At 40.1% G+C, this 72,089-nt stretch overlaps 1 protein-coding gene across 1 annotated transcript; it reads left to right on the top strand.

The window, feature by feature from the left end:
* The first annotated feature begins 21,567 nt into the window (after window positions 1–21,567).
* On the top strand, window positions 21,568–65,105 carry FBXL5 (F-box and leucine rich repeat protein 5). Its single transcript, XM_052641747.1, has 11 exons — window positions 21,568–21,700; window positions 29,985–30,200; window positions 32,737–32,832; window positions 34,162–34,348; window positions 37,412–37,594; window positions 40,296–40,421; window positions 43,401–43,549; window positions 44,307–44,389; window positions 45,293–46,018; window positions 57,348–57,496; window positions 64,314–65,105. Exons 1-11 carry the CDS (start codon window positions 21,617–21,619, stop codon window positions 64,388–64,390), a joined length of 2,076 nt encoding a protein of 691 aa, XP_052497707.1. The 5' UTR covers window positions 21,568–21,616; the 3' UTR covers window positions 64,391–65,105.
* The last annotated feature ends 6,984 nt before the right edge of the window (window positions 65,106–72,089 follow it).

Below are 72,089 nucleotides of genomic sequence, written 5' to 3'. Positions count from 1 at the left end.
TTCAATATGCTATCTAGGTTGGTCATAACTTTTCTTCCAAGGAGTAAGTGTCTTTCAATTTCGTGGCATAAAATTTTAAATATTATTCCATGTCTTAAAATACTGATTGAGGCTCTGGTGAACAAAGCTCCATTCTAGGCAGTAGAGTTGGTGAGGGGCATGGGAAGGGGTGAGACAAATGTACTTGGAGTGCATACCTTGGGCATCCCCTGTGGGCACTCTGGGATTCAGATCACTTCAAGTACCTCTGGCATACTGGTAGCAAGTCTTACCTAATTTACAGAGGTAACTTATGCAAGACAGATCATCTTAAGGGAAAAATAATTGAGCTGGACCAAGACTGATCCACTGTGTCCCCCACTTCTTTGATTGCAGGAGACAGCCTTCACTCAGCCTCCATGACTTATCCTGACTGCAGATTCAAGCAATTGTCAATCAGGGAAGGGAGGGGATTAGAGACCAGGGAGCAGCGTTTGGGCAAAGTCCTATTTCCCCATCAATGGATACATACAACAATATATTTGAGCTAGTTGGCGGATACCCAACCCTCTCCCCCCATGATTAATGATGGTATGCTGCCAACAAGCTTGTAGACCCCAGACCTGAAGGCTGATGATGTTGAATCCTACTTCAGTTCAGCTCAGTTCAGTTGCTCTGTTGTGTCTGACTCTTTGTGACCCCATGGACTGCAGCACGCCAGGCTTCCCTGTGCATCACCAACTCCCAGAGCTTGCTAAAACTCATGTCCATTAAGTCAGTGATGCCATCCAACCATCTTATCCTCTGTCGTCCCCCTCTCCTGCCTTCAATCTTTCCCAGCATCAGATTCCTACTTACCTTACCACCAACTTATTAGAAGAATGACCACAGGCTGATCAGGTTGATAGCTTAACAATGAACGATGTCAGATTAGTGATATCCGAAGAAGATTTAGCTTTGGAACCAGGGACCAGGCTTGATCACTCAAGAGCTTTTGTGTAGCAGAGCTTTACTAAAGTAAGAAAAGGGACAGGCAAAGCTTCTGACATAGATGCAGAAGGGGGATGGAGAATTCCCCCTTAGCTAGTCTTATCAAGGACTTACATACTTTTCCAGGCTTCCTCCATAGCTCAGTTGGTAAAGAATCTGCCTGCAATGTGGGAGACCCAGGTTTGATTCCTGGGTTGGGAAGATCTCCTGGAGAAGGAAATGGCAACCCACTCCAGTATTCTTGCCTGGAGAATCCCATGGACAGAGGAGCCTGATAGGCTATAGTCCTTGGGGTCGAAAAGAGTTGGACACAACTTAACGATTAAACCACCACCACATATTTTTTCAGACCCACTCCCATAACATCTTAAATTAACAAGATTAAAATGAACAATAGAGAGATCTTACCAGACCCACTCCCATAATATACATTTTAAGATGACAGGATTAGTCAGAAGGTTCTTGTTAAGGAGAAAGGTGTCCTAAAGATATTTTGTTATACTGACTAAGACAAAGCAATGTAGAAAAGAACCTTTGTCTTTTTCTCCTAGAGAGCCCCAGACCCCTTTCTCCTTCCTGAGGGCTCCAGATCCCTTTCTCCTCCTCAGCAACCCTGGACTTCTTATCAATCTGTTAGGGGAAGCACACTGATTGAAACTGTCCACCCTGGCCAGGCACCATAGTAACTATTTGCATGAATTGTCTTATGACAGGAGATCCTGATAAGGAATACGGAACTAACAAGCCACCACCAACCAGAAGAGTTCGGGAAAGGTTGAAAGGAGACACCGCATGTCTGTCCACTTCACAGAATCCCTCTCACTAGCATCCATCTTGGCTGAGTGATGTGTGAGCCACCAGGAAAGACTCTGAATTAGAGTGATTGGCCAAAGACCACCCAGAAACTAATCCCATCACCATAAAACCCGGGACTGCTAGCCACCAGCAGAGCTGTTCTCCTGGGTTCTCTTACCCTACTGCTCTTCACCTGGGTGCCCTTTCCCAATAAAACCTCTTGCTTTGTCAGCAGATGTGTCTCCTTGGACAATTCATTTCCGACTGTTAGACAAGAGCCCAGTTTCGGGCCCTGGAAGGGGTCCCCCTTCCTGCAACAAACCTATCTAGAAATTGACTCTCTCAAAGTCTAACCTAGACAGTATATTAAAAAGCAGAGACATTACTTTGCCAACAAAGGTCCTTCTAGTCAAGGCTACGGTTTTTTCAGTGGTCATGTATGGATGTGAGAGTTGGACTATAAAGAAAGCTGAATGCCAAAGAATTGATGCCTTTGAACTGTGGTGTTGGAGAAGACTCTTGAGAGTCCCTTGGACTGCAAGGAGGTCCAACCAGTCCATTCTAAAGGAAATCAGTCCTGGGTGTTCATTGGAAGGACTGATGCTGAAGCTGAAACTCCAATACTTTGGCCACCTGATGCGAGGAACTGACTCATTTGAGAAGACCCTGATGCTGGGAAAGATCGAAGGCAAGAGGAGAAGGGGACAACAGAGGATGAGATGGTTGGATGGCATCACCAACTCAATGGACATGAGTTTGAGTAAACTCCGGGAGTTGGTGATGGACAGGGAGGCCTGGCGTGCTGCAGTCCATGGGGTCGTAAAGAGTCGGACATGACAGAGCAACTGAACTGAACTGAATGTCCTCTTTGAACAATTACTGTAAAACTTCTCACTATGTTCCCCAGCTTGGAACCCACAGTTTTGAGGGCATTAGCCTGCTTTGTCCCCATTTGCCAGGCAAAACAATACAGCTATTCTTTTCTACTTCACCCAGTACTCTGTCTCTGAGATTCGATTTGTCACCTGTGTACAGGGCAGCTGAGCTCTGAGCATCAACACTAAAGCCACTGTTGGAGTGAAGTGGGGATTCTGAATGTGACAGTGTGGCTGAACCTCACATTTTCCCTGACTCAGACCCCTGAGAGCAAATCTGGTGCCTAGGGAGCTGGAGGGCTGCAACTGGATATAGTTGAAAGCTATTTCACTAAAGACACAGTGCTGAAATAACCCTCCTCTGGGACTACTTTAACAATATGTCACAAAGAAGAGAGCCATTCTTTACAACTTGGCACCTAAGCTTATGATGATATGAGAATACAGGGCTCAGGTGAAGAAAAGAAGAGACACAATGGCTCTCTTGTTATCTGAGGTAGCGGCATACTATAAAGAGAGTGGATTTGTTACAGAGCCTGTGAGAAGTCAAGAATAGATATGAGAGTTGGACCATAAGGAAAGCTGAGCGCCGAAGAATTGATGCTTTTGAACTGTGGTGCTGGAGACTCTTGAGAGTCTATTGGACTGCAAGGAGATCCAACCAGTCCATCCTAAAGGAGATCAGTCCTGAATATTCATTGGAAGGACTGATGTTGAAGCTGAAACTCCAGTACTTTGGCCACCTGATGCGAGGAACTGACTCATTTGAAAAGACCCTGATGCTGGGAAAGATTGAAGGCAGAAGGAGAAGGGGACAACAGAGATGAGATGGTTGGATGGCATCACCGACTTGGTGGCCATGAGTTTGAGCAAGCTCCGGGAGCTGGTGATAAACAGAGAAGCCTGGTGTGCTGCAGTCCGTGGGGTCACAAAGTGCAGGACACGACTGAGCGACTGAACTGAACTGTGAGAAACACACCTAGGGGCTCAAAAGCACTTCTTAGTAATGTTGACAGGTTCTCCTGAAGCCACAGATTCTGCACTTGCTTGTTGTTGTTCAGTCACTGAGCCGTTCAGTCACTGACTCGTTGCGACCCCATGGACTGTGGCACTCTTGGCTTCCCTGTCTTTGACTATCCACCTCACTTAGTTTTCTCAAACTCATGTCCATGAGTCAGTGATGCTAGCTAACCATCTCATCCTCTGCTGCCCACTTCTCTTGCCTTCAATCTTTCCCAGCAACAGGGTGTTTTCCAATGAGTTGGTTCCTTAGCATCAGGTGGCCAAACTATTGGGGCTTCAGCTTCAGCAGTAGTCCTTCCAATCATTATTCAGGGTTGATTTCCTTTAGGATTGACTAGTTTGATCTCCTTGCTTTCTAAGGCACTCTCAAGAGCCTTCTCCAGCACCACAATTGGAAAGCACCAATTCTTTTGCACTCAGCCTTCTTGATGGTCCAACTCTCAGATGCTGGTGGGGCAATGAATCATTCGGATTCACATATTAACAGTATTGTGGCTTCATCTATATCTACGGTTCTGCTGGGACCTAGGGATTTATGGGTTAAATAAAGATGAACAAAACAGTGTCCTTACCTTCAAAAAGGGCCCACTTTAGTGGGGAAAAAGACATGGTGGTATGGATGAAAGTAAAATGTAACACACTCAATATTGTTACTGAGGAACTATAGCAGGTACCTCATTGAATGACACATGCATTTGCATCCTATTCAGTAAAAACTGGGGTGGCATTCAAAGTTTTTAATCAAGGGAGAGTTATTTATCAGATTTACCTTAGAAACCTTTTGACTGGCTGGTTTGGCAGGATTGAATGAGAGGAAGCTAAAACCAAGGAGAATGTCATTCTAGCAGAAGGTAGTAGAGCCTAGACTAGGTCTATGTCAGTGTGAGTTGAGAAGGGGATGGATTGGGGGTGTTTAAGAAGGCTGTGTATTTTATTAGATATTCAAGTGATGCAGAGTTAAATCTTTAAAAATAACTCAAAAATCTCTAGAGGTTGTATTATGTATGTTAAAATAACAGGTTTAGGAGATTTCCTTGAAATACACATGATTAGGACTCTGTGTTTTCACTGTAGAGGGCCCAGTAGGGGAACTTAGATCCTGCAAGCCTTGAGGTGTGGCCAAAAAATAAAAATAAATAAATAATAAAATAACAGGTGTCGGGGCTAGATTACCTATGTTAAAATCTTGATTCTGTGTTAGTGGGATAACCTTGGGCAAATTTTGCATCTCTTTCATCTGTTTTTATTTTGTCTGTGAAGTTGTTGTTCTTGTTTAGTCACTAAGTCTTGTGACCTCATGGATTGCAACATGCCAGGCTTCCCTGTCCTTCACCATCTCTCTGAGTTTGCTCAAACTCCTGTCTGTTGAGTCGGTGATGCTATCCAACCATCTCTTCCTCTGTTGCCTCCTTCTCTTCCTGCTCTCAATCTTTCCTAGCATCAGTGTCTTTTCCAATGAGTCGTTTCTTTGCATCAGTAACATAGCAATGATAATAGTACCTACACTCCAGTGATTCTGAGAAAAGATAAAATTTTATACTGAAAGTCCTTAGAATTGTGTCTTGTCCTCACGTCTGTTTGCTGTCATTGTTCTAGCTGGGGTGACTAGATGAACAGTGACAAAAGCCGCGGTGATAAGAATACAGAGACTTGGCACACTCACAGGACTGAGAAAACGGTAAATTTGAAGCAATGCACCTCAGCTTGGGACTTGAACCCAGCCAAAACCCTGACTGGGCTTTGAATTTGGCCAAAGTAGGAGGTCTTTTAACTGAGGTCACACACCTGGTCTCAGGACTCAATGAAGTTCAGGTTCTTGATGTCTCATCTCAGAAAAAATTCAGAGGGAGACAAAGTGATACGTAATAAGTACATTTATTCAGAGAGATGGACTGTGAAGAAAGCTGAGCGCCGAAGAATTGATGCTTTTGAGCTGTGGTGCTGGAGAAGACTCTTGCGAGTCCCTTGGACTGCAAGAAGATCCAACCAATCCATCCTAAAGGAGACCAGTCCTGGGTGTTCATTGGAAGGACTGATGCTGAGGCTGAAACTCCAATACCTTGGCCACGTCATGCAAAGAGTTGACTCATTGGAAAAGACCCTGATGCTGGGAGGGATTGGGAGCAGGAGGAGAAGGGGACGACAGAGGATGAGATGGTTGGATGGCATCACTGACTCAATGGACATGAGTTTGGGTAGAGTCAGGGAGTTGGTGATGGACAGGGAGGCCTGGTGTGCTACAGTCCATGGTGGTCACGACTCAGTTGGACACGACTGAGCGACTGAACTGAACTGAACAGAATTCTCAGACATTGCTGTCAGATAAGTTGTATTATATCCATTTCACATTTAATTTAGCAGAAGAGTAAACACGCTCATAGCTTAACAAGATTAATAAAGACTTCATTCCCAGAAGGCAAATAAAGTTCTGTTTTTCTCTGCTGGTAGTAAGTGAGAAAGTAGACCAGCTGGGATTGGAATCCAGACAGTCTCATTCCCATCTGGGTCTGCTGAACCATTATAATGGCTCAAACCATTTTGAAACCTTGTGGCCTTTAATATCTCTTAATACTAGATTCTATTAATATACAGTATCTTATTTAATATAGTTTTAAATGTTTAGTAATAAAAAATACCTGTTATTAAGTGAATGGCTACTGTATGTCACCTGGGGAAGGGAATGGCAAACCATTCCAGTGTTCTTGCCTGGAGAATCCCATGAACAGAGGAGAGCCTGGTAGGCTACAGTCCCTGGGGTCACAAAGAGTCAGACACAACTGAGCGACTTTCACTCACACTCACTACTATATGTCAAGCATTATATGTTCACTATCTTCAATCTCCACAATAACCCATCAAGGCATTATAATCAATATTTTACAGAAGTGGCAACTTAGACTCAGAAGTGTTCAGGAACTTGCCATAGTTACATAATTATGAAGAGATTTGAGCTCAGCTCTGTTTACTCATGAATAAACAGTCTGCATCATTTTTCTAGTAATCTATCATGTAAATTTAGCTATATTACATTTAGGGTATCATGTCATTGTGTTTCGCAAATGATACCATGAGTTCCATGAATTCTACTATCACCTTATCAAGTCTGAGAAACAGTTTTAACTATGGACACAGTTTTAATTATGGACACATAGTTAGTAAGTGAAAGTTGCTCAGTCGTGTTCGACTCTTTGTGACCCCATGGACTATACAGTCCCATGGGATTCTCCAGGCCAGAATACTGGAGTGGGTAGCCTTTCCCTTCTCCAGCGGATCTTCCCAGACCAGTAATCGAACTGGAGTCTCCTAATAACTGGAATAGTATTTTTGAAACTTTAGTTACACAGGAATCATATGTAACTAAATCATATGGTCTGAGACCTTGACCCAAATATGCTAACTCAAATTTCCAAAGGTGAGTCTCAGAAATCAGATCTTTTAAAGAATGGGGTGTGATATTAGTTGAGTTCCAAAAGGACCATATTTTGAGGAACATCATCAGAAGCAGGGCTAGTTAGGGACTCTTCGGAGAAGGTAATGGCACCCCACTCCAGTACTCTTGCCTGGAAATTCCCATGGATGGAGGAGCCTGGTGGGCTGCAGTCCATGGGGTTGCTAAGAGTTGGACACGACTGAGTGACTTCACTTTCACTGTTCACTTTCATGCATTGGAGAAGGAAATGGCAACCCACTTCAGTGTTCTTGCCTGGAGAATCCCAGGGACAGGGGAGCCTGGTGGGCTGCCATCTATGGGGTTGCACAGAGTTGGACACAACTGACACGACTTAGCAGCAGCAGCAGCAGTGGGGACTCTTGGCACCACAGCTCTCTGGTTGAAGTGTTACTGTAGTTGCATTGTCAGCACCATACCATTAACTCTTCATTATTATTTCAGATCTTCTCTCATTAATTTAGCTAACAGTAAGCTGACACTTAGCTTAAGAACCTTGAGGCAGTGTGCACTCTATCTCCTCTTCTGCCGTATTATTATTCCCCCCCTGTCTGCACTTCTTCTAATTAAGCTCTCAGCAGACTACATGGTAGGACTTGTGTTTAACAGGAAGTAAAGAGGGAAACAGTCTCATGGCGCAGTGAAAATGAGAGATACGACTTCAAATCCTACTTGCACCTCTGAGCTTTGGTTCCCTCCTGTGTTAAATTGGGTGGTCAGAGCCTACTTCACAATGTTGTCAGATAAGGTGGTGGCTGGTATATAGTCAGTCTTTCCCTGACTGATGGCTGTCGTCAATGCATGATTTACCCCTACAATTGTAGAGGAAGATCATAGAAATATTAAAAATGTGTAAAAAAGGGGGGAAATCTCATTTTCCGGGCATGTTCAGTTAGAGAGAGGCAAGATTAAACATGTTTAAATCTTTGAGTCTTCATGAATGATAGCATTCTTTTTATTTCGACCCATCCTAAAGCTGACTCAACTTGGGCATTTATGTTTGGTAAGTATTTCACAACTATCTCTTCCTTATTCATTATTTCCTGGCAGACTCGGTCAGTATGCCTTACTGTTTTATGTTATGTGGCTAGATTGTCAGTTTAATTGTATTCTCATGAGAGAACCTGAGCTAGATTGACCCAGCTAAGCCACTATGAAACTCTTAATCCCCTGAAACTGTGACACAAAGTTTGTAAACCACTAAGTTTTGGGTAACATGTTATACAGCAATAGATAGCTAATAGCATGAGGCTAAAGAGAATACCTCTATCTTGTTTCAACCACTAACTGACATTTTGTGCTTTATGTCACTTAACAGGCAAATCTAACTCTGAGTCCCTCTCCTTTCCTGCTAAATTAATCTGTAGAATTAACCTGAAGAAATATCTTTCAAGGTACTGTTTTTGGGTCCCAGAAGCTGAGAACTGCAGGAGACCAAAGAGAGCATCTTGTCCCTTCATTTTATACGTAAAAGTAACATCTAATATTTAGTGTTTCCTATGCTGGGCCCTCTGTTCCACACAACGTGTAACTCTCAGGATATCCTGGAAGGTATAGACTTTTACCACATTTTACAGGTGAAGAAACTGGGTCCACATTACCACCCACTTTGCCTTTACATCCTCTCTATTGTTAAAGAATACTTTCAGTTCAGTTACAAGCATATGTCAATGTTTTATTACAGTCTTGCACATAAGGGGGAAAGTCTGTAGTCATCCAAAGAATCATCCTGGCAGAAACATTTTAGGAAAAGTGGATGGAACAAATCACAGGTAAACTACTTGTAAAGAAAATAGTGATTGATTAACGGTCAGTTAACTATTTTTTAAAATATTTATGTATTTGGCTGCATCTGTGCTTAGTGGCAGCACATGGAATCTTTGTTGTATCTTGTGAGATCTTTTGTTTCAACATATAGGACTCTCTGTTATGTTGTGGCACACAGGCTCCAGAGTTTATTGGTCCAGTAGTGTGGCACAAGAGACAGAATTAGATTTCAGGACAATGTTTTATGAATTACCAAGTTGTTCCCCCTAAACCTAATCAATTAATGAGAATCAGGCGTATATGTTTTGTTAGGTCACTCAATTACATTCAACTCTTTGTGATCCCATGGGCTGCAGCATGCCAGGCTTCCGTGTCCTTTAATTCCAGAGTTTGTTCAAATTCACGTCCATTGAGTTGATGATGCCATCCAACCATCTCATCCTCTGTTTCTGTCACCCCTCCTCCTAACTTCAATCTTTCCCAGCATCAGAGTCTTCCAGTGAGTCAGCTCTTCACATCGAGTGGCCAGCATACTAGAGCTTCAGCATCAATCCTTCCAGTGGCTATTCAGGGTTGATTTCCTTTAGGATTGACTGGTTTGATCTCCTTGCTGTCCAAGGGACTCTCAAGAGTCTTCTCCAGCCCCATAGTTTGAAAGCAGCCTTCTTTATGGTCCAACTCTCACATCCGCCCATGACTACTGGAAAGGAGGTGTATATGACAGCCCTGATTCCTTCTGCTGATATAACTTTTGCCATCCATATGGGCTTCCTTGGTGGATCAGATGGTAAAGAATCTGCAATGCAGGAGACCCAGGTTCAATTCCTGGGTTGGGAAGTTCCCTGGAGAAGGGAAAGGCTACCCATTCCAGTTTTCTTGCCTGGAGAAGTCCATGGACAGAGGAGCCTAGTAGGTTACCATCCATGGAGTCAGACATGACTGAGTGGCTAACACTTTCAGGACTTTTATATACCTCTTAGCATTTAAAAATTTCTGAGAGTTGTCTTGTACATCTGGGAATATTTTTTGTACTGTATTTTGGGTTTATGAGGAAGGAAACCGAACTGATACTTCTCTAAACACTCACCTCCGCCTGTGTAGGCAGAGGTTAAGCAATCACCTGCCAGATGTCATCATTACAGTGAATGCAAGCCTGACAATTTACAGGAAGCTTATCATTCCTCTCCATTCCAGAAACTAGTTATACTTTGCCTCACTACATGTTGAAAACAGCTGAAGCAAGTTGTCTATGATACTAGTCACCACCTTTCCCTTGGGCCATATACACTGCACCATCCTGCAAGTCAGCTCATAATAGAGTCTTTGATTGGAGTTGGTGTTGACTTGGCAATATTAAGAATAGGTAAGTGACACACAGGTATGTCTAGCAAATGGAAGGCTCTTATTTCTCTGGAAATTTTGCGAAGACACATTATGGACCACTATGCACATCTTATGTCCATATTTCTACTGATGCTGAAAGCTTGGCTTCTCTGCGCACTGGTGCTGAACTGAATCTTGGAGACAGAGTTTTGGGTGAAGCAGAAAAGTAGCTTTATTGCTTTGCCAGGTAAAGGGGGACACAGTAGGCTAATGCCCTCAAAACTGTGTGTCCCAACTTGGGGAACATAGAAGTTTTATAGTAATTGTTCAAAGTGGGCGTGATCAGCTTGTGCACATCTTTCTACAGAGGTGGTAGTGAGGTTAGCAAGAGTCAATATCATCAACCTTCAGGTCCAGCTGGGGTCTACATGCTTATGGCAGCATTCCATCGACAATTGTTAACTTCTCCCACCTGGAAGGGGTTACAGTATTTGCAAAATAGCTCAAAGGTATTGTTGTGCATGAGGCTTCCCTAGTGGCTCAGTGGTAAAGAATCCTCCTGCCAGTGCAGGAGACATGCGTCTGATCCCTGGTTGGGAAGATTCCCTGGAGAAGGAAATGACAACCCACTCCAATAATCCTGCCTGGGAAATCCCATGGACAGAGGAGCCTGTCAGACTACAGGCCATGGGGTCGAAAGAGTCGGATGTGACTTAGCACCTAAACAAAAACAACATTTTAGCACCTAAACAAAAACAACATTTTTCCCTTGGTGGGGAAATAGGCTCTTGCCCCAAGGCTGCTCCTGATTGTTAGTTTCTCCTGGTCTCACATCCTCTCCCTTCCCCAGTTAGCAAATGCTTGGATCTGCTCTTTGGAACTCAGGGAAGGTCATGGTGGGTAAATGAAGGCTATTTCCTATCAACAAAGAAATAGAAGACATGAAAGGCCTTGTGCCTAGAAGCCCCATGGGGCCCTGCACAGTATCACTACTGGTGCAAACTATAGTCTTAGCATTATCTAAACTATGTCTTTTCCAAAGATAATCTAAGGAACTGAACTACTCTATATTTAGACACTTATGTAGTTTGTGGTGTGGCCTATATTCTTCCTTGTCACCTTTGGCTCCTGTTCAAAGGTTAATAGCACATGTTAGGCATTTAGTGTGTTGACGTAAACTGATGACAGAGAACTGTTTTTCAGCGTAAGGTTAAGTACAGGTTCTAGGGCGTGAAAGACATAGATTAAATTCCTGATTTCCCACTCACTACCTCTATGACCTTGGACAAATAATAACTCTAAACAGTTTTTTTCTTTTCCCATCAAGTGGAAAAAATGATAGAACCTGCCACATATAGTAGTTGTGAGGATTACACATGACAATTCTCATGTGAAGCACTGAAGTACCTGGTACATGATAAGACCTCAATGCATTTGAACCTCCCGCCAGTCTCCCTTCCCATCCCACCCCTCTAGATTGATACAAAGGCCCTGTTTGAGTTTCCTGAGCCATACAGCAAATTCCTCTCTGTATATCTTGATTACTGTTTTCTTCTCTTTACTTCCGCCTCTATCTTTTATCTTTCTTTAATCCTCCCCCTACTCCTCGTTTCCATATCTTGTACTTTTCTGTCCTACCTTTTATGCCTCTTCTTCTCCTCAGCTCTTCTGTTCTCCTGTGCCCTTGTACATGTCCCAGCATTTCTTTTTCTCACTTGTGAGGCATGAGTAAACCTCCTCTAGGGGAGAGAGCTCCACACCTTGAAAAAAAGGCTAGAGAAAATAGCACCCGCAATCGGATCTGTTGCCTTCTTCTTTGAGTCAAGAATGTGCTCCAGAAATGCAAACTTGAAGTTCTAGAAATGGACACAGACTCACTGTGAGCCCAGAGGGCCACCAGATAGGAAAATGCCCAATGTGGTAGATAGCCCCAACTTCCTAGCAACTAGCTGCACTTTATTTTTATTATTTCCTTTTTTGTTTATTTGTGGCTGTGCTGGGCCTTGGTTGAGGAGCAGGGCTTTCTCTAGCTGCAGCGAGTGGGGGCTACCCTCCAGGTGCGGCGCGGGGGCTTCTCATTGTGGTGGCTTCTCTTCCTGCAGAGCGTGGGCTCTAGGGCCCTCGGGCTTCAGTAGCTGGGGCTCCAGGGCTTAGTGGGGCCGTGGTATGTGGGATCTTCCCCTACCAGGGATCACAGCCTTGTCCCCTGTATTGGCAGGTAGATTCTTAACCAGTGGACCACCAGGGAAGTCCAGGGCAGCCTAACCTTGGTGAAGAGGGTCCCAGGTCTATGTCCTGTAGGAAGTGCCACAATGGCTTGGTGGTCTAAGGAAGAGAACTCAGCTAGAACTCACTGGAATGGCTTCCTAGTGACAGACTAGGAGAGACCCACGCCAGAAGATGGGACTGTGCAGCAGGAGATACACGCACAGGTCTCTGGCACAGGTACAGGAAGCATCTATATGTCTGGGTGGTAGCGCAGGGCTTCTGAGAAACTGGACAGAGCTCTGCAATGGTGGATCTAAAGATGATCGATATTAATTAAACTGAAATCTTAAAAAAACCCTCAAAACCTTAATTTTGTTTTTCAAATACAAAATTTGAAAACAAATTCGTTGCTAAAATTTTGAGGAACAAAAGTAGCTCTCCTCGTCTCCAACCAGTCATAGTCCCACCACCAAAAGCCAGTGCCAACATTTTGATACACAGCATTTCCTTTTATCCCCTTTCGAAGTGTAGTGAAGTCGCTCAGTTGTGTCCAACTCTTTGCGACCCCATGGACTGAGGCCTACCAGGTTTCTCTGACCATGGGATTTTTCAGGCAAGAATACTGGAGTGGGTTGCCATTTCCTTCTCCAATCCCCTTTCTAAGGTATTTTAAAATATAGTTGCTGTAAGATTGTTTGTAATATAGTCATGTTTGTATTCTGACATCAAAAGTACACATGCTCATTCAAAACTCTGGAAAGAAGAGAAACATATAAAGGAGGGAGGGAATCATCTATAACTGTGTCTCTCAGAGGAAACTTAATAAGACTCTGTGCCATTTATTTGCAATCCTTTTTATAAGCTTGGTGTGGATCATGTACAATTTTGATCATGTCGTTTTCAGTTAACCTTTTATCACACCTACTTCTACAAGGTCGTTAAAAACCCTGTCCCTTCCCTCAAGGAGGCTTCCATTCCTACTAGAAAAATAGATGTGGACCCAAGGGCAGTGTAATCAGAGTAGTCAGAGGCAGGGCAGATTAGAATATAGTTTTGGGGTAATCATAAATAGAAGGTGAAAAAGTGGAAGCACAGATGGGTTTTATTTTCTTGGGCTACAAAACCACTGCTGATGGAGACTGCAGCCATGAAATTAAAAGTCACTTGCTCCTTAGAAGGAAACCCAGACCATGTATTAAAAAAGAGACATCACTTTGCCGACAAAGGTCCATATAGTCAGACGTATGATTTTTCCAATAGTCATGTACAAATGTGAGAGTTGGACCATAAAGAAGGCTGAGTGCCAAAGAACTAATGCCTTCAAACAGTGGTGCTGAAGAAGGCTCTTGAGAATCCCTTGGGCAATAAAGAGATCAAACCAGTCAACCCTATAGGAAAGCAACCCTGAATATTCACTAGAAGGACTGATGCTGAGGTTGAAGCTCTAATACTTTGGTGACCTGACATGAAGAACTGTTTCACTGGAAAAGACCTTGATGCTGGGAAAGATTGAGGGCAGGAGAAGAGGGAGGTAGAAGATGAGACGGTTAGATAGCATCACTGACTCAATGGACAAGAATCTGAGCAAACTCTGGGAGATACAGAGGAGTCTAGCCTGACACAGTTTATGGGGGTGCAAAGAGCTGGACACAACTTAGCAACTGAGCAACAACAACATAAAATGGTTCTACCTGAAACTAGAACTGTTGCTACTGATTACACACAACCAAACATGTTAGTATATTTAATGATTTAAAATGCTCTTAAAATGCATTATTATTGACAGATTTTTATAACTATAAGGAAAATAGGTGAACATAGAAAAATATTAAAACTGTACCAAAGGGTAACGGATGTATTTAAAAAAACATTTAATTGTTTCTCATCCTAGGAGCGCTGCTTATAAATTTTTGCTGTCTTATTCTAGAAACACATACTATATTGGAAAAAAAAAAGGAGAACATATTAACAAAATGTTCTCTCTGTTGTTTTTTCCCTCTTAACTTGGAACACCTTGATTTCCTTCCATAGCAGCAAATATACATGTATCTTATACTTTCTAGCAGATGCATATTTATTTGTCTATTGAATGAATGTACTATAATTTATCAACTCTCCAGTATTCTATTGAGAGAGGTCCAGTTGTTTCCCATTATTTTTCTCATTGTGCAAAAGCCTTTATTATACCTTTTATGACAAGCTTTTCTTTCTGTAGAGTTAAAGGCTGAATTTTGCTCCCTTCAAATTCATATATTGAAGTCCTAACCCTCAGTATCTCGGTGACTGTATTCTGAGATAGGGCCTTTAAAGAGGTGATTAAGTTAAAATGAAGTGGTTAGGGTGGACCCTAGTGCAATCTTAGTGGTGTCCTTATTTGAGAAGGAGATTAGGACATAAAGCCAGACACGCACAGGCACAGAGCAAAAGCCATGTGAGGACACCGGGAGAAAGTGGCCATTTGCGAGCCAAGGAGAGAGGCCCCAGAGGACATTAAACCTGCTGACACCTCAATGCTGGACTTCCAGAACTGTGAGAAACAAAGTTTCTGTTGTTAAGTCTGTCATAGTTAGTTTTGACCACCCCAGCAAAAGAATACACACAACCACTCATCTCTATTTAGTAAAAACCAATGGGAAAATAATAATAGCACTTGCTATGCAGGCCTATGTATATTTCATATTCTGAGCTTCATGTGCAAATACAGCATTTGAACGGAAAATGAAAGAAAAAAAAACGAAAAACAAAACATAGCATCGGGCCTCACATTTCAACTCAGTGGCTATCTTTTCTTTTAAAAATGACACCATCCCTGCTAAGAGCTCTACTCCTAAATCAATCAACCTAGCCTGCCGTGTGTGTGTGTGTGTGTGTGTGTGTGTGTGTGTGTGTGTGTGTGTGTGTGTGTGTGTGTCGCGCTCACGATTAGTTGCTTATTTTGACCGACAGTAGGATCAGCTCTGGTACTGAGTTGGGTTTGGGATTCCAACTGTTGGGGGTTGCTGCTGCTGCCGCTTCAGTTGTGTCCTACTCTGTGCGACCCCATAGACAGCAGCCCACTAGGCTCCTCTGTCCCTGGGATTCTCCAGGCAAGAATACTGGTGTGGGTTGCCATTTCCTTCTCAGTTGGGATTAGCAAAGGCCTTTCATTGTTTACTTTCACAACTAACGTGCTGCTTGCCGGGAAAACTGCTGTGTCATAAACTCAGTTAAATACAGTTAAATATAAATGCCTTAGAATGGACTTTCCCTGACTCGTAACCCTCTCCAGGGCCCTCAAAACCAGGGCTGGAAAATAGTGTTGCTGCCAAACTTGGCTTTCTCTGCCCACCAAATATGAATTAAAAAAAAAATGGAGACAGAGTTTGGAGGAAATAGAAAAGTGGCTTTCTATTTCTAATCTTCAGCTGGTGGAGTGATGAGGGCGGGGTGCGGGGGGAGATGTTGGCTTCTGCCTGAAGAACTGTGCCCCTGGCCCTTCCACAAGGAGTCTAGAGGCTTATATAAGATGAGGGGGGAGGAACAAAGGGGTCAGGATCTTGTATTCTTCTTCCTCTTGTTTCAATAACAGTCACAAGCTGGTGTCAGGTAACCCAGTAATTGAGTCCGGCAGTCTGGGAGCACTGTGGCCTTCTTTCTCTACTGCAAAAAGAGAAAAACTAAGAGAGGTGGTTTGTAAAGTGAGCCCCAGAAACAGGATGTAATTAGCATAGAATCTAATGGTAACAGGTGTGAAATGTAGCTCCTGCAGATTTAGGGGACCAAAAAGCAAATTTAGTTACAGATTAGAGATTGTTGTTCAGACACTAAGTCATGTCCGATTCTTTACAGCACACCAGGCTTCCCTGTCCATCACCAACTGCCATCTAACCAACTCATCATCTACCACCCTCTTCTCCTTTGGTCTTCAATCTTTTCCTAGCATCAGGGTCTTTTCCAGTGAGTCGGCTCTTCAAATCAGATGGTCAAAGTAACAAAATAAAAACTAGGAGTGATCAGGCCTGCTCACTATCTTTGTTCTTAGGAAAGAAAAAAAAGAAACCAACTCATTCCTCTTTTTGCCTTTTCACTGCAACAATACCAGTAAAGAGGCCTCATGTCATCAGACATTTAGGTCACCAGGGAATGATTTGGCATTTTTCCCCTGCAGCATGCAGTTTTCAGAGAGAATGAGAGAAGGAAAGGCGCTACGTGCTGTGCATTTCTGCCGCTCTGTTTTCACGCCTTATCTAGTCCCTTGTCACCGTGACTTCTCTGTGCCTCTGTCCTTATATGTAAATGGAGCTCATACAGCCATGAATCCAGCGCTTGTGCCCTCATCAAGTTCAGATGTTGAAACCCTACTCCTCACATGATGTTATGAGGAGATGGTTGTTAGAATTCCTTCACTTTCATATGTCAGAAGAAATCATAAAGGCATGATTAAGCCAATAACCTTGACCTTAATAGCAGCTCCAGATCTGCTGTAGTTGCAGGAACCCATAAAAATGATACTAGGCTGGTCAATGTCTTCTTTTTAGGGCTAAAGTTTAATGTAAATCAATCATGTATTCTGGATATATCTGGTGATTAATTATTACCTTACTCAGCACATGGTGCAAAAGTTAATAGCTTTTTCTGAAGGGAAGAATGACCCATGGGACTTATTACTTTTTATTATTACTTTCTTTCATTTTATTATCTTAAATTCCCTGAAATGACCAGTCCAACCTGGCTGTTACTACTGTTCAGCTAACTACACTGCTTCAAGGTCTAGGTTACAGTGAAACTGTGTAGAATGCCTTTTTTTGTTTGTTTATTTGTTACACACCTATTCCATGTGCCTGGTTCTAGGGGTATACTGGTGAACGACAGACACAAACTGATATTGTGAAACAAAATATGGTGAGAATCTGCCAGCAATGCAGGCGACCAGGTTTGATTCCTGGGTTGGGAAGAGCCCCTGGAGAAGCAAATGGCAACCCACTCTGGTATTCTTTCCTGGAGCATCCTCTGGGCAGAGGAGCCTGGCCGGCTACAGTCCGTGGGGTTGCAGAGTTGGACACAGTTGAGCGACTAACACAAGAAATGGGGAAATTACAGAACGCTATGAACTTCTCTCTTTCCTTCTTTCTTTATTCAACAAAGATTGAGTACTCAGTGTATGTATGAAGGCACTGTCCTAAGTGCTGAGGATAAAACTGTCACGCGAGTGTATGTTCCTTGATTCTTTGTCTCGTCACAACAAAGATTTGGAGTGACGGACTTTAAAGCCCCCTCGGCGAGTCACAGCTCTCAGGTCTTGGAGAGACCGTGTTATAGCTCTCAGGTCTCGAATGGACCATGCTATAGCTATTAGACAAATCAGTGTTACAGCTCTATTTTATTTAGAAGACAGCAGGAAAATCCATCTTCGAGGCGTGAGGGTACGTCGATCTAAAGACACGAGAAGAGCACCCCAGCGCGCAGGAGAGAGAGCTGGCTTTGGCTCTTCTATTTATATGTTTCTCTCTCCCTGGGCCTGTCCTATGTAAACTGGCCAGCCGGGAGTGTTGTTTGTTTTACCTGAGGTCCTCACTCCGGTCCTCGGACCTTCTTTAGTTTCATTTTCGCGGGCTTTTCCCTTCCTTGCCTGTAGCCACCGCCATTTTGGACTCCTTTTCCTGTTCTACCTACCTAACAAAACCATGTGTCTAGTCTCATGGAGCTCATTGCTCTGTGTAACTGGTTAACCTGAGGTCTGGGTCCACATTTCGAGACAACTTGAGTGACAGATCAGAATAGGGTAAAGAAACAGAAGGAAAATAAGAAAATGTCTTCTGAGGGATATCAGAAAATATAGACACAAAGCTGTAGTGAAATAGTAGAGTTTAAAAAGAATGAAGACAGGGGCAGAGGATGAGAGAAAATGAAACAGCTATCAAGGACCTTCTCTATATTCTATTATACAAGAATTGTTCCCATTTCTAAGACAGACTATGTATAAGTCATCATCTCTGTATCCCACACAACTAACAGAATGCCTGGTAAGGTATCACTGGGCCTAGGTCATATGGCCAGATTCCTCACTTACTAATTTGAAGGATGCTAGGCAATCATCACTGAGACTTGGTTTTCTGCAGTACACCTCACACAGTTCAGTCACTTTAGTTGTGTCTGATTGTTTGTGACCCTATGGACTGTAGCCTGCTAGGCTCCTCTGTCCATGGGATTTTCCCAGCAAGAATATTGGAGTGGGTTGCCATGCCCTCTCCTCCAGGGGATCTTCCTGATTCAAGGATGAAATGCACGTCTCCTGTGGCTTCTGCATTGCAGGTGGATTCTTTACCACTGAGCCACTGGGGAAACCCTACTATGTGTTAGGTACTATTACAAGCAATTCAACTATATGAACTCTCTTAATTCTCATAACAATCCTATGAGGTAGGTATTTGTCTCAGTTGCTCAGACTGTTAAAATACCACAGTGAACGTTGCTCAGTCGTGTCTGACTTTCTGGGACTCCGCAGACTGTAGCCTGCCTGACTCCTCTGTTCATGGAATTCTCCAGGCAAGAATACTGGAGTGGGTAGCCTACCCCTTCTCCAAGGGATCTTCCCAACCAAGGAATTGAACCCCGGTCTCCTGCACTGCAGGCAGATTCTTTTACCAGTCGAGCTACTAGGGGAGCCCATGCATAGGCAGGGTGGCTTATAAGTGGTTGAAATTTATTTTTCCTAGTTCTGGAGGTTGGAAGTCCAAGATCAGGTGTCAGCATGGCGAGGGCCTGACTGTTGATTTCACACGTCTTCACATGCAAATAAGCAGAGAAGGGTAGTGAGCTCCTTAGGGACTCATTATTAGGGTTTTACTTTCATGACTTCATCTAATCCTGTTACCTCCCAATTGCCCACCTCATAACATCCCGTGAGGAGTAGGGTTTCAACATTTGAATTTGAGGGGGGGCACAAGCATTGAGTTCATGGCTGTATTAACCCCATTACATATATGAGGAACCTGAGGCACAGAGAAGTTAGGGAAGCTTGCTCAAGGTCATACATGTAGTATCCCTCAAACCAGGAATCCAACTTCAGCGCTAAACTGTGCTCTTAAAAACTGCTCATGGTGCCTTTCAATGAGTGGCACATAGTAAGATTAGAAATAAACGAAAGCATTCTTATTCAAAGTTCTTATACTCTTCTACTCCATCATCTATTGAATATTCATCAAACCCCTATGTTGTCTTGGAACTCCCATAGTACGGATGCAAGGGTTGAACAGAATACACCTGCTTCTTGCTCTCCTGGAGTTTATAGTCATTAAGCAAATTACATAACAGGGCTTCCCAGACGGCTCAATGGTGAAGAATCCACCTGCCAATTCAGGAGATGCAGGAGACATGGGTTCAATCCCTGGGTCAGAAAGATCCCTTGGAGGAAATGCCAACCCACTCAAATAATCTCGCCTCGGAAATCCCATGGACAAAGAAGTGTGATGGGCTACAGTCCATGGGGGTCACAAAGAGTTGGAGGTGACTGAACAAACACACACACACACCTCCACACAAACACACACACCCCATAACCCAGGTTTTCAACCTTTCCTGTTTTCCTTCCCATTTACCTGTGTGTTCATGAACCCTCTAACCAACCAGCTCTGGACTAAAATATACAGTCAAAACCTGAAAGTAGAGAGTTAATTTTATTTGATGGGACCAGTTAGGACCCAAGCTGGGGGGAGAGCATCTCATTAGCTCAGAGAAAACCGCTCCAAGGAGGCAGGAGGGGGGAGTCAGGCTATATACAGGTTTGCAACGAAGGGAGCCAGGCAGTCTGAACATCAAAGATTATTGTCATGTAAGAAAAATCAAATACATAGTGTGCTATGTATGGGAAGATGCCAGCCTCTGGGCTCATTGAATTCATCTCTCAGCTATCTGGGGCCAATCCTGTTTCCTCGATCACCTTAAGGAGTGGCAGATAGCTGCTTCTTGCCTCCGCCACCCTCCGCCCCAGGAGCAACCCCCCGACCCCCCAGGGAGTGGGTGGCAGCATCTGTTGGATCACAGACACTGTGTTCCCTTTCGGGCACCCTCATTTACATTGGGATGCCAGAAATCGCTGATGGCCGTAAAACATTTATTTATTGACATGGCAGGCAATATTTTCATTTCACACAGTCCAGGTCTGATCTGGACGAGCAAAGCCCATAACAGGGTCTTCCTCGGTCTCCTGGAGGACCGAGGCCAGGAGGAGTCGACCTGTCGGGAAGAGACTGACCTTTTTCTTGCCAGGGACCTGGCTGAAGTATTCTTTCTCTCTTAAGTCTCACCTCAAAATGGAGGGATGCGTCCTAAGGTTCTTTCCCCGCAACCGACTTTCTGGGATTATTTACCCTCAAGACTCCCTAGCACCCAGGGCCCTTACTGACAACCCTGACCGGGTATTTCGGAGCTTCAAGCGTCTTCCCGCCTTTGATTCCCAGGAGACATTTTCCCTCCCAGGAGTCTTCCTTCACGATTCCACTCGGCCTTCCCGCCCAGCCCCCAGCCCCGGGGTTCCGCGCCCGCCCTCAAGCCCAGGGGCCGCGCCATTGTCCGGCCTCGGCCTGCGCTCGGTGTTCCCTGAGTTCTGGAGCTCCCCAGACCCGGTTCCCCTCATCGCTGAGGACCCCTGACCTGCGGGCAGGGAGGTCAGCGCTCCGGCCCGGGGGCCGAGCAGGCACCGGGAAAGGCAGGGAGGCGAAGGGCGGCTCGTGGGGGCCGGGGCGCGCCCAGCGCAGGCGCTCAGGCGAACTGGGCGGCCGGGCCGACCGACCGCGGCCCTTTGTACTCGGCGCCTCGGCCTCAAGGCCTGGTGGGCGTAGCGGCCCAGAGGAGCGCCGACAACGCCTCTGAGACGACACCCTCTCCCCTCAGATCGTGTCTTTTCTGTCGCGAAACGTTAACAGAGAAACAAACAGGGGGAAAGACTCGGTTTCTTTCTCGGGCAGACGAGGAACGAGAGTGGAGCTGGGAGGTGGAAGCGCGAGCCTCCACAGCGCGAAGGGTCACGTGGGGCGGCGGGGACCGCATGGCGGCGGCGGCGGCGGCCCGCGCGCGCCCCCGCGCCTCCGCCGGCCGGGCAGCCCGGGCGCGCGCGCCGACGGGGCGGGCGCATGCGCAGGGGGGCGCGCCGCCTCTGCCCCGCGGCGAGGGTGTCTATGGAGAGGCGGCGGCCGCGGCTGCTGAGGCGGCAGCGGCTGAGGCGGTGGCGATGGCGCCCTTCCCCGAAGAAGTGGACGTCTTCACCGCGCCGCACTGGCGGATGAAGCAGCTGGTGGGGCTCTACTGCGACAAGGTACCGTTGTGCGGGGCCTCGGGCTCCGGGCGGCGCGCGGGCGGAGGAGAGGCGCGGGCCGGGTCTCCGGGCGGGCCGGGCCTGCGCGGCGCCCTCAGCGTCCAGGGGCCGCGGCGCCGCGCGAACCGCCGCCTGCGCAGCTGTCAGCGCGGCGCTTTCCCCGGCAGCCCGCGCCCGGCCGGGCCGGCCGCCTCGGACGTGCCCCCGGGAGCTCGCGGCGCGGCCCCCTCCAGGCCGAGGGCCTGGCCACCCGCCGCCCTCGGGGGCGCGCTGCCCGCGGCCGCGCCGGGCCTTCCGCCGGGTCCCCTGGGGGAGCGGGGCACCTTCGCCCCCTGGCCCCCTGCCGACCCCTGGGGACCCGGGCCGGCCACCTGCGGGCCTCCTCCGCGCCGCGCAGGCCGTCCTCGCAGCTGCACCCCCCTCCCCTTTCAGCCTTGTCCCCTCCGCCCTGCCCCGGCCGGCTTTGGGGGAGCCTCCCCGTGCCTCCTTAACTATCACTCATCCATCCTTCTTCTGAACCCCTGACCTGCATCTTCTTCCCAACTCCGTCTGCCCGTTATTATTATTTTTTAAGCGCCCTCAGCTTTGCAGGGGCTTGATGTGGGAGAAAGGTTTCGTGGCTTACGAAGCAGAGAACATTCACTCTTTTTTTTGCGGTCTTTTTTTTTTTTTTTTTTTCTTTTCCCCCTTGCAACTTTGATTGTCCGGAGCGTTTACTGGAGGTCGGTTTTGTTATGAGACAGCTATTCTCTGCTGGAATTCTTTACGTGGGCTCGAATAAAAGGGCCTGGGAACAAGTTGGTGAAACTGCGAGAGCCGTTTTGTACTTTCAATAGGTGCAGCCTAAAGCTGAAAAAGCCCATTTGTGGAGCTATCCCAGGGCTTTTTGCCTATGATTTTAAAAGTGTTAGGAGTCCGCATTTTTGTCAAACGTTTGTGTTGGGGAGAGGCCACCTACGGGTATTCTGAGACCTTCTGGCAATCCTGCTTTGTGTAGCAGTGAATCAAACAAAAAAGCACTTAAAGACCTCTAATGCTTCAGCATAGAAGTCAACTTTGATGAACTTTCAGAAATGACAGCATTGTTGAGAGAAAAGAGGTGTTCTTACAGCCCAGTGAGTTGGTTGGAGGATGCCCTCAGTGTTCAGTGCCAGGCCACACTTAGAAAAGCATCCACAACCATCTTTTTCCTCCCTCCATTTTGAAAATTAAAAACACACGATTCAGATATCGGTTTAAATACCAGGGTAGTCTAGGATAGTGGTTCTCAACCTTCTTTGCTCATTAGAATCACCCCGAAAGCTGTTAAAAGTCCCGATGCCCTAACCACCACAATCAGCATCTCCGAGGGTGGGACCTGGCATCAGGTATTTAATTTAAAGTTCTCCGTGAGTCCAGCCTGCAGCCAAGGGTAAGAGCCACTTATCCAGGAGAAACATAATAAGTGGGTAAGTGGTCAGTTAAGTCTATAACTTTTGGATTTTTGAGTTAGCCTACTGTAGTGTTTTTACCTGCTCTGTCCTTTGAACTTAGTTATTTTGACAGTATCTTTCAATTGCAGGAAAGAAAAAAAATGGGGAGGTTTTTTTAACTTTCTCAGAATTGAAAAGGTAAAGTTAATGAGGAAGTAATAGAATGTGAAGTCTTCTATTATAGGTTGGGGAGAGGCAGTCCAAGGCCACCTGGAATCGTTTTGAACATTTTGGTGCATTTTTCTAAGGGCTTAATGGCTTTCATCACAATTCCAAATGATAGTGACCCTCCCCAAATAGTTAAGGATCACAACTTTATTTAGTTACATGCTAGACTGCTGCTGCTGCTAAATCACTTCAGTCGTGTCCGACTCTGTGCAACCCCATAGACTGCAGCCCACCAGGCTCCCCTGTCCCTGGGATTCTCCAGGCAAGAACACTGGAGTGGGGTGCCATTGCCTTCTCCAACATGCTAGACTAATCAGCCCTATTTAAAAAATTTGAAGCAGTCAGTCACTAATGTTGTGTATCATTACCTGGTGATTGAGAAGGTTAGAACAAATTTTGAAAATACAGTGCCCTTTTTAAAAGCAATATTTTAGTCAAATAAGATTCTTGGTAGTTCAGTGTACCTTCTTGAAGGCATTTTCAATTTGATATATCAGAAATTAAAATTATCATTAAATTTGAATTAATTAGATTGTTGTATATATTCATCAGGAAGATTAATTCCAATTTTTATGAACTGTGGATCAGAGACCAAGGTGATTTAGGGGGAAAAATGCATAGGAATTCTACATCTGGATTTCTTTTTGATGCTAATAGTTAATTGAAATTTCTCCTAGTATGTCCTTGGGGGCTAGAAGAGAAAAAAGTATTTTATGATGGCTGAATTGGCTCAAAGGACTATATGTTTTTATTCATTTTTCACCTCAACTTTTGCCTTTATCATGTTTTCTTTGGATAGACAAGGGGTATCCAACCCAAACAGCGTATAGTAAAACCTCAGAAAATGAGAACTAGTTTTTGTACTTAAAAGGATACAAAATACGTTAATTCATGGTATTCTTTATGTTGTCTCTGAATGCTCAGTAATTATAAAGAAGTCAGTTTTATTTTGAATATTGACTTTTCAAGTATGGTATATTTTAGAAGCATTCGTTTGTTTATTAGTAACAACCATTATTTATGTGCTTAGGCTAGTTTATTTAGAATAATTTATTCTGAAGTTGTGAGCTATATTAAATATTGCTGTATAATACCTAATTTAATACTTTGCTCATGGGTTTTCTTTTAACATTTATAGAAGGTTTTATGGAAGAGTTTTTTACTCTTGTTATCCAGATAGCAGTCTTTTTAGTTAGGTAAAAGCAGAGATATTTCTGTTCTATAGCTGGCGATATGTAGGCTTAGATTAGTTAGACCAAGTTTGCTTAAGTAGTCAATGATGGATCCAAATGGAAGCCAAGTCAGGATCCTGATCCCTAGTTTAATTTTCTTTGTATGAAGCCAGAATAGTTTCTGAAAAAATTTTTGGTGACAATGTATTATGAAATCTTGCTAATTCACTCGCCTTCCAAATTGGGATGATTTTAGGCAATATTTATATTGGATCACATCCTTTTTCCAGTTTATTCTAATGCCTCAGTTTTTCCCTAATCTTCAAAACTTAACAGCATTAATTCTGCCAGTGAGCTTGGAGTTTTTACTGTCAGTCGGCCCTGTAGTAGCTTGTATTGGCCGTTTGAGACCGTTTCTGTTCTTCAGATGGTTGTCTTAAGGTTTGTGCTGTGTGGAAATCCAGATGACCTATGGTGGAAGCAAAGGGGGTGATATTTGGTCAGCTTTACATTAAAGGGCCAGAAATGGGCTTACAGTCTCTTTGAGTTGATTTCTGAGAGCAAAGTATGTGATGGTTGTAAGGACGTGCATGATACAGAGATTTCTAGACTTACATGTTGACCAGCTATAAAAAGTTAACTTGGTGGAGGCTTTATGGAGTGCCCAAGTTTTTCAGATAAGAATCTTATGCCATCTATTTTATCATTTTATAAAGATAGGACATTTTATGACCAAAACCTTATGGAGAAAACAAGCTCAGAATACTTTGAACAGATTTTTTTAAAAAATTGAATGAGTATATCTTTATGAAGAATATATTAAGTTTTCCTTGTTATTCTATTTCTCTGCATACCTGTTAAGACTGTTATTGACTGACATTGGGAAGATTGATTTATTGGAGAGAATACTGAATTGAGAGCTAAGGAGGGGAAAGAAAAGGGAATTCAACGCATTCTTATTACGTGCTTCCTTATTTTTAATCCTTACAAGAGCCCTGTGAGACAGGTATTGTCCTTATTTAAAGATGAGGAAACAGACTTAGTGGTTAAGTATTAATAACTTAACAAACTACCTCACTCAACTTCGAACCCGGGTCTCCCGCATTGCAGGCAGACGCTTTACCGAACCCGGGTCTCCCGCATTGCAGGCAGACGCTTTACTGTCTGAGCCACCAGGGAAGCCCAACTAGTAATTAGGAGAGGCTGAATTTTCGTCTTTAGGACTCTTTTTTTCCTTTCTGAAGCCCATGTTTTTGTGTTACCGTACTGGTTCTGCTCCTTATTACTAATTACATGATTTTATGTGAACATTTCATTGGTGGATCATAGGTTTTCTGTCAGTTTGAGCAGATAATTACTAAGGTTTCTTCATTTAGTGTAAATCTGTCTTGATTAAATGAAAGGATTATCTGGCTGAGGAACGAAAAAGTAAAAACTACTTGGGGTAATATTATTTGAGTTTTTGTTAGGCTGTTTTTCATATCTGTTTTTGAACTTAATACATAGTCTTTTTTAAGTCTTTAAACTTCACATCAGTTTAATGCCAGGCTGTAAGTATGATTTTTACATTGTAGAGTGTCTGAGACAGAAAGTCAGTTATAAATTCTTCGAAAATATAGGAGATACAATGTACTGAATGTTGCTATTTGTTGATTGTATGTATCCTGGTCCTGTGTTAAGTTTGCCATGCATCAGAGGATATAAGCTTGTAGGTCACTTTGGAACTTTTATAACCCTACAGTGTTTTTCAGAGTGAGTTCTGTGACCCATTAGTGGGTCATGGAATCAGTTTTGTGGATCAGAAATAGCATTAAAAACGTGAAATAGAAAAGTAAATGATAAAGAGTACCTCACAGGTTAGGGAGGGAAGTATTGTTTCCTGAAATTTGGTTGAAGTGTCTGTGATGTGTATGTGTCTGGACTGGACTGTATTTCATACTAAAGGTCGTGGTTAAGCATGGTTGAAAAAACACTTCTTTGGAGCCGTGCTTCTCAGCTGCAGCACTGTTCACATTGTGGGCCAGAAGATGCTTTGTTGTGGAGGCTGTCCTGTGCATTGTAGATGTTTAGTCCTTTCCTGCCATACCCACTAAGATGGAGTAGAGACAACTAAACATTCTCTAGACCTTGTCCGTGCGTTCCTTGGGGGGCAAAACCAACCTCTTAGTGAGAAGGAGTCCTTTAGAGCAAGCACTGACAGTTTACTCTGTTGGATCTGAAAAGATAGCTTCATGATAGAGACTAACATGGTATCTTGTGGGAAGTAAGTAGGTTTCACAGGCCCAGACACTTGATCTCTGTTTTGTGTCTGCGAGTTGTATGGTTTGGGATAAGTTATTTTCTCTGAGCTTCAGGTTTTGCACCTATAAAATGTAAATGTAACATCAATTTACTTGGATTATTGTTAAAAATTAAGTAATACATGAAATTATTTAGTACAGTACCTACCACATGTAGGCCTCACTATGTCCTCGATGTTATTAGTGTCTAGGTTTATTTATTTATTTTTTTCAATCAAGTCTCTATGATTGAATAACTTTGCAGAGGCAAACAATTTTAAGCAATGATTCATCTACATAATTTTTAAAAAAGTTAATTTGTATATGCTCAGGTTATTCTTTTCACTGCACTGACTTTAGATACCTGGTTAAAGACAGTTGCTCTTTTCAAGTGGAGAAAAACTGTTGGGTAGAATAAGGACTTCTAATGATAACTTTATTTGGGCTAAATAGCTCAGTTGGTAAAGAATCTCTGCAATGCAGGAGATCTGGGTTCAGTTTCTGGGTTGGGAAGATCCCCTGGAGAAAGAAATGACAACCCACTACAGTATTCTTTGCCTGGAGAACTCATGGGCAGAGAATCCTGGCGGGCTACCGTCCGTGGAGTCACAAGAGTTGGACACAACTGAGTGACTAACACTTTCACTTTCACTTTTTCATAGGGAAAAGAGAAAAACCTAAGTAGGATTATGTATGTTATATTCCTTGTTCTTTAAATATAGTAACTTACCGCCACAAGAGCCTTATTAGGTAGTTACTGTCGTTAGACCTGTTTTACTGGGGAAGAAGCCGAGTGAAGGGACCAAGCCGGCAGAGACGCGTTCACACTGAAGCCGGCTGGCTGCGGTCAGCGTCTGTAACCGGTCTGCGGAGCCGGCCCTGCGCGTGGAGCCCCTTCCTCTCATTCGCCCTCAGTCTGCAGCATGACCCGGCCTTTACCTGAGCTTGTTGCTAAGTGTGAAAGGCTTTCTAGTAGTCCAGCGAGGACATATGCCAAGCTTCCCCTGTGTCTTCAGATGCTGTTTTCCATAACTTGCATGAGGACATTATTTAGTTTTCTGCTATCCTGTTTGCTTTTTAAAGAATTTTACAGTTATCATTAATGCTTTCATTTGTTATACCTCTCATCAACATCTCTACTGACTCATTTTTAATATGATGACACATGATAGTATTTGCTGAGATTAGCCACTAGTGAATTTTGTTGTAATTTTGTGTGACATTTCTTAGGATAAAATTTACAATCTTGGGTTAACCAACTCTATCCAGTCAGTTATTTTTGTGTGGCTAAGGAGCTAAGAATGATTTTTACATTTTTAAGTCTTTGGGAAAAATAAGAATAATATTTTATGACATGCAAAAATTATATGAAATTAAAATTTTAGTGCCCAGAAATATCAATAAAGTTTTATTGGAATATGGCCATGGATTCATGTGACTGCTTACGTGCTACAACAACTAATTAAATAGTTGCTATAGACGGTATGCTGCACAGAACTTAAAATACCTGGCCCTTTACAGAAAAAGTTGCCAGCACCTGTTATAAGTAATTTATTTATTGTGGTTAGTTTGTTATTTTATTTCCGATCACTAGAATGTAAACTTCATAAAGGCAGAGACGTCTGTTTTGTTCACTGAGCTATCCCAACTACCAGAAACAGTGACTGGCTTATAATAGCTGCTCATTAAATATTTGAATAAGGTTAGAAAACCCACATGAGTTTTTATAAAAATGAATGATTAAATTTCAAAGTAATGATAGCTAATATTTGCTAAGCACCAATTTAATCTCACATCAGCGATGTGAAGTACAGGTAGTTTTATCATTCCCATTTAATATGGAGAAGAAACTAAGACACTGGCGAAAAATAGCTTGCCCAGAGTTACTGAGCCTAGTAGACAAGTAGGAGGGAACCACCCCTAGAGAATCTGACTCTAACGTCTGTTTTTTTGTAAATGACCCTTATGCCTCATTCCTCTGCCTTTCACAGAAGATCCTTGGTTAAATTATATAGTGGAATAGTCTTACTTTAGGAGTCTGTCATCTTTCTGATGCTGCGCCATGAGCCTGGTCTTCTTGCCCAAAACAGGCAATTAAGACACCATAGATTCTTCTCCATTTTTGGGATACTAGATTAGACTTGGAAGAACAAGTCTAGGAAGTATGGTGTTTGTAGCTTCTTCTTCATTTACTCTGTGTTTTTTTTAACCTAATCAGATTTTCACATTTAAAATGGGTTTTGAAAGTGGAATTGACATCATAGAAGATGGATTGAATATGACAGTGGAGATAACAGAAGGTTTGAATATTACTTTGAACTTGAGCTTGAATCAAGTTTCTTCATAATATGTATGCTTTCAACATGAGAATTTAACTTGACATTAAATGCAGAAAAATAAAATTATATCAGGATTGTGATTTTCTCTTGTTGAACAGAATTAGAGAAAGTGACTGTGTATATATTTATTTATATTTTCATTGATTTTTAGCCTTTTCCTTCAAGAGCATGTACTTTCTTATGCCCGGATGTACAAGATTGTCACATTGTACTGCTGAAGTGCCTCCACTCTAGAAAAGTACATGGTTCCTTATATAAAATGCTAAGTGTTTACTGTGGTTTTCTTTAAAAAAAAAAAAGAGTTCTCCTAAAATTATCTAATAATGTTCTAATAGCTTAGTACTTTATTTTCTGAACAAATCAGACTCATTTTGATATTAAAATTCAAACAATTTATAATAGAAAGTTTCTGAATTTTTTATATTATAAAAGTAGTATAATAGCATACAGGGCAGTAGATCAAAGAAAAAAGTGTGTCACTTTATCCTAACACAGCTCCTTTAATGTTTACATATAACTATGAAGTATCTGCGTTAAGTATATGGAATTTAGTATATGGAATATAGAGTAATGGAATTTTAGGTTTTGAGGGAGTCTGGTTTAATCTCATACTTAAAGAAACTGTGATTTGTTGGTGTATATATCTTTTCCTTCAGAAATCAACATCTTCCTGACCTGGGGCACTTTTTATTATACCATTAAAACTTATAATTTAGGACTTTCCTTTTCTGCTTTAACGAAGTGTAAGGGAGGTATTTTGCTCCATACAAAACTAAATAGGAGTGCATTTGAATATTTCCTTTTGATGCATATTTGCATGTACTTATTATGACTTCTCTTTAAATTTTTTCCAGCTTTCTAAAACCAACTTTTCCAACAACAATGATTTCCGTGCTCTTCTGCAGTCTCTGTATGCTACTTTTAAGGAGTTCAAAATGCATGAGCAGATTGAAAATGAATACATCATTGGTTTGCTTCAGCAACGCAGCCAGACCATTTATAATGTTCATTCTGACAATAAACTCTCTGAGATGCTTAGCCTCTTTGAAAAGGGTCTGAAGAATGTTAAGGTGAGTTGTACAAATGGATATTTATCACAGCTTGTGCCATCTTCTGATATGTCATTGGCAAAACTTGTTAGTGTTTCATAGCAGATGATAGCTAGACTGACCCTTGTTGCCTTTTGCTGAAGACAGACCAAGGTGGCAAGAGATTGAGGATGCATAGATAATTGAGGGTTATCAAATGCTGAGGGTGATGGGGGTAGGGTAGATAAACTGATTCTGGATGATTTTTGCTGAAACTGGAATAACTGGGCAAAGGACAGACCTCAGGGTCAGAGCCTAATTGAGAAGACTCAGTGAAGCCTGAGAAGACTCAGGTTTGTGAGCATCTTTGTCATACCTCTTTGTGGTTGGTTAGTTGCTGTTTTGCTACCCTATAGCCAGTAGCCCGCCAGGCTCCTCAGTCCATGGAATTCTCCGGGCAAGAGTACTGGAGTGGGTTGCCATACCCTCCTCCAGGGGCTCTTTCTGACCCAGAGATCAAACCTGGGTCTCCTGCTTTACAGGCAGATTCTTTATCACTGAGCCACTAGGGAAGCCCCAGGAGATGCAGTCATTGGTGACTAAAGGTAAGATGGGCTTCTCGCATAGCTCAGTTGGTAAAGAATTCACCTGCAATGCAGGAGACCTGGGTTTGATTCCTGGATCCCAAAGATCCCCTGGAGAAGGAAACAGCAACCCACTCCAGTATTCTTGCCTGGGAAATCCCATGGACAGAGGAATCTGACAGGCTACAGTCCATGGGGTCGCAAGAGTCGGACACGACTTAGTGACTAAACCACCACCAAAGGTAAGATTGTTACTTAGAATGAACAGGGCCATAGGGCTGATTACAAAGAATAATTTTTAATTGTGTAACATAAGATTAAAGATATTGTTGGGTATCATTTAGGATAATTGTGTAGAGAAATTTCTCTATTAATTATATTTATTTATTATAGGGTATTTGAAATTTGATCTTCCTCTGTCCCCCTTTTGGCTTGGTGAATCATGGACTTCAGTTGCAGCTTTGTCAGACCACCATGGACCTTTCATTGATAAGTTTATATTCTAGAAAGAGTGTTGTGCAGCAGGGAAGAGGATAGATTGAAGGGAAAGAAAAGGCTCAAGCAGGATGGTTTTTATAAAAAGATGATTGTCATGGTCAGGAGTACATGGTAGGCACTTGTAGGGAGGTGGGAGATTGCCCTGGGAGAGGTACTGGGAAGGAAGGTGGTATTTATTAAATGCTTCATTATGCTCTTTCATATTTTGTTCATGTATTACCTATGTAGTGAAATGATTAAGATCAGAACTAAAGCAGTGACTAGCAAAGATAGAGGGGAGGGAACAGGCTTCAGAACAACGAAGGACATGAGATTGATAAAGGTAGTGCTTGCCAACAGCTTCCCTAGTGGCTCAGTGGTAAGAAATCTGCCTGCCTGTACAGGAGAAGCAGGTTCGATCCCTGGGTCGGGAAGATCGCCTGGAGGAGGAAATGGCGGCTCACTCCAGTATTCTTGCCTGGGAAATCCCGTAGACAGAGGAGCCTGGCGGACGACGTCCATGGGGTCCCAAGAGACGTTCATGACTTAGCGACTAAACACCACCAGTGCTTGCATGTAAAGGGGGGAAAGGAGAAAGAGGAACAAAATGAAACTGAGACTCGAGCTTGACTTTCTAGGGAATATAGATGACACGTGGGGAATGAAGGGATCCATTATGGACAAGTTGAGTGTGGCCTGTTTGTGCAGTCCAGGTGGACGTTGATTAGCAGGAGGAAGCATTAGTTGGGCTTCAAGCTTGGAAGAGTAATTTGGTTTGGAAAAGCAAATTTGAGTATGCTTAGGGAAAATGTGTAAAATCCTGAGAGAATAGGACGTTGGATAGACTGTTAGGAAGCAGTTGACTATAAATTAGTTCAGAAAGGAGAGAGGACTCAGCAGGGAATAAAATGTTCCTGAATTCTATCAGTTTCACTGTTTTGTAAATTCTCCACATGTAGTGATGGATAAGTTACAGGGAGATATGATCTTAGTTCGAATGGGCAGAAACAGTTTAGCTGTTGTCCAGGGTTACAGTGCTTTACTTCAAGCTGTAGTGAGAGCCTTGCCTTTAGAAGTGTATATGGTATTCTGCAGGGTCATGTAGCAGCTATTCTGAATTGTTGAGTGGAGGATACACTAGGCGACCTTAAAGGGATTTTGCAGTGAATAGAGTCTAGTAGGCTCTTGTGGACTGCTTAGAGGTATATTAGGAACATGAACATATTAAAATGGTACAAGTACATGCATGAGAAATCAGTAGAAGTTTTGAGCAAGTGCTTGCTATTCTAGACTTTTTAAAAAGAAGTAGATCACATTAGTAAAGGATGTCAGGATTCTTTAAAGAGATATTTTGAGGCCATCTTTTGTACTTAGAAAAGTACAGAGCCCACTTTGGTATTTGTTAGTCTAATTTTCTTTCTGAAGTTTCAAGTAACATTTCAAACGGACTTTATAGGATCAGATATGATATAAATTAAGAGGCAAAATTTTTATAGAATACAATTTTTTATTTCTAGAATGAGTATGAGCAGTTAAATTATGCAAAACAACTGAAAGAGAGACTGGAGGCTTTTACAAGAGACTTTCTTCCTCACATGAAAGAGGAAGAGGAGGTAAGTATAATTTTTCCTCCTTGTGATTTTGATCTACAAAATTAAAAAGTGTTATTTTGATTCTTCAGAATAATACATAGGAAGATGAACCTCTAGAACATTTTAGAAAACAAAGAAAAACCCAAGAGGAAAAAGCATTAATTTTGTCTCCTTAGAGAGCTTATTGCTTTCCATTGAATGAAGGATGAATTCATGTACTCAAAACACATTTATTTTACTGTGTGGATCTTCCATGTTGAATGTTAACTTTTTATGCCTCTAATGTCTTTTCTGAACCATTAGAATATTTTTTTATATATATATATTTTTTTAATGTTTTCTGTGTTCATCCTAAGTTTAAACATTTTTAATGTTCTTTTTTTTAGTAGTGGATTTTAGTAATTAAATGGTGGTGTTGAACTTAGCAGCCTTATGCCTAGTGCATGCCTGTTAGGATGTCACTGAATGGATGAGCAAAACACTTCCTCATTCTCTGTTTTCTCTAAAGTAGGGTGAGTATCAGGAAAGGAATAGAGGGAATATTTTGTGAGGTACTGGATTTTTGTTCAGCTGTAAATCAGATATTATAGTGGTTCTCACTGTAATAAGGCTTCACTTTATAATCAGATGGCTATTTAAAAAAAAAATCTACTTTTAAGCCCTTTCTAGATCAGTTAAATCATATGAAAAGTAGATATTAACATGGGTATATTTTAAAGGCTCCCCAAATCACTGTAAAATGCAAATATGCAACCAGTTCTAAAACTACTGAGTTACTAAAGCAGTGTTTCTTAACGTGTGACGCACCACGGACATTATCTGTGAAACAAAGGAAGAAAAGTGCCCTTGACTCCACCTCTGAAGATTCTGATTCTATCAGTTGGAGGTTGGGACCAAGCGTCTGTTCTGTAGACGAAATCTCCTAGATGATATTGAATAGTTGAAGTTGTCATCGAGCTCTGATTTTTCTGGTTCCAGCCCATTGGGTACCATTCTCATAGGATTCAGAGGCCCTGCTTGGGTAGAGGTCAGTTGCTGTAGTGGCAGAAGACAGTTAACTGACTTAAATGTCTCACCAGAAGAGGATGATTAAGAGCGTATGATGCAGTGTGTTCAGGAAGACCTTTTGGGTCAAATACTTTCAAATCGACTGAGAAAGCCGTAGAAAGAAGGATCCTGATGGTGGTATTCTTTGCAAGTTTTGGGTAAATTAGCTTAGTGTTAACAGCAGCTTTTATACCTTCCAAATATGTGGTCATAATACTACACTTGCGCTATTAATACTTCAAAAGATGTAGATTAAAACAAAACTAATTAAGCATGTTTCCTTATGAGTATTGTTTCTTTTAGGTTTTTCAGCCCATGTTAATGGAATATTTTACCTATGAAGAGCTTAAGGATATTAAAAAGAAAGTGATTGCACAGCACTGCTCTCAGAAGGATACTGCAGAACTCCTTAGAGGTCTTAGCCTCTGGAATCAAGCTGAGGAGCGGCAGAAGTTTTTTAAATATTCTGTGGATGAAAAGTCAGATAAAGGTGAGAGTCATATGTTTAGATAGCTAGTGATTTATTCATCCCAAGGCCGTTTACTTCTTGTTGTTATGAACTTAATATTTTGTTTGAAAAATAATTGAAGCCATTTCTTTTCAAGTATAGTAAATTTAATTGAGGACAATAGTTTCTTAGAATTTATTGTTGTCTCTGATAATTTATGGGCTTCCTTGGTGGCTCAGTGGTAAAGAATCCGCCTGCCCATACAGGAGACATGAGTTCTATCACTGGCTGGGGAAGATCCCTTGGAGAAGGAAACGGCAACCCATTCCTGTATTCTTGCCTCGGAAATCCCATGGGCAGAGGAGCCTGGTGAGCTGCAGTCCATGGAGTTGCAGAAGAGTCAGACTAGACTTAGCAACTAAACAGCAGTGATAATTTGTACAGCTCATTTATTTGGGCCACACGCAATACAGTGTTTCCTAAAGTAGTTTATATATAATAATATTGATTAGCAATAATAACTGTCAATACTACTTATATAATATTTTAATATTTCAATAATACTAGGTATTATTATTATTTTCAATCAGAATTACTGGAAACTACCATATGTAGAGCACTTTTGCAGTGTCATCCAATTTTCTGAGCTCCACTGACCACAGTGGCTGTTTGTATCTGTCCCTGTGTTTTTTTAAAATCAGTTTTCAAAATCATTTAATGCTTATAGTTTGATCTTTACCCTTTCTCATAGCTTATATGCAGAAATACACAGGGGAGTGAGTAAGAGAGGCATGGTTTTCCTGTGTATAGTCACTTTGAGAAAATCACAAAGGGAAATAAAATATGCCTGCTTTTTTTCTTAACAGACTATTTCCTCATTTTTATTCTTTTCTTCAATAACTCTGCATTTTAAAACATCATTAAATAAAATTATTGGTATCCTTAGGCTAGTAAAGATTCCTTTGCTTTTGCTAGACGAGCATAGCAATGACATTCCTTAAATTGTTTCAGAGTCTTTGAAATTGGTCTTTTCTCTTATTTTTGTTTAACAAAGTAGGTGAGATACATGTTGAACGTGTTGAAACAGAATTGTTTTTATAGGTTAGGCTGTAATTAAACCCATAAAGCTTATGTGCTTCACTGTGAAGTACAGCTTCTGCCTTACACACCAACCCAAGACCTGTTGTGTCTGGTTTAGTTGTAATTATAACATAGGACTTAAAAACACCACACTTGTTACATTGAATTTTCCCATTCCTTCAAAGTAAATTATAGCTGTGTTGTGTTTAAAATATTTGCCATTTGAAAAGGATTAGGTTAAAGTAATTTTATGATAGCATTTCTTTATTTAAGTTGCTTTGTGAAAGACAAATATATAACATGTTCAAATTCTCCTCACTACTTTAATGATGAAACTTTTTTATTTTACATTCTTTATTGTATATCTCATTTTCAGTTTTCCTTTGGAATTTTGCTACTGAAATAATACATTATAGGTGATTGGATATCCAGTGACTGTTTTTGTAATAGTTGCTGACAGAAGATCCTTGGTAAATGTATACCAGCATTAGAAATATTTACATTATATTGTCTCAGTTCAGTTCAGTTCAGTCGCTCAGTCGTGTCTGACTTTGCAACCCCATGAATTGCAGCACGCCAGGCCTCCCTGTCCATCACCAACTCCCAGAGTTCACTCAGATTCACGTCCATCGAGTCAGTGATGCCATCCAGCCACCTTATCCTCTGTTGTCTCCTTCTCCTCCTGCCCCCAATCCCTCCCAGCATCAGAGTCTTTTCCAATGACTCAACTCTTCGCATGAGGTGGCCAAAGTACTGGAGTTTCAGCTTTAGCATCATTCCTTTTAAAGAACACCCAGGACTGATCTCCTTTAGAATGGACTGGTTGGATCCTTGCAGTCCAAGGGACTCTTCAAGAGTCTTCTCCAACACCACAGTTCAAAGGCATCAATTCTTTGGTGCTCAGCTTTCTTCACAGTCCAACTCTCACATCCATACATGACCACTGGAAAAACCATAGCCTTGACTAGACAGTCCTTTGTTGGCAAAGTAATGTCTCTGCTTTTGAATATGCTATCTAGGTTGGTCATAACTTTCCTTCTAAGGAGTAAGCGTCTTTTAATTTCACGGCCCCAATCACTATCTGCAGTGATTTTGGAGCCCCCCAAAATAAAGTCTGACACTGTTTCTACTGTTTCCCCATACATTTCCCATGAAGTGATGGGACCAGATGCCATAATCTTAGTGTTCTGTATGTTGAGCTTTAAGCCAACTTTTTCGCTCTCCACTTGCACTTTCATCAAGAGGCTTTTGAGTTCCTCTTCACTTTCTGCCATAAGGGTGGTGTCATCTGCATATCTGAGGTTATTGATATTTCTCCCGGCAATCTTGATTCCAGCTTGTGCTTCTTCCAGCCTGGCGTTTCTCATGATGTACTCTGCATATAAGTTAAATAAGCAGGGTGACAATATACAGCCTTGACGTACTCTTTTTCCTGTTTGGAACCAGTCTTTTCCATATCCAACTGGCTCTTAAATAGGATAAGTAGATTAGGGCACCGAAAGGTTAAAGAGGTCAGATTTCACGAGCTCTTACATGAAACATGAAAATCTAAGAGGAAACAAACAAAAGGGAAATACTTGTTGAGCATGAGTGGAAAACATGGTGAGATTGGTATGTCATTATAAATGCCTTGGAGATCTCATAATCTGGCTGACTATACTTGCTGACTTAAAGCTGTGTAACCTGTTGGATTCCTTTTTCAAATGATGCTTCTTATACTATAAAGTGGGCATTGTTGTTTTTTTTTTTTTGGTGACGCCTTTTGTAAAAGGAAGTCAGTTCTCTGTTCATTACTGTAGCTCACACTGATGCAGTATGATTTGGGCCATGATAGTTTAACCCTGCAGATCCTTAACAGTTTAACATCTCCATGTTACCTCTAATCCATGTTATTTCCTTTTCACATCTTGCAAGCAGGAAGGAGTGGACTTTAGGCACTGGATTTTACTTATAGAAATGTGACTAATTTCTTACTGCATTTGCTCTTGTAGCCTTTAATGTTAAACTTTTCCTTTTTTATTTCAGAAGCAGAGGTGTCAGAACAATCCACAGGTATAAGTCATCTTCCTCCTGAGGTAATGGTGTCAATTTTCAGTTATCTTAATCCTCAAGAATTATGTCGCTGCAGTCAAGTGAGCACTAAATGGTCTCAGCTGGCGAAGACTGGATCACTCTGGAAGCATCTTTACCCTGTTCATTGGGCCAGAGGTAGGTAAAGAGATGCTTAATTTGTTTTAAAAATATTTGTCTTTTTTTTTTTAGGTGAACACATATAGACATTAATAAGCAAGGCTAGAGAGGGAAACTCTGAAAGGTTGACTAAAAGCTAGGTTTTATAGTTAGATTATAGGTCTTTCTTTATATACAGTTTGTAAAAGCTAACAATGCTTAAGTATTCATGGGTGAATTGTGTGATGTGTGCAATTTCCTTTAAAATAATTAGGAAAAAATAATTGGAGATGGAATGAAAAATAATTGGCAAAACGTTGATAATTGTTGAAGATAGGTGATAGGCACATAGGTGTTCGTTATCCTGCTTGTTTAATGCTACTTATTCCTACTTTTGACTACGTTTGGAATTTTCCATAACAGAAAGTTAAAATTAATAGGTTGTCAGAGCAGCTTTAAATAATTAGATGAGTATTTTAAAAATACAGAATAAATTAATCTGATAAAATTTAAAGATGAAGTATTGTTTCCGTTTTGATAGTGGGTCAAGATAACTTAATCTTTTTGTCTATAGCAAATTTTTTTGTGATTAGTAATGCCTCATTCTATAATGTAGCCATTTTGAATTAGTTAATTTCATTGTGCTAAGTTAGTTTTATATGTAAAAAAAGAAAATTTTGTTTCCATGAGCATATGATGCAGTCATGGTATAAATGCAACTAATAAGGCATGTATTTTTCTGTCACTGAATTAAAGCAAATTTTCTAGGTGAGTATTTACCTCAAATTTACATTGATTTTTAAAAAATTTTTCTGTAATTTGTCACTTTGACGTGGAAATATATATTATTTTACATAAGCTATAAACCTAATTTTAAAAGTTTTATTTTTTATATTAATATGTAGCACTTTTAAAATAGGCTTTTGCTGGGTATTTAATGTTTTTTCATTAAGCTGTTTGGAGTATTGGGTAGACTTATATAATCCAAATGATTAGAATTATTAATGTGGAATAATTTTTCCTATTGAGGATAATATATTAAGTGAAAAGTCAAAGCAAGTATGGAGATACCAAATATTCTTTTTTAACTGTATCTTTGATTATGAAAAATTGCTTATTAATATATAATCAGGTACTGTTTGATATAAAGATCAATTATAACAATGATAGGCTAGATTTCTGTGACATTAACTAAATCTTGTATATGCTGTATGTTGGTTTTTTCTTTGTTTTTAATATACTTAAAAAGTTCCAATAAAAATGATATAAATTTAATTTATTTACAGTATTTGTTTCCTGTTGTTCTCGATCACAATTGATTTTACCCCTTCCAAGGGATATTTTGAAATGTCCCCTGTTTTGAAATGGATGCATTCTTGTTTGTCCCAACTTGGAGTATTACACTGATATCCATTGAGTGGAGGCCAGAGTTACTGCTCAACACCCCCCAGTGCCCAGGAGGGCCCTCTGCAAGGAAGAATTAGCCAGCCCAGAATATCAGTTCAGTTCACTTCAGTCGCTCAGTCGCGTCTGACTGTTTGCGACCCCATGGCTCATCCTCTGTCGTCCCCTTCAGAATATCATTGGTGCTAAGGTTGAAGATCCTTAACCTTAGAATCCAGTCAGTCCTAAAGGAAAACAGTCCTGATTATTCATCGGAAGGACTGATGCTGAAGCTGGAAACTCCAATACTTTGGCCACCTGATGCAAAGAACGGATTTATTAGAGAAGACCCTGATGCTGAAAGAGATTGAGGGCGGGTGGAGAAGGGGACAACAGAGGATGAGATGGTTCGATGGCATCACCTACTCGATGGACATGAGTTTGGCTAAACTCCAGAGTTGGTGATGAACAGGGAAGCCTGGCGTGCTGCAGTCCATGGGGTCACAAAGAGTTGGACACGACTGAGTGACTGAACTGAACTGGAGATTGAGGAGCACTACTAATAGATAGACTTACTGATGTTAGGAGTCCAGGATTTAATTGTGCATAGTCTCTTCACAATCAAGTAACTTAATTTCAGTGCATTTTGCAGGGTCTTTAAATGCATGGTTTACCTTAGTTTTTTCCTTTGACTTCTGTTCCCACCTACTTGTGAATTGCTGACTAATTCACTGCTGAGTAGAAAGTCTTGCTTCCTTTTGTTTATTAGCTGTTGTAATGGAGGTATTGCTGGAGCCAGTGTTGAAGCCACAGCAGGGGAAAAAGGTTTGGTTATTTTCAGTGATTTCTGAAATTGCATGTTAAAAGACTTGATGATTATTTGTCATAGTTCTTTTGGTGTGTCTGAAATTGAATTTTGTGCTTATTGAAGTGTACTTTTTAAAATCACAATTGAGTATTTCTAACAATAGTTAGCTCATTGCCTAGATAGAGCTCATGTATTTTTTTGTGCAGAGATTTTTGTTATAAATAAGTTACTTTAGGAGAAGAAGAAAAAAAAAATGGTGGTTTTTTTTTTTTTTTTTTTTTTTTAAATGATAGCCAATCTAATCTTGGGCTTCCCTGCTGTCTCAGACAGTAAAGAATCCACCTACAATGCCGGAGACCTGGGTTTGACCCCTGGGTTGGGAAGATCCCCTGGAGGAGGGCATGACAACCCACTCCAGTGTTCTTGCCTGGAGAGTCCCCATGGACTAAGGAACCTGGTGGGCTACAGGCCATGGGGCTGCAAAGAGTCGGACACACTTGAGAGACTAAGCATGCAATCTGATGTTTCTTTTGTGTATTTGTTGAGTAGGTGACTGGTACAGTGGTCCTGCCACTGAACTTGACACTGAACCTGATGAGGAATGGGTGAAGAATAGACAAGATGAAAGTCGTGCTTTTCAGGAGTGGGATGAAGATGCTGATATAGATGAATCTGGTAAGCCATGTTTAGAATTAAAACTGTTACATAGTGCTCTAATAATTAGTTACATTTAACAAATACTTAGGTGCTCGGATTTATGTAGTTTGTATTTTCTAAAGTAACTGGTGTTTTTAAGCCTACTGCTTTTAAAACTTTGTCAGAATAGTAAGTGTACTTAAAATTCTATTTAATTTTTAATTGTGTATAGGCTTGATTCCCATATGCTTTTATATTTATGCAAACACCTAAAAAATCAGAAAATGATGGCTTTTTTCCTTATTGAAATAATATACATTTATTATACTCCTCTGCAGTTTACCATGTGTTTTTAGGGCCACTTCATTTGATCAGTTCAGTAGTATTTATGAGTTGTCCGTGGCCCAGAGGAAGCAGCATGAAGCTGTTGAACCTGTTTATTCATTTGTAAACAGTCATGCCAGTTGCCTCATGCGGTGGCTGTAGAATTAAGAAGTAATGTATATGGGAACTCCTTGTAAATGGTAGAGGATTTTATAGACTAGTGTAGGCATTCATTAAGCACCGTGGGAGAATTCAGAGGTGGCTAAGACTTCATCTTGCCCTCAAAGAACTCACAGACGGGAGAATTTAGAATACAAGATTCTTCATCATGGTGCATATTGGAAAATGCTGTAGGAGAGGTGCAGAAAGATGCTTTTTGGGAATATGGAGGAGAAGGACACAATTCTGTCTTGATATTATCCTAGATAATTATTATTAAAAGATGATAAGAGTAGTAAAAAGAAAGAATTGATGAATAAGATATTCTTATACATCATAAAATTGAACCTGTAGGAATTTATTTGTAAGCCGCCCACTTATAGTTAGCTGGTCTGGCAAAATAACTAGACTTGTGGAAAGTAAGGACTATAAATACAGAGATGACTCTTTCAGTATCAGGTTTATTTTTATGAAATAAACAATGTGGCATAGTTTTAAATATTTTGAAGGTGTCATATAAGGAAGAGGTCTATTCCAGTGGTATTTGGTGATATGCTTACCCTGTGGCAGGCACTTTTTTGGCATGAGGTTAATAGTGAACAAAATGGAAAAAAATCCTTGGCTTTGTTTAGCTTAAAATTTAGAGGAGGCGGCTGACAGTAAACACAGGCAAAATACATACTTTGTTAGGTAGTATCAAGTGCTGTGGAGAAAAATAATGGAAAAGTGTGCCAGGAAGAGAGGAAAGAAGTTACCATTTCCCGTAGAGTAGGTAGTAAGGTCTCTTGAGAAATTTGAGCAAAGACCTCAAGGAGTTACGGTTTTTAGTCTTATGTCACCTTAGGGAAGTGACACTCATTCAGTCGTGTCTGACTCTTTGTGACCGCATGGATATACAGTCTTTGGAATTCTCCAGGCCAGAATACTGGAGTGGGTATCCGTTCCCTTCTCCAGGGGATCTTCCCAATCCAGGGATCTTACCCAGGTTTCCCGCATTGCAGGCGTGTTATCAGGTGAGTCACAAGGGAAGCCCAAGAATACTGGAGTGGGTATCCCATCCCTTCTCCAGGGGATCTTCCCAACTCAGGAGTTGAACTGGGGTCTCTTGCATTGCAGGCAGATTCTTTACCAACTGAACTATTAGGAAGACTTGATTTACCCATTCTAAAAAAATCAATTCATAGTATCTGTGTTGAGTTTTAAAGATCTTATCAAACTTAATGTGTTTATCTCAGCTCTTAAAGATAGACAAAGAGACTGTTGTTTTCTTTCACATTGAAAGGGAAGGGTTAAGGTTATAATGATGGAGCCTTTCTAAGGTAATATATCTGTTTAGCTGTGTAGTATATCCAAGACTAAACTTGGATCTGCCATCTATGTTTGTGCTTTTTCAGCTTAGCTGTTTTTACTAGTCTTGCAGAGAAGTTATTACTCTTCATAGGATGTTTTGTTTTGTTTTTCTTAGGATTTCACAGTAAACAGTATATATTTAGAGACAGCCACAGAAACAAAAGAATCATTTGGAAATAAATTTATAGTAGAATAAATAGGGTTCACTAAAAGTCATTTTTATCCCTATATTTCACATTTATGTTTGGCTAAAGGAAGAATTTAGAATAAAGTCTGTAACATGGAAACATTAGTCACAAATTCAGAATTATTCTTTCTACTTAAATTCCTTTTGTCTGCTACACTCAGTTTTGTGTTAAATGAGACTCCCTCAGCTTCTCCTGTTGAACTGTTTTATGTTTAGAGACATTCGAGTTAGATCTTCAGGTAAGCCAGAAAGCAATAGGATAAGAGTATTAATTCATTGTTTTTAGCGTAGTGTGTTTTTTTCCTTATATCAAATTGGGTTTTTTATTTTTTGGCATTTTGGTACTTGTTGTTACAGTACTGCATCCTTTTTTAATCATCTAAGCTTTACAGAAGTTATAAAGCAAAAAGCGAAAGCTTTGCTCATTTTTAATTTCTTAAAAATTCTAAGGTATTTTTCCTTCCTTGACTCATTATGGCCAGCCTGATTGTTTCAGATCTCTTCTAGGTCCATGTCCCTTTTATTTATGTGAGATAATGATAATACTTTTTATTATTTTCACTGTGGCTCATTTTCCCCTTCATATCCCCTTCATATCCTGTATTCTTTTGAAGAACTTGAGAACTTGCACTGTTCTTGAAGTAGTCAAAGTATTTTTTCCAAAATTTTTTCGGTACCTCAAACTGGAGTTATTTTTAATCTTCCTTCTGTTAATTAGCTTGAGAAGAAAATTACCTTCAACCTTGAGTCATGTAAAAACTTTCTCCGTTCCTTCCCATTTAAACTTCTTTTCCCCCTTTGTCTCTTTTCAGTTGATATCAGAACTGTTAAATATTAAGTGCTGGCTGATGAGAACTTGTCCATTAAATTTGCTTTGCACATATAAGGGAGTTTAAGGAGAGCAAAAAGTATTTCATATTTAATGATATAATGATTCATTGAGTAGCCTGATTATAACTGGTTTATCACGTTCTTAGACTTTTGAATTCATTTTTCAGAAGAATCTGGAGAGGAATCAATTGCTATCAGCATTGCACAAATGGAAAAACGTTTACTCCACGGCTTAATTCATAATGTTCTACCATATGTTGGCACTTCTGTAAAAACTTTAGTATTAGCCTACAGCTCTGCAGTTTCCAGCAAAATGGTAGGTATAAATTTGCACTAGCTTGGGTATTAAGAAAAAGTAGCAATGATCTCCATTTGGTTTGCTTATTGCTAAGCTTAATTAAGAAGAAATATAACTTTACCCATGCGTGTGCTTTCCCATAGGTAGGCATATACTGCTGATTTTCTTCTTTTTTCATTTCAGTTCTCATAGTAATCTTTGTATGTAGATATCATTGCTACACATTATAGGAAAGGAAACGGAGACTAAGAGAGGTTAAACAGTTTACTTAGTTTCACAGATGTTAAATGACGAAGCTCAGGTTTTTTGTTTTTAAATGTTTTTTTGCTGCACCGTGAGGCATGTGGGATCTTAGTTCCCTGACCAGGGATTGAACCCAGGCCTCTTGCTTTGGAGGCATGGGTTCATTTTATTTTTTTAATTTTAATTGGAGGCTGGTTACGAGGTATGGTTTCTTAACCATTGAACTATCAGGGGAAGTCATACATGACTCTGTAATATGTAAGGCATGGTAAGATGGGCAGATGAGATTAAATCACGGTTTTATAAAAGATGATCTTGTGACATCCTACATCAGAATCTCCTTGGGTATTCCTTAAAAATGTAAATTAATAAGGGGTTTCATCACAATATATATTTGTAATACAAAATTGAAGTGATTTTTACATGCAGAAAAGTTTGAGAACTCCTGGATATATAGTTTACTGAAAGTTGTATCTCTAACCCTAACTAAGCATCTGCAGATCTTCACAGTGATTTTTTTTTCCTTTTTTAGGTTAGGCAGATTTTAGAGCTTTGTCCTAATTTGGAGCATTTGGATCTCACCCAAACTGACATTTCAGATTCTGCGTTTGACAGGTTAGTTATTTTTGAGTATTTAAATTTGATGATTTCTAACTATGAATTGATAGAATTGTTCTGTAGTTTTTAATTTGCATCATTGCAGTTTAGTCATACTATTATTTTTTGCTATCAGATTTTGGTCATGTTATAGCAATAACTTGATGGCACCCTCCAATTCTTTATTCTTGTCTTTAGGTCCCCAGACTTATTTGTATCATCTTGTCATCTTTATAATCTCCTGTGTCTAGGCTTTTGAGCTGTGCTGTGCAGTGGTATAGACTGGGGCTATGTTTTAAAGACATTTTTGTTTTCAGTTGGTCTCGCAGTACCATTTGGCCAAGCTCGCTCTTAACTCTCTGTACTTATTCTGAAGTTCTGACTTTTTTTCAAACTGTCTTCAGACTGTTTCCTTGGATACTGCTAGTTTCCTCCTCCTCCTGCCTCACCCTGCACTTTCCTACCCTAGTCTTTATATCAGTACCTGTCTTCCTGTTTCAGAGAAGGCAGCGTATGCTTCCCTGGCTAAGGCTAATTCTCTACCAGTTCCTGGAGCTTGTTCTTCTGAAACAATTAAGAGAATGCTCCTCTTAATTATTATTTTCCTTCTCTCATGTGTGTGCAGCTTTTCTCCTCGACTGGTTATTTTTCAGGATGAAAAACAGTCTTTCCTTTCCATACCCTTTTCCTTCCCTCCCCTTCTGTTGGGTTAACAGTACTCTTAGTTCCCAGTTATTCCTGTTACCTTTGCGTAGTCCTAGCATCTAAAAAAATGCTTGACAACACATATTCAGTAAATGTTTGATCGATTATATTAGATTTAAACTCTTTCCTGTAGTTTCCATTTATTTACATATAAATAAATGCTTTTGAAGAATTTAACACTATTCACTAATAGTCTTGTTACCTCTTAATTAACAGTTGGTCTTGGCTTGGTTGCTGCCAGAGTCTTCGGCATCTTGATCTATCTGGATGTGAAAAAATCACAGATGTGGCTCTAGAGAAGATTTCTAGAGCTCTTGGAATTTTGACAACTCATGAGAGTGGCCTTTTAAAAACTTCTACAAGCAAAGATACTTCGACTACATGGAAAAATAAAGACATTACCATGCAGTCCTTCAAGCAGTCTGCTTGTTTGCATGATGTAACTAACAAGGATATTGGAGAAGAAGTAGATAATGAACACCCCTGGACTAAGCCTGTTTCTTCTGACGATTTCACTTCACCTTATGTGTGGATGTTAGATGCTGAAGACTTGGCTGATATTGAAGATGCTGTAGAATGGAGACACAGAAATGTTGAAAGTCTTTGTGTAATGGAAACAGCATCCAACTTCAGTTGTCCCTCCTCTGCTTGTTACAGTAAGGACATTGTTGGACTAAGGACTAGTGTCTGCTGGCAACAGCATTGTGCTTCTCCGGCCTTTGCGTATTGTGGTCATTCATATTGTTGTACAGGAACAGCTTTAAGAACTATGTCAGCACTCCCAGAGTCTTCCGCGCTGTGTAGAAAAGCACCAAGGACTAGACTGCTTAGGGAAAAAGACTTAATTTACTCTGGGAGTGAAAAATCTGATCAAGAGACTGGGCGTGTGCTTCTGTTTCTCAGTCTGTCTGGATGTTATCAGATCACAGACCATGGTCTCAGGTGAGTAATCAGTTGCAGAGTATTAGGAAACAGACATGTTCTCCTCAGTGGAGTGTAAAATTTTGAATCTAAGTCATTCCTTTCAGCTGGTTTGTTTACCTGAAAGAGTTAACCACTTCTGCTGTATCGCACTGTTGGAGTGATATAACTTCAGCATGACGTTTCAGTCAGGTCAGTTTGTTTGTGGTGAGGAAGAACTTAAAAGTTTAACAAATACTTAGCAAGTACCTCCAACACATTTGCTAAGGTGCTTTAGTGGATGTAAAGCTATTGAATAGGATAGTTCTTACCTTCTAAGACTGGTAACAGAGAAGGAATACACATCTGTGTATTGTGTGTGTACATTCTCTAAGTGATGTTGGATTAAAGATTCTCTGAGGCTCAGAGAGAGGCCTCTCATCCAGTTGCAGCAAATGATCAGAAAATGGAATGAAAAGATGACCCTGAATTGAACTTCGAAGAAAGACGAGGGATATTGATGGATGACAGAGGGAGAAGAGACCGTTCCAAGTGGTAGCGGTCATTTGAGCCCTCAGTAAAGTGTCTGCCAAGCAGGAGATGGGTTCGATCCTTGGGTCAGGAAGATCCCCTGGAGAAAGGCATGGCAACCCACTCCAGGATTCTTGCCTGGAGAATCCCATGGACAGAGGAGCCTGGTGGGCTACAGTCCCTGGGGTCGCGAAGAGTCAGACACGTCTTATCGACTGAATAGCAGCAAAAGCCCTGTGCAGTTGTTGTTAGGTGGTTTTGCTGTTAACGGCGTTCTCAGCATCAATAGTGTGCAGTAGTTGTTCTGATTATCTGTGACATGAGCCTTCAGAAATTGATTTCATGTTTTCTCTTTTACCCTGTCATAGACTTGAATTTTACCCAGGCTCTTTAATAATAGGTGTCAGGTATGTTAAACAGTGAAAATTCATCCAACATAAAGCCTAAGAATCCCACTTGTCTTTTAAATATGATCTTTAGCAGATTTAAGTTGGACTGTGGGGAATATTCAAAGGAGACTTGGTTTTCTGGTTTGGTTGTAGTGAAGGATGTATATTGGGGAATAGTGGGCAATAAGGCTATGACAGAGTTTAAATTCACGGAAGAATTCATTGGGGGAATGGGGAATGCAGGAACTACCTTAGGAACTGCAGTTTGAGTGCAGCTCAGATTTTAAAAAGTGCAGCTCTTTTAATTAGATTATCTTGGTAATGATTATCTACTGTGTGACTTGCCCTCTTCCAACTGGTAGGGATCCAGAGTAAATGAGACAAAGTCCTTACTTTCATAGAGTTTACAATCTAATGGTAGAAGTAAGACAAGAAAGGTAGACTATCAGGCAAAATAGTCAATCTTTTAAAGTTTAGTAAACCTTTAAAAATTTTTTTTGTGGCCAAACATGGTCTTAAGTATTCCTTGTGCACTTGAGAAGAATGTGTATTCTGCTGCTGACTGGAATGTTCTCTATATGTTTGTTAGGGCTAATCAGTTTATAGTGTAGTTCGATTTCTCTATTTCCCTCTTGGTCTTCCATTGTTCTATCCATTATTGAAAATGGAGTATTGAAATCTCCAACTGTTTCTGGAGGACTGTTTATTTTTCCCCTTATTTCTTTCAGTTTTACATATTTTGGAGCTCTGTTAAGTGTGTGTTTGTTCATAATTTTTTTAATCTCCTGAGTGGAGTGGTGAGCCTTTTGACAATATATCATATCCTTTGCTTTTTAAACGTTACCTTTTTAAAATTTAAAATCTCTTTCATTTCACAATGTTACGGCCGCCTTGGCTCTCTTTTGGTTACTTTGTTTTTGGCCACGCTTTGTGGCAGGTTGGCGTACCCTGCAGTGGAGCTGTGGCATCTTAGCCACAGGACTGCCAGGGAAGTCCTCTCTTTTTCTGCATGGAAATCTTTTCTCATGCTTTTATTTTTAACCTCTTTGTGTTTTTGCATCAAAAGTGAGGTCTGTCATAGAGAGTATATAGATGGATCCATGTTTTTAAAATTTTTTGATTAAAATTTTAAAAAATCTGTTGCCTGCTAATTGCTACCTTTTGGTAGAATCTGATGGATTCATATTTCAAGTAATTACTGATGAGGGGGACTTTATGCCATTTAGCTGTTTCTTTTCCTTATGACTTACATGCTTTTGTTCCTCATGTTCTCAGTGATGTCCTCTTTTATGTTTTGTTTGTTGTATACCATTTGATTCCCTTTCCCCCTATTTTATTTATTTTTTAAAGTTTTTGTTTTTGGTTAAGGGATAAAATTAACACCTTGAAACTTAAAACAATGTAGTTTGATAATCAGCTTCGTTTCAGTCATCTACAGACACCCTACTCTTGACATCTGTCTCATCTTCCTTTATATTGTTATAGGTACAGGTTACATCTTTTTTGTTGTTGTTGTTAAACCTCAACATGAATCAGCCATAGGTATACATCTATCCCCTCCCTTTTGAACCTCCCTCCCATCTCCCTCCCCATCCCACCCCTCTAGGTTGATACAAAGCCCCTGTTTGAGTGTCCTGAGCCATACAGCAAATTCCTGTTGGCCATCTGTTTTACATATGGTAATATAAGTTTCCATGTTCCTCTTTCCATACATCTTACCCTCTCCTCCCTTTTCCCCATGTCCATAAGTCTGTTCTCTATATCTGTTTCTCCATTGTTGCCCTGTTTATACATAATACAAAATACAAAGTGAAAGTCGCTCAATCATGTCTGACTCTTTGCGACCCCATGGACTATATACAGTCCATGGAATTCTCCAGGCCAGAATACTGGAGTGGGTCGACTTTTTCTTCTCCAGGGGATCTTCCCAACCCAGGGATCAAACCTAGGTCTCTTGCATTACAGGCAGATTCTTTTACCAGCTGAGCTACAAGGGAAGGCCAAGAATACTGGAGTGGGTAGCCTATCCCTTCTCCAGTGGATCTTCCTGACCCAGGAATCGTACCAGGGTCTCCGGCATTGCAGGCAGGTTCTTTACCAACTGAGCTATCAGGGAAGCTCTTTATATTTTGTGTACCCTTTAACATAGATTTATAATTTTGTGTGGGCATTTTTAACTAATCACTTCCTGCTTTCAAATGGTATTATACGACTTCACAAAGAATCTAAGAATCTTAAAAGAGTAAGCCCTTGTTCCCCTCCCCATTCTTTGTGCTGTTTTTGTTAAATATTTTATTTTTATATAAGTTTTAAACTCCAGAATAACATTGTTAATATTTTTTCTTTGAACAGTTGTCTTTTAGAAAAAAAAAATTAACAGACAAATCTTGTTTCACCTTTTTTGGCATTCTTCTATTGTAAAGTTTCATGTTTCCATTTGGTAATATTTTTCTTTTGCCTGCCAAATCCTCTGTAGTTTTTCTCACTGTAAGTCTTTTGACAGTCAAAATCGCAACCCTTGTCTGGAAAACTCTTTATTTCACTTTCATTTTATAAAGATTTTCACTGTGTATAGAATTCTAGCTTGGTAGTTTTGTTTTAGCACTTTTAAGATGTTCCATTGTCTTTTAGTTTGCATAATTTATGAAAATTATATTCAACTTTTATCTTCATTCTTCTGTATGTAATGCATGTTTTTTTCTTTAGCTGCTTTAAAAACTTCATTTCTACTTTGAAAGCAGTTAGCACATGGTATGCCTTGGTGTCTGTAGATATGGATAGCTTCATCATTATCTTGCTTGGGATATCTTATTGAGATTCTTGGATCTGTTGTTTCTAGCTTTCATAAAATTGAAAGACAAGATTCAGCCATGATTTCTTCTAGTACCTTACTATCTTCGCTTTTCTGTATAGCCCTTGCTTCCTGCTGGGAATTCATGTATGTCAGACTTCTTGATGCTGTCCTATAGGTCACTTGATTGTAATAGTTCCCTGACTGTCATAACAAAGTACCACAAACAAGGTGGTTAAAATGATAGGAATTTATGCTCTCACAGTTCTGGAGACCAGAGTTCTATAATCAAGATGTTGGCCAAACCGTGCTCCCTCTGAAAACTTTTAGGGGAGCGTCTTTTCTGAAGTTTCCCTACCTCTTATGGAACTAGATGTTGCTTGGACTGTGGCGCAGTAGCCCCGGTCTGTGCCTTGGTCGTCTTCACGTGGCCGCCCCATTTGTGTGTGTGTGTCGGGGGTGGGGGGCATCAGTCAGGCTGGATTAAGGCCCACCCTAGTGACCTGATCTTAACTTGATTAATTCTGCAAAGGTCATATTTCCAACTGGAGTCACTTTTATGATCCTCAGGGCTAAGACTTCAACATGTTTCTTTGAAGAGAGAGAGGGGAAGGGGCACAATTCAACCCATAATACCAGGGCTTTTTTTCCTCACTGTTTCTGTTTTTATGTTGGCGCTTTGTTTTGGTTAATCTGGTCATTCTTCCAAGTCCACGAATTGGTTTTGCAGTGTCTAGTCACTGCTGATCTCATTCAGTGTACTTTTTATTTCCGGTACTGTGCTTTTCATGACTTGAAGTTTCATTTGGTGTACTCATATTCACCCCCATATACCTATACACACACACATAAATATACAGTGTATGTAAATGTATTAAAACATACCAGAATAGTAAAAGTACATATTTTTGTTTCATTATGTTTGTATTTTCTTTTAAATCCTTGAGCATATTTAACGTAAAATCTATTTTAAAGTCATTATGTATTAATTTCATCATCTTTATCATTTATTGGTCTGTTTACTGTTCTTGGTTTTTTATTCTTTGTATGTTTAATAGTTTCTGATTGGATACCAGATAATGTGAATTGTACAGAATCATTGAATTCTGGAATTTGTTCTGTCCTTTTAAAGATTACTGCTTTGAATCACTCCCTGATCTGTATTATTTCTATAACTTGATATATTTCTAAAACTTTTTTTTCTTATCACATGTATTTTTAATACTTTGTTTAAATGTTTCCGTCTTTGGTTGAGGGCAGAGATTGTATTTTGCATTTTACTGTGTAAGCCTGTGCCTGGCATATTTGGACATTGGTGATAAAAAGTAGACTAGACTCGCCTCTCTAGAATGCATTTCTTATTACTTGTTATTACTCCTTTATCTAAGTCTTTCAGTGAGTCTAACTGCCCTTTGATGAAAGTTCACATTCTTGGCCCTTGCTTGCCCCTGTAGTTTACCTCTTGTTACTTTCTTTAAATATCTTTTTACTTCCTCCCACCTTCCCCTTTCACAAATAAAAGACATCAAATAGGTAAATATAAACGTGACACACACAAGAGAACCATCCTTTCTTTAACTATACTCGTCTATTTCCTTTTCCTCCAGCATACAGGCAGATGTTTTATTGTACTTTGCTTCATCATACTTTGCAGATAATTGCGTTTTGCACAGATTGGAGGTGACAGCCCTGCATCGAGCAGCTCTGCCACTGTCATTTTTCTAACAGTGATTGCTCACTTCACATTTCTGTGTTACACTTCAATTCTTCAAACTTTCATTATTATTATATTTGTCATGATGGTCTGTGACCAGTGATCTCTCATGGTCCTGTTGTTTTGGAGTGCCACAAACCACACAAGATGGTAAACTTAATTGATAAATGCTGTCTCTGTGTGTTCTGACTGCTTCACCAACTGGCTGTTTCCCTCTCTCTCTCCATCCTGAGATGCAGAAGTATTGGAATTAGGCCAGTAAATAGCCCTATATGTGCCCTCTTCATGCAAAATGAAGAGTCATGCATCTCACTTTAAATCAAAAGCTAGAAATGATTAAGCCTAGTTAAGAAGGCATGCCCGAAGCCAAGGCAGGCTGAAAACTAGGTCCTTTGCACCAGTTAGCCAAGTTGTAAAAGCAAAGGAACATTTCTTGAAGGAATTAAAAGTGCTACTTCATTGAACAAATGAATGATAAGAAAGCAAAACAACTGAGCTGCTGGTAAGGAGAAAGTTACAGAGGTCTGGATAAAAGATCAAACTAGCCACCGTATTCTTTGAAGCCAGAGCCTAACTCAGAGTAAAACCCCAGCTCTCTTCAGTTCTGTGGCGGCTGATAGAGGTGAGGAAGCTGCAGGTGGAAAGTTGGAAGCCAGCAGAGGCGAGGTTTTAAGGAAAGAAGCCATAGTGGATTAATTACAGTGCAAGGTGATAGAAATTGCGGTGAAGTATTCAGAAGGTCTAGCCAAGGCAACTAACGAAAGCAGATGCACTAAACAGCAGATTTGCAGTATAGGTGAAACAGCTTTGTACTGAAAGAAGACGCCATCTAGAACTTGCCTGGCTGTAGGGGGAAATCAGTGCCTGGCTTCGAAGGACAGGCTGGCTCTCTTGTTAGGAATTAATGCAGCTGATGATTTCAAGTTGAAGCCAATGCTTATTTACCATTCTGAAAATCCTAGGGCCCTTAAGAATGATGTTCAATCTACTCTGCCTGTGCTCTGTAAATGAAATGACAAAGCCTGGACGGCAGCATGTCTGTTTGCAACATGAATTATTAAGTCCACTGTGGAGATCTGCTGTTGAATAAAAAAAAGGTTTGTTTCAAAATACTGCTCAGAGATAACGTACCTGGTCACCCAGAAGCTCTGATGGAAATTTGCAGTGAGATTAGTGCTGTTTCCATGCCTGCTGACACAGCATGCATTCTGCAGCCTGTGGATCAAGGCAAAACTCCCTAGCCCTGTTCAGCTTCTGAAGCATTGGATGTGCAATGTGCAGTCGGCCATTGCCATGGAGAGAACTGGGCCCTTTCTGTTGACCAGTGCCAGCTGCAGGCACTACAGTTTTCATTGCATCTCATCGATTTGCTGAGCGTACTTCAAAGATGTGATGGTTTCGCTGGGATTCAGAAAGCTGTCGTGGATCAGACAGGCAGCAGACCACCAAACAGTGACCATGATCTTTTTTCTGTGCAAGTTTGGCTTTGGGAAGTGCTTTGGGGTTTCTCAGTCCACTGAGTTGGTTATCACTGGTTGTCATGTAAAATCCACTTTTCGTTGCACATCACAGTCCAGCGAAGAAATGGTTTGCTATTGTATAGAATAAGAGAAGACGACACCTCAGAAGGACAGTTCTTTAGATTTGTGGTCAGCTCACGAGGGACCCATTTATCAAGCTTTTTCACCTTTCCAATTTGCTTCAAATGCCGAGTGACCTTGAAACAGTTGACCTTCTTCAGCAACGTCTCCTGTAGTTTTAAGAGGATCAGCTTTGGTGATTGCTATCAGTTGGCTGTCAACTTCTGATGGCTGGCCACTGTGCTCCTCATCATCAGGGCTCTAGTCTCCTTTGCAAAACTTCTTGAACCACCACTATTGTATGTTAGCATTTCCTGGGCCAGATGTGTTGCTGATGTTGCAAGTCGTCTCCACTGCTTTATGACCTATTTTGAACTTGAATAAGAAAATCACTCGAATTTGCTTCTTGTCTAACATCATTTCCATAGCCTAAAATAAAAATACGGTAAAGAACCCACCTGCCAATGCTGGAGATTCAAGAGATGCGGGTTCAATCCCTGGGTTGGGAAGATCCACTGGAGAAAGAAATGGTGACTTGCTCCAGTATTCTTGCCTGCAGAATCCCATGGACAGAGGAGCCTGTCAGGCTGTGGTGCATAGGATCGCAAAGAATCGGATTCAACTGAAGTGACTTAACATGCACACAATAAGTCATTAGCAAAAAACCAAAACAAGAAATGTGCATTGGAATGCTGTATAGCTTAACCACCTTTATTTAAGAAAGTATTCCAATATCAAATGGCAAATTTCAACAGTGCAAAATCTGCATTTATTTTTGCACTAGCCTTTTGTTCAGTTACCCAGTCATGTCTGACTCTTTGCCACCCCATGGATTGCCAGCATGCCAGGTCTCTCTGTCACTCACCATCTCCCGATGTTTGCCCAAATTCATGTCCATTGCATCAGTGATGCCATCCAGCCATCTCATCCTCTGATGCCCTCTTCTTCTGCCCTCAGTCTTTCCCAGCATCAGGGACTTTTCCAGTGAGTTGGCTGTTTACATCAGATGACCAGAATACTGGAGCTTCATCTTTAGCATCAGTCCTTCCAACAAATATTCAGGGTTGATTTCTCTTAAGATTGGATGATTTGATCTCCTTGCTGTCTGAGGGACTTTCAGGAGTCTTCTCCACCACCACAGTTGGAAGGCATCAGTTCTTTGCCATTCTGCCTTCTTTATGGTCCAGATCTCACAACTGTACGTGACCACTGGGAAGACCATAGCCTTGACTGTACAGACCTTTGTCGACAGAGTAGTCTCTGGTTTTCAGCACACTGTCTAAATTTGTCATAACTTTCCTTCTAAGAAGCAATTGTCTTTTGATTTCATGGCTGCAGTCACCATCCGCAGTGATTTTAGAGCCCAAGAAGAGGAAATCTGTCACTACTTCCATCTTTTCCCCTTCAGCTTGCCATGAAATAATGGGGCCGGATGTCATGATCTTAGTTTTTTTAATATTTAAGCTGGCTCCTTAACTCTCCTCCTTCACCCTCATCAAGAGGCTCTTTAGTTCCTCTTTGCTTTCGGCCATTAGAATGGTATCATCTGCAAATCTGAGGTTGTTCTTGTTTCTCCTGCCTATCTTGACTCCAGCTTGTAACTCATCCAGCCCGGATGTGCTCAGCATATAGGTTAAACAAACGGTGATAGCAGACAGCCCCGTCATACTCCTTTCTCAATCTTGAACCAGTCAGTTGTTCCATACAGGGTTCTACCAATTGCTTCTTGACCCTCATACAGGTTTCTCAGGAGACAGGTAAGATGGTCTGATATTCCCATCTCTTTAAGAGCTTTCCACAGTTTATTATGATCCACACAGTCAAAGGCTTCGGTGTAGTCGATGAAACCGAGGTAGATGTTTTTCTGGAATTCCCTTGCTTTCTCTATGATCCAGCGAATGTTAGCAGTTTGATCTCTGGTTCCTCTTGCTTCTTGAAACCCAGCTTGGACATCTGGAAGTTCTTGGTTTGTATCACGCTGAAGCTTAGCATGCAAGATTTTAAGCATGACCTTACTAACCTGGGAGATGAATGCAATTGTCTGATGGTTAGTACGTTCTTTAATACTACCCTTCTTGGGAATTGGGATGAAGAGTTTCCTTTTCCAGTCCTGTGGCCACTGGAATCTGCGATTACTTTTGCACCACCCTAATACCAATAAAATGTTTTATATTAAGGTGGACACGACTGAGCGACTGAACTGAATGGATGCATATAGTTATTTAGACATTGCTGTTGCAAACTTAATAGACTCTACAGTATGATGTGAACATAACTTTTTTACATGCACTAGAAAAACAAAACATATGTATGACTTGCTTTATTGTGATAGCTGCTTTGTTGCAGTGGTCTGCAACTTGACCTGCAGTCATCTCTGAGGTCTGCCTGTACTGTATTTCTCTTGTCTTCATGCATTTGCTGTCTCTGTAACATGCATTTATTGGCTGACTTCTGCTTGTTTCTATCTCCATTCCAGTTAAAATGTTGCTTCTTATCGGAAACCTTTTGCATCTCCTCTCCCTCAGGCCACCACCACCCTTCACTGTATTCCTGGAAGAGCGTTCATCATGTAATTGCTTGTTTACTTTTGTCTTGTTTGATTTCCCACTAGATGCTGTGAGGCGAGTGAATGCGCATGTAGCTCACTTGAGTGTGTTTGTGATTCGAAGTTTTATATTCCATGCAGTCTGTCCTCAATGTCCTGAAAGTTTTTTGAGTTTTAGAACATGAGGTAGTCTGTGCATTGAGGTACCTTCTGAGATCTTTCAGGTCCCTTTTTAGAAGCTGTTTTATTTTTTATTATGAGCTATTCAACTTTACAGGAAAAAAAAAGATTTAATAAACTGTAAACCTTAAAGATGTCTGTCTGTAATTACTTGGCCCAGTGAAGACACAGAGGTTCTGAATTGCTGCTGTTATTAAACTCTGGGATGGATCAGGGAATCTGTGATTTAAGAAAAAAGAATCAGTCTTTTTCAGTTAAAATATCAGGGGAAGTGTGCATTTAATTTAAATCTCTCATGTATATTGGGGTCTTGATAAACCCTTTTTGATTGACCAGCTTTTTCTTTTAAACATGCAGTGACAAAACATTAAAATGTATATCCCGACGTTTGTCCATCAGTGTTTCTCACTGAGTATAAAAATATTTCCCAGGTTATTCTGATTTCAGTAGTTTACATACTTTTCCTTACCTTTACTTCCTAATTTCCATGTGCCTGTGTAATGAGGCTAATTATCTGTCTTTTTTTTTTTTTTTTACTGAATTTATTGTATTATAGGCTTTTTGATATCTCTATCCAGATGGACTGTTTCTAGTTTTCCCAGTTTTTGCTGTTGCATACTGAAATTTGATGTTCTCAATTTTGCTCTTGATATTTTTCAGCTCTGCCAGTGTCACTTTAGTCAATTTCTCATTTTACCATTTTTGTATAGATAGTATTTTAAAAACTTCTTTTAAGGTATGCCATGAAACCTAATGTTTTCATTTTTAGTGAAATGGAATTCACATTAAATCTGTTTTTTTAAAGGGTACAAATGAGTGGTTTTAATATATTTACACGGCTGGCAACCACTGCCACTATCAAATTAGAAACATTTTCATTAAACCAAAAAGAAGCCATATACTCATTAGGAGTCATTCCGCATTCCTCTTTGTCCCCAGCCCCTGGCAACCAGTAATCCACTTTGTTTGTCTTTTCGGCCTATTTTGGACGTTTTGTATAAGTGAAGTTACCTAATATATGGTCTTTTGTATCTGACTTCTTTAATTTAGCACTGAGTTTTCAAGGTTCATCCGTGCTGTAGCATGGATCAGCACTTTGTAGCTGCATCCTATTTATACTGAATTTTGTTTATCCACTCTTTCATTGGCGAACGTTTGGATTGTTTCCACTTTGGGGGTATTATGAGTAATCCTGCTGTGAACATTTGCTTGCAAGTTTTTCTGTGAGCATGTGTTTTCACTTCCCTTGGATATGCACCTAGGAGAGTAATTTTGGGTTATAGGCTGACTCTAACTCTTTGAGGAACTACCAAACTGTTTAAGTAATTTTCTTGATAATTTTTACTTAGACAGTTTGCTAGGAGAATGAAGATTATAATTCTAATATTCAGTATTTCTTTCCTGTAAGAATTGACTATCATGTTCTTATAAAGAAAATTTCATAAGCCTTGTTTATTGAATGTCTTTGTAAATGTCTCCATTAAACGTAGAGTGTCCTACCTAAGGATGAAGTTAGTTTTCATGTTTTATAGAAATTCTTTAGTTTTCCTCATCCATTGGACCACGCACATGCATAAGTTTTCATAGAGTCTGTCTTTTAATTGTTAATCTGTTCTCATTGTTGGATTGCTTCTCTTGCAGGGTTTTGACTCTGGGAGGAGGGCTGCCTTATTTGGAGCACCTTAATCTCTCTGGTTGTCTTACTGTAACTGGTGCAGGCCTGCAGGACTTGGTTTCAGCATGTCCTTCTCTAAATGATGAATACTTTTACTACTGTGACAACATTAACGGTAATGCCTTTTTTAACAATGAGATAATTTTGGAGGAGTTGATTTAACACTTTTTAACAGTTCTGATAATTCTTAGGATTTCTATTGTGTTTCTAGATTTCTAATTACCACACATTTTTGTAATTTTAGATTTAGTCCTTTTCTAAACTTGAGCTTTTCTTATGGAGAGAGATTTCAGCTATCCCTTCTACCAGATTTTAGAAATATGTAATAGTTTAATCTGTCCAGAGGGGCAAGTTTTTGTAGAATTACTAAAGTTGTTATAAAATTTGGGGAATTTCTTCTAGTGAAAGAGCACTCTTTAATGGTAGAGAGGTACTGATGTTCTAGATAACACCCAGTTCTTAGGGATGATAGTCAGTTTTCTTATAGGACAAGAAAGCTTCATAGTACAGTAGAAAAAGGAGGACTTGGGTGATGTGAGCTCCTCAGGGACCCTGAGTCTGATTCCAGATAAACCTCTTGGAAGATGGAGGAGGAGGGTGAGTGTGGTAATGGGAAGAGACTGAGGTGCTTTAAATGTAACAAAAACCCCGATAGTATTTTGGAGATTGAGTCCTGCACTTTCTTTTAACATCATCAGGTAAATATTTCTTGATGTTTTGTTTTGTTTTTTTTTAAGCCTGTTCCTACCCTGCAGAGGGACTGTTTAATGTGCTTTTTCAAAGTACATTCACTGTCCTGTTGGTCATCTGGTAATCGCTGGTGGACACTGCAATTCAGAAGTCCTGAAGCATAAGCAAATCAACCTCCTGTATTTCTAACTGGGAAAAGTTTACATGATTCAGATTCTGCTGTGTCTTTTTATATCATATATTGTTATTTTTGAGAGTCCAATTTCATCTTAAGATCATGGGAAGATCAACTGAGTTTCTCTCAGGCAGGAAACTGGACTGAGGCCAGGAAGACTAGAGGAATGGTATCTTCTTGAACGGCAGCCCAGTAGGCAGAGAAGTTAGCACACTTGCTGTTTCTCAGAGATGAGGTTTTCCTTAAAATACATATGAAGAGACAGGAGATAGCACGTCTCTTGTTTCTGGAATCACATTGGTGATGCAGGAGATGACCTCCTGTGTTCTGGAAATAGCATCTCTAAGTTGGAGCATTTCTTTGCTCTCCATTGCCTGTGGTGTATGATAAGAAGTGGTGAAAGTGAATGTCATATTGGTTGCAACCTGCTAAGTGTATGAAAGAAAGTGTGAGTGCTGTGGTGGCTGGTGGCACATTTGCTTCTTCAGGAGTTTGGGAAGAGTTTTACTTATTTATTTATTTTTGTATAGCTATGTCATTGTAGTTTCACCATTGTACTTACTAAGGCTTATATATTATGAGAAGTAATCAATAAGCAATTATTTTTTGTAGGAAAAATATCTTACTGGTAGGTTACATTTGATTTGTCTACATTGCTTTCATCATAGGTTATACTTATGGGAATAAATCTTTGAACCTTATTTGTTATACTTATTTTGGGGTATATAGATATTATTGGGTTGGTGGGGGGATTGGGTTTCACTTCATTTTTATGACCTGTCTGCTTCTTTTGCATGTATATTTTTAAAAACTTGTTAGTATGTTAGAAATTCTTTCATTTTGACCTATTTTGAATATATAAATCTCAAAGTGTTCCAGAGGAGCTGCTATATTCGTTTTGTTGAATGTTTGTTGAATTCCTTTTGTTAAGATTTTTTTTTTTTTTTGATGAAGTGAGTGGTAATTTTCAATAAGCCAATTTTAATGACCATATCTGTCTTTAAAGGGTTTGAAACAAAACACAGTGCTTGTATAATCGAATACCAGGTCTCCTTTTACAGCTTCTTAAAGCATGATTTGGGGGAAATGGAAATCCTTTAAAATTTACAGGGTGACTTGTCATATGAACTTATAATATGTTCCAGAGTTCCAGCCAGTTGCTCTTAAAGCAGTACTCCGATAACAGTCTTTTCCTTAAAGGACATTTTGACAACCTAGAAAGTGTTAAATAAAGTTGCCTTGTTTCCAGTTTTGCAAGATGACATGGGATTAATCCAGTATCTTTCATTACAGTTCAGCTTGTATAGTAAATATTTAGTGACTGTGTAATGGCTCTCTTTTTATTACTGGTTTTATTAGTTTGGAAAGTAGCCAGTATTTCTATACGTGTTCTTAGACTAATAGGGGGCATATTCGGGTGACACATTTTATTTTAATATTTGAGAATAACGCAGTGAGAATTCATTTTGTCAAAAGAGTTTATTTACATAGTTAACTACCAGTTTACTACTAAAAGAAGTAAATACTGATAAATAATGTTCATTAAATAAGTGGTGAAGCAAAATTTTCTGTTTCCTGAGCACTAGCAGAGATTTTGGAGAAGGTCCATTAATTGTCAAGCATTGTCTCCTGTGAGCAAGATGCTGTACTAAGCATTGACATAAAGTGACATTTTTGTTCTTCTGAATGATTCTTCGTGACACTTAAACTTGTTTTTTGATTGACAAAAAAGTTAAGATTTAAGTATAAAGAAGACTTCTTAGCCATGACATTTAAAAATTCTTTGTCGTTTAAGAAGCAGTAGATGGGATTGCATGATTTAGCACTCTGAAGGACGTGTGGACAGTGATAGCACATAGGCTTTTTGTACTGATTTGCATTTCAATGTATGTTTATGAATTAAGAGAGATTAGCTCATAGTAGGTGACAGTCTCAGATGACTTGCTCTCTTATATTTCTAATTTAAGTTAAAAGGAATTTTAAAGGTAAGTGAAGGTAAGTGCAGATACACAGCATAAATAACGTGCTTAAAATCTGAGAAAGACAAATAACTCAGTATTAAAAATTTGGGAAGATAACGATAGCTAACATTATAGCTCTTCTTTTCTAATATTTTTAAAGAACGTTTTCTTATGAAATTTATTTTTACCATGCATTTAAAGATTTTATTTGATGATTATGCAGATGTTAATTTTCTATTTATTATCCTCTACTGTAACTTAACCCTCATATATTATAACTATCGGGTTGTTTTTTTAATCTCATATCAAGATTGGTATTTACTGGTGATAAGTCCAGTGTTTACCTTTTGAACTCCATGTCTACATAAGTGCATCTAGAGATCCTTAGCAACCCAGCATATCTTAGTCATATCTCTTTCTAATTCTACCTCGCTTTTTCTGTGGCCGGTTTATTGTCCATTTAGTCCCTTTTCTGAATAGTCCTCCTGTGATACTGGAGCATCTTAACTGTTAACATTGCTTATGACTTCCATGCTTTGGAAATTGCTGTTCACCACTATTTCCAACAGTATGAAACTAACTTAAAAACAGTGGTTGTCTTTACCTTTGCTTTGCTGTAGGCTTTCGACAAAATAAAATCCATTCATGGATGAATCCACTTTTATGGATTATTAGGATCAGTCACCTGGAATGTCATTGACCTTTCAATGGGATTGTAGTTTTGAGGTAGTGTTATGGTTATTGGCTAAGTACAGTTATGTCCTTGGACTTCTGTTGAAACTCAGACAGATATCCTAGTGTGTGTTTGAGAAAGGGAGCCCATTTTATATCAGTAGGAGCAATAACTTTGTGACGAATAAGGAGAGACTGACAGGTATCAGGATAGGGTTATTTTCTGCCTCATGTAGGGCACATACTTTCATTCCTGCATTTTCCTTCCTCTATTAGCCCTACTGCCATCCCTGAGACTTTGAGAACAAAGAGTGACTCAGGTCTCCAGAGTGAACACTGAGGATTCTGGGCCTCTGTTTTTGGAGGAGAATGATGAAAAACTGTGTGGCATAGGCATTTCTCGAAGATATTACAAGTTTGGTTCCAGAGCACCATAATAAAGGAACATTGCAATAAAGTGAGCCACATGAATATTTTGGTTTCCCAGTGTATGTAAAAGTTATGTCAGCACTACCCTGTAGTCTATTAAGTGCACTAGCGTTATGTCTAAAAAAGCAATGTACATAATTAAAATACTCCAATGCTAAAAAATGCTAGCCATCATCTGAGCCTTCAGGATAGTCATGGTAGTACACTAAAGATCACTGACCAAAGATCACTGACTGTAACAAATATAATAATAATGAAAAAGCTTGAAATATTGTGAGAATCACCAAAATGTGCCACAGAGACAAGAAGGGAGCAAGTGCTGCTGGACATAGTTTCAGTAGACTAGCTCCGTGCAGGGTGGCCACAGACTTTTAGTCTGTGAAAATGCGGTATCTGCAAAGTGCAGTAAAGCAGGTCACAGGTAAATGGAATGTACCTGTGTTTGGAAAAGTGCAAATCTTTTGAGTGGCGTGCTTGATCCACTTGGCTCCCATGAAAGTGAAAGTGGAGTCGCTCAGTCGTGTCTGACTCTTTGCAACCTGTAGCCCACCACGTTCCTCTGTCCATGGGATTTTCCAGGCAAGAATACTGGAGTGGGTTGCCATTTCCTTCTCCAGGGAATCTTCCCAACCCAGGGATCGAACCCTGGGTCTCCCGCATTGCTGGCAGACGCTTTACCATCTGAGCCACCAGGGAAGCCCTTTCACTTTTTCCCTTTTATTTTCTCTTTTCTGAACCAGTAGATACTTTACTTCATTGCTTTCAGCCATTCCTTAGGACTTTTTCCTAGGCCACTTTTGATTTCAGTATAAAATTTCTTCCTTACCTTTCTGTCCTTTTAAAGAAAAGAGGAGTATAGACATTTTGAAGTATTATAGGGAGTTTCATTTTGGAATACTGCACTGAAGTCTCCATGTCTCTTTCCTCTTATTTCTCCCTTTCAGAAAAGTTAGAATTATACACTGAGAAAATGATAGTTAGATATGTTTTCGTAAAAGCCGCCAGTGTAAGCATTCCATCCCAGGGGCTGTGTCAGGGCAGGGCCGTGGTAGTAAGGCAAGGCCTTGAGTCTTGGAGGAAGGTGCCCCTCGGTGACTGGCAGGCCGAGCAGTGACCAGAGTAAGCGGGAGGAAAGCAGACTTAGAAAGGAAGGCGGGGAGTATCAGTTAAAGCTGAAAATGTGTTCAAAGGGAATACCTGGTCAGAGGTTGTCAGTGCGAGAAGATTTTCAAGCCACAGGATTCCTTCTTAGGGTGTTTCTAATATCTGATAACACATACTGAGAGATGTCATTTTGACTCTGTGATTAAGATTGCTAGTGTTGTGTCTTATTTTAAGAGAAAACAAAAGTGCTGCTTTGTGAATTTTAAGTTTTGACACATTCAGCTTTTTATTTTAAAAGAACACGTTTTCATTTTGATTAAGTAAAAAATAGGCTTTGTGGAAATTCAGTTTTATATTTGAAATGATTTTAGACTTAAAATTACAGAAAATTTTAAACATATAAACTTAATAACACAGTGAAGCCTATGTATCATTGGCTTCAGCAGTTACACACCCGAGGCCAGTCCTCTTTGATATACCATTGTGCATTCCCTTATTTGCTCCCTATATCTCAGATATAATATTACTTTAAAAATTAAACATAAGTATTTGGAGATAAATGAAATCATAAGCTGCTCTAGTTCCACTATGGTTGTAAAGCCCGTTTGTTTCTTTTCCTAAAGATACATTATTATTTTCATAGTGAGCTATACGAATGCTGTACTTCTTTGTATATCCTAAGAAATTAATCTTTGGTATTTTGTATATTGCCATTTCAAGAAAACAAAGAAAAGTTAAATTCTGGGAAGTAGGTGTGTTCTGGGTGTTGATTTGGAAGTTGTTATTTTCTTATGTTGGTATTAGCATAGTTGCCTTCTTTTGCAATGGTTTGGTACTTCAAAAAACAAAATGAAACTAATTTAGCATATTTTTCTGAGTTAAAGTCTTGGTATCATCCCAGAGTACTATGATTTTTCAGTTTTAATCCTTTTTATAAAATGTTATTTTCTACAATAAAATTATGTTTCATGTATTTTTATGGTCCTTAGTATTACAAATGCAAGTATTTTGGTTCTAATTGATGAGTAAAAAACTAATTAACTTTGTTCATGGTGCAGACATACTGAAAGGCTTCAATGTAGTTAAAATGTCTTTTCCCACATTTGCTTGCCTTTTTGAAAACTATGATTCATTCAGAGTACTTAACATTTGAATATGTGCCATGCTGTCTCTTTGACACTTTCTAATTCTCAGCTGCGTTCCCTAATGCATCTTTTAGTCTAGTGTCTTGAATTGCATAATGTGATTGGAATAAAATGTCAGTTATTCCACAGATGTTTAATGCTTTCTTTGTAATTGAATCACAATTTTTATTATGTTTTAGATGTGTTTTTAATTATTTATTCATTCCATACTTAATTCTGGAAGATAATTCAACTGTAGCACATGATTTATTTGGGGGAACAGATGTTAAATAACAATATGGCAAACATGTTAAGGCTAGATCTACATAGTTTATTTTTAACAGATATTTTAAATATAGTATTTATTATAATTTTTGAATAGTGGATTCTTTAGCTTATCTATTACAGATGAGGTTGTTTTTGCCTTAATACTGTTTCTGGGAAGGATGTTCATGGTGTAAGAGATCCATTGTTCACTTAGCCTGGCAGTCTTGCTTCTGTGAGTTATCTCACCTTGGATTTTGTATTTTGTAGGATTGTTGCCAACAAAATTGTTTCTTTTCCTTCCTCTTTTTCATTTACCTGAGTTAGTTAAAGTTAAACTGGTTTTGGTGTCTTTCGTGCTGAATAATTTTTTATACGCTCATGGGGATTTCATTTCTGTGGTATAAATGTATTGCCAGTAAAAATAATCAGTGTTCTACAGTTCTTTCACTAGCAAGCTTGCTTTTATGTGACGAGCATTTCCTCCTCTCACACTTCTCTGTTTTCACGCAGGTCCACATGCTGACACCGCCAGCGGATGCCAGAACCTGCAGTGTGGTTTTCGAGCCTGCTGCCGCTCTGGCGAATGACCCTTGACTTCTGACCCCTGTCTACTTCATTTAGCTGAGCAGGCTTCCTTTCATGCACTTTACTCATAGCACATTTCTTGTGTTAACCATCCCTTTTTTGAGTGTAACTTGTTTTGGCCCCATTTCTTACAGCCTCAGAAATCTTAATTGACCAGTGAATTGTACAGTGTTGTTTCTCTTTGCAAATCGTACTTTTGTTTTAGAAAGGGATTAGATCTTTTCGTAGGGTGAGAACAGTTTTACCAGATTTCTTTCAAATTGAATACTTTGAAAAAAATTGTCACTAATGTCATGCCATTTAAAGTCTTTTTTACATTATTTTGAGTTTTGAAGTCAATGGGTAATTGGTTCTCTTTATATAGATAAACACTGTACCGAGCTTTGCAGATCTTTTCAGACATACATTTCTGAAATTTTATTTTCAGAGACTGCACGTTTTGGAAACCGGTCTCTTTTCCATAATGTTTTCCTTTAATTTGAACAGTTTCCAGAGGGCCAATTCAAACATACCCACGTGCAAGATTCTCTTAAGATTGTGAAATAAATTGGCTTCCTAGTGTCGGCTCCTTGAGCCGTCACAGCACCAGTGTCTTTGTACTTCCTTTCTTCAGAGACCCCAGTCCCCACCACTGTCTGAAAACGTGTCACATTTGGGAGGGGTTTTTAAAAGTCCCACAGTCATTTGAAGAAATACATAAATAAAATCTTCTTTGAGGACTTTACCAAGTAATCTCTTTTGTGTTTTAATTGTGTTATAAATCTCAGTCCAGAGTTACTTTACTGTGAAATACGACAACCTGGGTCTTTTGAACTCCCGTGAAATCAGTGACCCTTACAGATAAGTAGTTTTAGACAGATACCTGATTTTGTTGAGCTGAATTATCTCTTTGAAATTAATTGTGCAATAGTGGAAATTCAGATTCGTAGGCTTATCTTTGCTGCGTGAAATGACAGTTGGGATGGAGATCCGTTACTCAGAAAGGCACATATTGACTAAAGTTTATGTCATGCTGTGTGTAGTATTATATCAGCAGCATACCATCTTATTTTTATAAATACCTATAAGGCTATAGAAGTGGAGGTAATCTTGCAGTCATGTTTCTTGTGGTCCCAAGTATTTTTTTGTTTGTTTCATTGAGGAAGAGAAGAAGTAGGAAAGATACCAACTAGAGGTGGGCAGATTCCAGTTCAGGCTAAGGGGAAACTACTTTACATAGAGTTGGCTAAAATGAAGGGAGAATCAGTTGATAAGAATATAAATCAGGAGACATCACTCTGCTTTTCAGTTTGCCTGATGTTTGAACTCAACACTCCGAGAGAAGATCACCTATAAGAAAGGATGCCTAATGACTCTGAAGTTTCACTTTCCTCTAAGGATTCTGTGATTTTGATCCCATTGCTGTTAACATTAGTGAATCCTTAAGATGGAACCCCTGGAGTTTCTTGTATGTAGGGTTGGGTAGCTGAATGATCACACCATCTTATCCTTTGAGTGTGTGTCTCTTAGCTTATTAAGTCCTCACGCCTCTTGTGGCAACACTGCACCTAGCTGCCTCCTTTAAAAGTCTGATTCCCTTAGAGAACTTGAGAGGACATTTGAGTTTTAGTGAACAGTTACAGGGTCAGAAGTTTTATTTTGTAGGTTGAGTGTTCTGTGGTTACTGTATTTTTATTTCCTTAAGCATTTAATAAAGTTTGTTTGAAAGTTGACATTAGGAACTATTTCAAGAAAACAAACTGAAATAAGTCTTCTGGGGTGAGTTCCATCACACTGCATGAAATTAGTCATCTGTAACTATGGTCGTGAGTCACCACAGGAGGAATTAGGGTTATACCCATGTAATCAGAAAACTGTCATTTCAGGGAGTAAAAGTTTTGATAATACTTAAGGAAAAAATCATGATTAAATGGTTTTTTGGGACTTGGCTTAAATGTTATTCTTCATTAAGTAATTTGAGCAACTGATTTTGTAGGTATTTCAGGTAATTGAGGGGCTCCTCTTTTTCTTTGTCCTGTGCTACTTGATGTTTAGAAAACTATTAAACAGAACTTGGCAGCCTTGAGCCAAACTGACTTCAGTATATGAACACATTGCTATATGGAAACTCACTGTTTTTCTAGCACCTCCTGACCTGTTCCATGGGAAGGTAGCATAACCTGCATTTAATTTTTAAATAGCACTGCTGTTTCATTTAAGGGACTAGATCTGATAGATAGAGTGCCTGATGAACTATGGATGGAGGTTCATGACATTGTACAGGAGACAGAGATCAAGACCATCCCCATGGAAAAGAAATGCAAAAAAGCAAAATGACTGTCTGGTGGGGAGGCCTTACAAATAGCTGTGAAAAGAAGAGAAGCAAAAAGCAAAGGAGAAAAGGAAAGATATAAGCATCTGAGTGCAGAGTTCCAAAGAATAACAAGGAGAGATAAGAGAGCCTTCCTCAGCAATCAATGCAAAGAAATAGAGGAAAACAACAGAATGGGAAAGACTAGAATCTCTCCAAGAAAATTAGAAATACCAAGGGAACATTTCATGAAAAGATGGGCTCAATAAAGGACAGAAATGGTATGGACCTAACAGAAGCAGAAGATATCAAGAAGAGGTAGCAAGAATACACAGAAGAACTGTACAAACAAGATCTTCATGACCAAGATAATCACGATGGTGTGATCACTCACCTCAAGCCAGACATCCTGGAATGTGAAGTCAAGTGGGCCTTAGAAAGCATCGCTATGAACAAAGCTAGTGGAGGTGATGGAATTCCAGTTGAGCTATTTCAAATCCTGAAAGATGATGCTGTGAAAGTGCTGCACTCAATATGCCAGCAAGTTTGGAAAACTCAGCCGTGGCCATAAGGACTGGAAAAGGTCAGTTTTCATTCCAGTCCCAAAGAAAGGCAATGCCAAAGAATGCTCAAACTACTACACAATTGCACTCATCTCACATGCTAGTAAAGTAATGCTCAAAATTCTCCAAGCCAGGCTTCAGCAATATGTGAACTGGGAACTTCCAGATGTTAAAGCTGGTTTTAGAAAAGGCAGAGGAACCAGGGATCAAATTGCCAACATCCACTGGATCATGGAAAAAGGAAAAGAGTTCTAGAAAAACATCTATTTCTGCTTTCTTGACTATGCCAAAGCCTTTGACTGTGTAGATCCCAATAAACTGTGGAAAATTCTGAAAGAGATGGGAATACCAGACCACCTAAGCTGCCTCTTGAGAAATCTGTATGCAGGTCAGGAAGCAACAGTTAGAACTGGACATGGAACAACAGACTGGTTCCAAATAGGGAAAGAAGTGCATCAAGGCTGTATATTGTCACCCTGTTTATTCAACTTACATGCAGAGTACATAATGAGACATGCTGGGCTGGAAGAAGCACAAACTGGAATCAAGATTACCAGGAGAAATATCAATAATCTCAGATATGCAGATGACACCACCCTTAATGGCAGAAAGTGAAGAGGAACTCAAAAGCCTCTTAATGAAAGTGAAAGAGGACAGTGAAGATGTTGGCTTAAAGCTCAACATTCAGAAAACGAAGATCATGGCATCTGGTCCCATCACTTCATGGGAAATAGATGGGGAACCAGTGGAAACAGTGTCAAACTTTATTTTACTGGGCTCCAAAATCACTGCAGATGGTGATTGTAGCAATGAAATTAAAAGCTGCTTTCTCCTTGGAAGGAAAGTTATGACCAACCTAGATAGCATATTCCAAAGCAGAGACATTACTTTGCCAACAAAGGTCCGTCTAGTCAAGGCTATGGTTTCTCCAGTGGTCATGTATGAATGTGAGAGTTGGACTGTGAAGAAAGCCGAGCACTGAAGAATTGATGGTTTTGAACTGTGGTGTTGGAGAAGACTCTTGAGAGTCCCTTGGACTGCAAGGATCCAACCAGTCCATTCTAAAGGAGATCAGCCCTGGGTGCTCATTGGAAGGAATGATGCTAAAGCTGAAACTCCAGTACTTTAGCCACTTTATGCGAAGAGTTGACTCATTGGAAAAGACTCTGATGCTGGGAGGGATTGGGAGCAGGAGGAGAAGGGGACAACCGAGGATGAGATGGCTGGATGGCATCACCAACTGGACGGACATGAGTTTGGGTGAACTCCGGGAGTTGGTGATAGACAGTGAGGCCTGGTGTGCTGCAGTTGATGGGGTCGCAAAGAGTCAGACACGACTAAGCAACTGAACTGAATGCTTTAAAATTTCTTTTAACTTTATTTTTTATTAAAATATGGTTGATGTACAGTGTTGTTTCAAGTGTACTGCATGATAGCTTGACACCTATTTATTATATAACAGGGTTTGTACCCCTTAATCCCCTTTCCCTATTACCCCCCACCCCCTTCCCATAGCCACTGGTTTGTTTTCTATATTTATGGGAGACTGCTTTTGTTTTTTTAGATTCCACATAAAGGTGAAATCATGTCACGTTTTTTTTTCCCTCTGACGTATTTAACTTAATATCCTCTAGATCCATCCATGTTGTTTCAAGTAGCAAGGTTTTTTTATGGCTAAGGAGTATTCCATACACACAAATAGACACGTGTGCGTGCACGCGCATCCATGCATGCACATCATATCTTCTTTATCCATAGATCTTTCCATTGATTGAGGTTGTTTTGATACCATGGCTATTATAAATAATGTAGCAGTGAACACTGAGTGCATATAACTTCAAATTAGTGTTTTTGTTTTCTTTGGGTAAATACTCAGAAGTGAAATGGCCTTTTTTTTTTTTTGCGCATCCTTCACACTGTTTTCCATAGAGGCTACATTAACGTACAGTCCACCAACAGTCCATGAGGGTTCTCTTCCCTCCACGTTTTCACCAGCACTTGTTATTTATTGTCTTTTTGTTAGCTGTTCTGGCTGGTTTGAAGTGGTACCTGATTGTGGTTTTGATTTGAGCATTTTTCTAGTCACAGTGTTGAGCATATTTTCATGTATCTTTGGCCGTCTGTATGTCTTTGAAAAAATGTTTATTCAGGTCCATTGACCATTTTTATTTAAAGATTATTTTTTTTGACGTGGACCATTTTTAAAGTTTTTACTGAATTTTATACAATACAGTGCAATTTTAAGCAATATAATATTGCTTCGGTTTTATGTTTTGTTTTTTTTTTTGGCCACAAGGTATGTGAGATCTTACCTCCCTGACCAGGGATCATACCGGCGCTCTGTGCATTAGAAGGCAAAGTCTTAACCACCTGACTGCTAGGGAAGTCATCTACTGACCATTTTTTAATCTGGTTTGTATTTTTGATGCAGAGTTGTATGAGGTCTTTTTTATGTTTTGGATATTAACCCTTTGTCAAGTGTATCATTTTGCAAATATCTTCTCCCATTCAGTAGGTAGCCTTTTTGTTTTGTTGAGAGTTGTTTTTTTTTTTCCTCCATGTAAAATCTCATTAGTTTGATGCAGCCCCATTTGCTTGTTTTTGCTTTTATTGTCATTGCCTGAGGAGACATATCCAAGCTATTGGTAAGACCAATAATCAAAGAGCATACTGCCTATCTTTTCTTGTGAGAGTTTTATGGTTTGGGGTCTCAGGTTTAAGTCTTTAATCCATTTTGAGTTTATTTTGTATTTGTTGTGAGAAACTAGTCCAATTTGATTATTTTTATAATATAGCTGTCCAGTTTTTGAAATACTGTTCATTAAAGAGGCTGTCCTTTCTCCATTTGTATTCTTGCCACCTTTGTCATAGATTAATTAACCATTTTAGTGTGAGTTTACTTCTGGACTCTGTTCCATTGATCTGTGTGTCTCTTTTTTATTAGGAAGCACGATACCTCCAACTTTATGTTCTTTCTCAAGATTGTTTTGGTTGTTCAAGGTCTTTTGTGTTTACATTCAATTTTAGAATCATTTGTTCTAGTTTTGTGACAGTTTTGATATTTTGATAGAGATAGCATTGAATCTGTAGATTGCCTTGAGTAGTATGGCCACTTTAACAATATTAATTCCTCCAATTCACAAGTACAGTGTATATTTTCATTAGTGTTGTCTTTAGTTTCTTTCATCAGTGTCTTAGAGCTTGTACTTGGGAAAGTACAAGCTTTTTACCTCTTTGGCTATGTTTATTTGTAGGTTTTGTATTCTTTTTGATGCAGTTGTAAATGGGATTATTTTCTTAATTTCTCTGATAGTTTGTTATTACCATATAGAAATGCAACAGATTTCTGTCCAGTCAGCCCTCCATATCTGTGGTTTCTGCACCTGCGGATACAACCAAACACAGTTGGAGAATAATTCACAATCTGTGGCTGATTGGATCCGTGGGTATAGAACCTGCAAATACATACGACCAACTGTAAAGAACTTGAACATCTGAAAATTTTGGTGTCCAAAAGAGGGTCCTGGAACCAATCTCCTATGGATAACAGGGAGCAACAAATATTAATTTTGAATCCTGCAACTGTGTGGAATTAATTTATTAGTTTGAATAGTATTTTAGTGATGCTGTAAGGACTTTCTATATACAGTATCATGTCATCTACAAGCAGTGACACTTTTACCTTTTCTTTTCCAATTGGCATGCCTGTTTTTTTTTTGTCCTTGCTGTGACCAGGAGTTCCAATAGTATGTTGAATAAAAGTGGCAAGAGTGGGCATCCTTGTCTCTTTTTTTTCATTTTTAAATTATGAAAGTATGATAACATTATTTTGCCAACAAAGGTCCATGTAGTCAAAGCTATGGTTTTTCCAGTAGTCATGTATGGATGTGAGAGTTGGACTGTGAAGAAAGCTGAGCACCAAAGAATTGATGCTTTTGAACTGTGGTGTTGGAGAAGACTCTTGAGAGTCCCTTGGATTGCAAGGAGGTCCACCCAGTCCATCCTAAAGGAGATCAGTCCTGGGTGTTCATTGGAAGGACTGATGCTGAAGCTGAAACTCCAGTACTTTGGCCACCTGATGCAAACAGCTGACTCATTTGAAAAGACCCTGATGCTGGGAAAGATTGAAGGCAGGAGGAGAAGGGGATGACAGAGGATGAGGTGGTTGGATGGCATAGCCGACTCAATAGACATGAGTTTGGGTGAAATCCGGGGGTTGGTGATGGACAGGGAGGCCTGGTGTGCTGCAGTTCATGGGGTCACAAAGAGTTGGACGTGACTGAGTGACTGAACCGAACTGAGCTGGAAAATACGGGACAAAATTGCATATAGGTCCACTGTAACAGTTATTTTTTAAAGTAGATAAATTAAGATTTTTAGTTGGATTTTCAGTATCAAACTCCCCAAAATGAATAGAATGATTTGATATAAAGGTACAAGGATATGGTAGACCTGAAAAGCACTATGAACACAATTCAACATAATTAAGATTTAAACAGTTTTCACACAACAGCAGGATACAAATTCTATTCAAGTTCCCATAGACTATAAACCAGGAGACCCTGGAACATATCTAGGGATGAAAACAAGGAGCAAAAATTTCATGGTCTAAAGGTATTGAATTCATAAGGGAGTCTTACTTTAGAAATCAGTATCAAAAGATATTTGAAAATAACCCACATATTTTCAAGTGCAATGTGACATTTGCCAAGAGAGAGATTTGACTTAGCTGTTGAAAGCTTCAAAGTTTTAACCTTTAAAAGACTGAAAAAACAGGGTGATTGCAGAGAGGAAAGCATAGAAGAAAGATTTCGTAGAAGAAAGCAAAGTCAATAGTGCTTCTGTTGA

This window comes from Budorcas taxicolor, chromosome 6 (assembly GCF_023091745.1).
Source record: "Budorcas taxicolor isolate Tak-1 chromosome 6, Takin1.1, whole genome shotgun sequence".
In the NCBI taxonomy this organism is placed as follows: domain Eukaryota; kingdom Metazoa; phylum Chordata; class Mammalia; order Artiodactyla; family Bovidae; genus Budorcas; species Budorcas taxicolor.
Note: the sequence above shows the minus strand (reverse complement) of the source record. Positions and strands in the feature narration are given on the sequence as shown.

Bases quoted from the DNA above. Each gene is read 5' to 3' on its own strand.
- FBXL5 (XM_052641747.1), top strand. From the start codon at position 21,617: ATGGCGCCCTTCCCCGAAGAAGTGGACGTCTTCACCGCGCCGCACTGG. The intron at 34,349-37,411 runs GTGAGAGTCATA...TTTTTATTTCAG, and splicing joins GGATGAAAAGTCAGATAAAG to AAGCAGAGGTGTCAGAACAA. The intron at 57,497-64,313 runs GTAATGCCTTTT...GTTTTCACGCAG, and splicing joins CTACTGTGACAACATTAACG to GTCCACATGCTGACACCGCC.